The sequence below is a fragment of the Accipiter gentilis genome, chromosome W, assembly GCF_929443795.1.
Source record: "Accipiter gentilis chromosome W, bAccGen1.1, whole genome shotgun sequence".
Lineage (NCBI taxonomy): Eukaryota > Metazoa > Chordata > Aves > Accipitriformes > Accipitridae > Astur > Astur gentilis.
Window position 1 is genome coordinate 5,274,034 of NC_064918.1, and position 72,089 is coordinate 5,346,122.

General features: G+C 43.0%; 1 protein-coding gene across 1 annotated transcript; it reads right to left on the reverse strand.

Moving 5' to 3' along the window:
- Positions 1–15,887: 15,887 nt before the first annotated feature.
- On the reverse strand, positions 15,888–22,447 carry LOC126035547 (myotubularin-related protein 12-like). Its single transcript, XM_049794188.1, has 6 exons — positions 22,253–22,447; positions 20,262–20,429; positions 19,191–19,346; positions 17,087–17,614; positions 16,877–16,882; positions 15,888–15,929 (listed from the first exon to the last, which is right to left on the reverse strand). Exons 1-6 carry the CDS (start codon positions 22,445–22,447, stop codon positions 15,888–15,890), a joined length of 1,095 nt encoding a protein of 364 aa, XP_049650145.1.
- Between the last annotated feature and the right edge of the window lie 49,642 nt (positions 22,448–72,089).

Sequence of the window (72,089 nt, forward strand, 5' to 3'; positions counted from 1 at the left end):
CACACGTCCCAAATTTCTGGAATTAAATTTTCCTTTACACACCAATCTCAGTATTTTGGATTCTTAGTGGGGTCTTTCCCAATCATAAAAGTGTGGAATTTGGAGAAAACACTCAAGGCAGTCTGGTTTCCGTCTGCTAGATGTACAGTACCAGCTTCTCCCACAACATTTACACTTCAACAAAACCCAAGCCGGATGCCAATTATTGTATAGTCCAGTTGCAAGCCCACATACAAAGCAAGGAATCACCCCTATTGATACGTAAGGACATTCACACATTAACAAACATACATACACCTATAAATTTCAACATACCATTTCCACACACCCACACAAAATCTTTAACATAAATTTCCAAACATTCACATCATACATTCATCGCTCCAGTTGACAACCTTCAGCAGGTGCAAAAATAAACCAAGTGCAATTGCGAGGGGGTCCACTTACCCCATAAACCGAGCGCAATTGCGAGGGGGTGCGCTTACCCTTCTCCTGCCTCTTATATACCTGTCATCGACAGGTCCAACCTGGCTCCCGATACTGGGATGCAGCGATCACCCTGGATTTGCTCGATCTACCCCCAAGATTGCTAGCGGCGCCTCTATCGGTCAGCAAATCCCCCCATACAGGGTACCCTCCTCCCATACGAGGACTACGCAGCACGCCAGACATCTCTGTGTGATTTACCAGCTGCCCCGGCCCACACTTTACAGGCTCCCCTTGTAAAACATACCGTTTGGTCCGCGGCTCTGCAGGAGGTTGTTGTCTGCTCCCGCGGTGAGCGGCTGGGTGCGGAGGCTCCTCCGAGGAAAGTGCTCGGGGCGCACCGAGGGGCGTCCACTCCGCAGTCGGTCCCGCAGCCGAGCAAAGAGTCTCCTGCCTGGCTCGCCAAACTGACATGCGGAAAAGAGACTCCACAATTAGTGAGACCGTAAAGTAGGTATGTTCATTCAGCGCTGGGCGGCACGGGGGTTAGTCCCACCAAAGTCGTGCGCGCGCGACTCGGCAGTTCACCTCAAGTTTATACAGTCAGGTATTACATATTTACAATACGCCTATACATATGCATGACCTATCCCCGCTTCATATTAAAATTAGCTCCAAGAGGTCATTTCCATAGTCCCCTCCCAACTGCGCCTGCGCAGGGCCTCTTTATGGTGGTCGTCTGGTGGTCGCAGAGATGAAGATAGATGACTCCTCTTCGTCACCGCTAGTAACCTCTTTCCTTGCGCAGGCTCAGTGATTTCTTAGTATTCACCCAAGCCGCAAGACCAGTCTTAGCTGGCTCTTGGGGCCTGCTCCTGCTTCTTATCAAGGACTGTCTTTACCTCATTGGCTGGTTCTTGGGACCAGCTCTTCTTATCAAGGACTGTCTCTACCTCAGCTAATTTCAACAATGTAAGCACTAAACATCATCTTTCAGCCCCCTTTATTATGTCTACTAAGATTCTTTTGACTCCCCTTGTCTCAACCAGAGAGAGGAAATCAGCACCTCCCCCTCTGCTGCCCCCCTTGAGGAAGTTGTAGACTGCTATGAGGTCACCCCTCAGCCTTCTCTTCTCCAAGCTTAGCAAATCAAGTGACCTCAGCCACTCTTCATAAGTCTTGCCCTTGAGACCTTTCACCATCTTGGTTGCCCTCTTCTGGACACACTCTAAATAGTTTGATGTCCTCCTTATATTGAGCCGCCCAGAATGGCACACAGTACTCGAGGTGGGACCACACCTGTGCAGTGTGGAGTGGGACAGTGACCTCCCTCAACTGGCTAGCTATGCTGTGTTTGATGCACCCCAGGACACAGTTGGCCCTTGTGGCTGCCAGGGCACACTGTTGACTCATGTTCAACTTGCCATCAACCCAAACCCCCAGCTCTCTTTCCACAGGGCTGCTATCCAACATCGTCCCCTAATTTGTATGTGTAACCAGGATTACCCCAGCAGCACTAGGAGAGAGCCAGTGAGCCTGATAAAATAGCATCAAAAAACTTGGCTTGAGAAAAGTTCCCCAAAATACTTCTTTATACCTGGGACGAAAAGGAAAGAAAGTGTAAAAGAGTGCTTGTATTGCTTGTTCAATTATATGAACTGCTGTCTTGCTGATGTCCACTTACTTTTGCATAATTATCTTTCTTTTTAAATGTACTAAATTGTTGCAAGTTAGCTTTGAACAGGGCAGAAGAAGCTTTCCTTTCCTCTTGAATCCATCTACTGTTAGTTAAACTATGACTTCAAGCCAGGACATTGATACCTGTCCGCCTCAAAGCCTCATGCTAGTATACTAACAGCAATGTGTGGCAAATGACCATTAGATTGCTTTCCCATGCTGATGCAGGTAGTTGCAGGACTAGCTACAAAACACAGCCTACCTTTTAGGGCTTCCAAAAATCTGCCTCCCGCAGCTGCCAGAGGCGATCTGATGCTCACAGTGATAAGCTATGTCACTGAAACCAGGACGTCGTGGTTTCAGCCCGGCCGGTAACAAAGGACCACGCAGCCGCTCGCTCACTCCTCCGCCCCCCTCCGGTGGGATGGGGAGGAGACAGAGGAGAGAAAAGAAAAAGAAACTGGAACCTCGAGGGTTGAGATAAAGGCAGTTTACTGGGACAAACACAAAAAGATTACAACAACAACAATGGCACTAATGAAAAAGTATACAAAAAGAGTGATGCACAGGGCAACTGCTCACCACCCGGGACCCGACGCTCCGCCACTTCCCCCACCGAAAACAGAGACCACCCACCGGCCTGCTCCCCATTTATATACTGGGCAGGATGTCACATGGTATGGAATAGCTCCTTGGCTAGTTCAGGTCAGCTGCCCCGGCTATGCCCCCACCTCCCAGGTTCCTGTAAAAATTAACTCTATCCCAGCTGAACCTAGGACATTATCCACCCCTTGTTCTATACCATCTACATCATGCCCAGATCTTACATTTTTTTTTCCTAATCAACCACTACAACTTTCCTTCTCTTATATATAAGTATATGGACTCCACCCCCTGACCTCGCACACACACACACATGCTGTTCCTTTAACCTATGGGCTATCCCTCTAATGTGTCCATCGATTTTGGGGCTCTATCTGTTGTAACAGTTCTTCAGGATAAGAGAGAGATGGTGTGAGATGTTGGGTTGTTGTACGCTGCCTCTGGAACTTGTGGCTAGTACATTTGGTGCAACTCATGCCCTTGGTCTGCAGGTCAAAGATGTTGATCTTGAGGAAATTGGTGGGTGCCAGTTCAAGTTCTATCGCTGTTGTACTTGGCTCAGTTTCAAAAGTCCATCCTGTAGTCATTTGGATAATTCTCACAATAATACCCTTGATATGGCATATAGACACTATAGATACAATGACATGCATTGGCAGGTTATTTAGCAGTTAAATATCATACAGCCCAATTCACTGGCTATTCTCTCCCAAAATCAAATTTCCCTGAGGTACACATCGAACCTCCCCATCCTTCTGCATCACCCACCAGGTGTACCCAGGTCCTTGAGCAAAAACAACCCCTTGAATGGGTTTGCCTCTGCTTGAGGGAGGACTAACCCAGACTGTCTTTCCTAACATGCTCCTCATGCGCACTACAGGGACTTTATCCCCTTCTACAGTATGTGGAACTCTTGGTTGGGTGGGGCCAGCCGGATTGGCGGATCCTCTAGTATTAACTAACCAGGTGGCTTTTGTTAAATGCATATCCCAATGCTTGAAAGTTCCACCCCCCATCGCTCTCAATGTAGTTTTCAGCAGTCCATTGTACCGTTCAATTTTTCCGGAGGCCGCTGCGTGATAAGGGATGTGATACACCCACTCAATGCCATGTTCCTTGGCCCAGGTGTCTACGAGGTTGTTTCGGAAGTGAGTCCCGTTGTCCGACTCGATTCTTTCTGGGGTGCCGTGTTGCCATAAAATTTTCTCTTCAAGGCCCAGGATAGTGTTCTGGGCAGTGGCATGGGACACAGGGTATGTTTCCAGCCAGCCAGTGGTTGCTTCCACCACTGTAAGCACATGGCATTTGCCTTGGCGTGTTCGTGGGAGTGTGATATAGTCAATCTGCCAGGCCTCCCACTGTTTATATTTCAGCCATCGCCCTCCATGCGACAGGGGTTTTTGCCGCTTGGCTTGCTTAATTGCAGCACGTTTCACATTCATGGATGACCTGTGCGATAGTGTCCATGGTCAAGCCCACGCCTCGATCTCGAGCCCATCTATATGTTGCATCTCTTCCCTGATGGCCTGAGGTATCGTGGGCCCACTGAGCCATAAATAGCTCACCCCTACGTTGCCAGTCCAGGTCCACCTGAGACACTTCAATTTTGGCAGCCTGATCCGCCTGCTGGTTGTTTTGATGTTCTTCAGTGGCTCGACTCTTGGGTACATGAGCATCTACGTGACGTACTTTTACCACTAGCTTCTCTATCCGAACAGCAATATCTTGCCACAGTGCGGCAGCCCAGATGGGTTTACCTCTGCGCTGCCAATTTCCCTTCCTCCATTGCTGTAGCCACCCCCATAGGGCATTTGCCACCATCCATGAGTCAGTATAGAGATAGAGCACTGGCCACTTTTCTCTTTCAGCAATGTCTAACGCTAGCTGGATGGCTTTCACCTCTGCAAACTGACTCGATTCACCTTCTCCTTCAGCAGTTTCTGCGACTAGTCGTGTAGGACTCCATACAGCAGCCTTCCACCTTCGATGTTTTCCCACAATGCGACAGGACCCATCAGTGAACAGGGCATATTGCCTCTCATTTTCTGGCAGTTTATTATACAGCGGGGCTTCTTCAGCCCGTGTCACCTCTTTCTCTGGCGACATTCCAAAATCTTTGCCTTCTGGCCAGTCCGTGATCACTTCTAACATTCCTGGGTGACTGGGGTTTCCTATGCGAGCTCGCTGTGTGATCAGTGCGATCCACTTACTCCACGTGGCGTCAGTCGCGTGATGCGTAGAGGAAACTTTCCCTTTGAACATCCAGCCCAGCACTGGCAGTCGAGGTGCTAAGAAGAGCTGTGTTTCAGTACCAACCACTTCTGAGGCGGCTCGAACTCCTTCATATGCTGCCAAGATCTCTTTTTCAGTTGGAGTATAGCGAGCCTCGGATCCTCGATATCCCCGACTCCAAAACCCCAGAGGTCGGCCACGGGTCTCCCCAGGTGCTTTCTGCCAAAGGCTCCAGGTAGGGCCATTCTCCCCAGCTGCAGTGTAGAGCATATTTTTAATATCTTGTCCTGTCCGGACTGGCCCAAGAGCTACTGTGTGAACAATCTCCTGCTTAATCTGTTCAAAGGCTTGTCGTTGCTCAGGCCCCATTTAAAATCGTTCTTCTTCCGAGTAACTTGGTAGAGAGGGCTTACAATTTGACTGTAATTTGGAATATGCATTCTCCAAAAACCCACAACACCTAAGAAAGCCTGTGTTTCCTTTTTATTAGTCGGTGAGGACATAGCTGCTATTTTGTTGATGACATCCACAGGGATCTGACGACGCCCATCTTGCCATTTTACTCCTAAGAACTGGATCTCCTGCGCAGGTCCCTTGACCTTACTTTCTTTTATGGCAAAACCAGCCTTCAAAAGGATTTGGATTATTTTCTTCCCTTTCTCAAAAACTTCTTCTGCCGTGTTGCCCCATACGATGATGTCATCAATATATTGCAGGTGCTCTGGAGCTTCACCTTTTTCTAGTGCAGCCTGGATCAGTCCATGACAAATGGTGGGGCTGTGTTTCCACCCCTGGGGCAGTCGATTCCAGGTGTACTGGACGCCCCTCCAAGTGAAGGATTAGACCTTCAGGACTCCAATGACTTCTCCAGGGAGGAGAGAGAAAAAGGGATTAGCAGCTAAAGTATTGCAATTCGCAAATTAAAATGGAAGTTAGAAACAAAAACTTAGTGTAGAAACCCAGCTGATGACTGGTAGTAGAAATACATCCAGCAATATAAGAGGGTGGCCCTGGTGTGGTCCAGGAATCTCCAAACAATGCTGATGCATCTGCAAGGGAGGCCATTTGCTGCAGCAAGGAATGAGAGAAGCTGCACACCATATCAATATTTTCACATGCATAGACAGTAAGTCAAGAACTGTCTGATTTATAAGTCATCTTTGGAAGATAAAATAAATATCTTTCTGCTCTTGCTGAGATGCAACAAATGACATCTGAGCTTTCCGTATTTAACACGGAATATGTCACACTGATGAGTTGGCCATCTGTATCAGGGTGTCCTACTTTGGTAGGCATGGTCTTTTCTCACTAAATGTTTTCCCTAATGTTTACTTAGGCAGCAGTTTAATTCTGTTTGACAAAGGATAAAACAATTATTTTACTTAATAGCCATTTACTACATAGTAACTCCTTCACAGAGAAATTAAAAAAAAAAAAAAAATCCTTAAATAAATCCCCCCAAACTAAAACTAGTCTCATTGTTCATATCCTACATTGTGGAGCAGCAAATACAACTCTTGTGCTTTTGCAGAACAAACACATGAGCAGATGACGCTTAAGCTTTTACTAGCCTTAAGCGTCAAAATGTACCTGTGGCTGAAATCCAGCAAGGTCATCTCTTACTGCTTACAGTAGGAGAGCAGGACCAGTCACTAAGCCAAAGCAAAGAAAGCACTCCCTATCCTGGAAGCATAGTCCCATTCTGAAACACAGCTCTGTAAAAAACAAATTTATGACTTTCCCTCTTCTTTAAATCAAATGGGCTCTGTTTTCCTAGCTGCAAACTCAGCCTGGAACTGGAGAACCAACTTGGCACTTCACCATCAGTCATAAACATCCTACAGCCAAAACCAAAGTGTTACTTACATCTGCACAACCCCAGGATCATAAATGTCATGTTTGAATATGTGTTCACTAATCATTGTTAATATAAGGTTAATACAAGGTGCTAAAGTGTTTCTAACATCCTGTTTTCTGACAGAAGCTATTTCTGATGCTTCACAAGGCCACATTGCTCTCAGCTATACCACTGCAACTGAACTAAAAACTTCAGCAAATAATTTTTATGATGGTGTACTCACAGCTGACAGTAGCAGGGACTTAATTTTTCCATTAACATCAGGAAATATGGCATGGATTATACAGGAGGACCAAAATAGTCTAAGAAAAAAGATGCCATTTTTACCACCCTCCATTAGCAAGACCATATTGGAAAAATACTGTAGCACAGAGGTAATTTTCAAATTTGAAAATGCATAGATAGATAAAACTACTTCAAAGTAGACTTTTTTACTATGTCTCTTTAGCACAGCTGACAAAATTTTTTTAAAAAATCAAAATTCATAATTCTGCTCCATCTTCCAGTTTCCCTTCCACAGGACAGGATTGTTCTTGATTTGGGCAGTTGTAGGGTTCAGTTATATGGACCTTAGTTATTGGGCCTGAAAATAGCTCATGGTCACAAGACTGTTCCAGGCGCCTTTAGAAGGCCTTGAACAGAATAAACAAGAAGATAGAAGAAGAAAGATCCCAATTAGAAAAACACAGGTGCACATTCCACGATAAAGGGAACTTGGCACAAACTATGTCAATTCAGGGGCTTATCTTGACCAATTGGACTAAGACAAGTCTTGCATGCTCTAATTAACACAGCCAATTACGTCCTGTGTTTATGCGCGTGTACAGAGTGAGTATAACTAACTTTATCTTATGTTTATGCGCGTGGACAGTATCGCTGTAACCAATCACCGCTTATGCTTGTGCGCGTGGACACCAAATGCTTGCATGCAGCAGCCAATCAAAGTCTCTGAACAACTTAGAGTATTGTATAAAAATGATCAGCTAAGCTCAATAAACGGGCGACTTTAATCATCATATTGGTGTTCCGTCATCCGGGCCCCGCACGGATTAATCCCTAAACCCTACAGGCAGTTGGCCGGCTCAGAGCCTGATAGGTTACTCCAGTTAGGAATAAAGCATCTTCGATGCAGTTTGGTTTATTTACAAAATTATACAGCCCTGCTTCTTTGAGCATGTTATAAATCAAACAGCTGGAGACAGTTTCTTTAAATACAGGTTTTTTCGGCCAGCACCTGACCCACAAGCCCTTTTGCGAGGCTTCTCCTACCAGTTTGTAGTCCTTCACTAAGGATTGAAAATCCCACCATAAAAGCTTTCCATAAACTCACACAGCTGAACAGATGCTGTTAAAGGGTGCAACTATTTAAGAGTTTCTTTTCCCCCACATGTCCATGGAAAGAAGAGCTAATCCTCCTTTCTTCAATTAAAAGAGTTCAGGTGTATTAAAATAATTCCTTTTCAGTTCTGTGATTAAATTTATCTTTTCAACTCCAGTTTGGTATGCTCAGAAGTTATTTAACTAACTTAATATAACTTTTCAAAAGAAATTTCTTGGCAGGGGGAACAGCCATATACAATACTCTTACAACAAATGCAAAGATTTAAGTCAACTTTTCCCTCTGAGTGCACATTTCAGCTGGAGAGAAATTTGCCTTGTGAGGGTAGAGCTAGTAGGCAGCTGGCTGTGTATTAACAACTGAGAGGGAAAACATTCAAAAAGGGAAGGATGTCTACCAGTCTAGACAGAATATTAATGTCAACAGCCAACCACCAGTAGGGCTATTATTACTTTAACACGATCCAAAGATTATGAAGGAACATTTATGTTTGGTCATTTCCTGCTGCCTAAGTGATTCTGGGTCCCTGGTAATTGTATTTCAGCTGTTTCCAGCATCCATTATTACCTGCAAAACTCCAGAGGCTTTGCATATTCATGCAGTCTCTACTTAATACCAAGACATTAAGTAATGGTTTTACTATTACTGTGTTTCATTTCAGTAACTAGCCCTTTTTATCATCCTCTCTGCCAGATAGCTATTCAGCTGCAATTTATATCATAAAAAGGGCCACTGCCTTCGGAACAGCACTAGGTAGATAAATATCCCAGGAAAATTAGGGTCTCTCAATCAGAATGGAGAGAGCTCCATCCTACACCTGAGAGATAATGGGCTGCATATGGACAAAGTACATCACCCACATTAAAACTAAATAAAAGTGAGTAGTAAATAAGTAGAATGTGTTAAAAAGGAAAAATAAAAGTAACCAAACAGCTTTGCAATGTGTGGCTGAAGCATAGAAGAGAAAAGCAGGAATGCATCAGGAATCCAAAAATCACTTTCCAAGCAATGGTTGTTTTCAGATTACAAGTCAGAACATGATTTTTGTTTTTCAACAGCCACACTCAATCACTGCTTAATCACAGCCCAGGCAGCATGATGGTATTTAAAAATTCTGCCAGTCCAAACTAAAGCACAGCTTAAAAACCAGCAGGCTTGAAGAGCATCAAAGTGTTTTTGATGCCTATAGATTGGATTAGCTATTTTTGTTTACCTTACCATCTTACTGTAGCAAACAGGTCAGTTCCAATGCAACTATTCTTTAATCACCCTGTAAGGCTTCTATAGGCAACCTCAAACTAAAGCTGTTTTGTTTTTTTTTCCTTAAAAGTGTTAAATAGCTAGAATTAGCTGTGCATGTTATTTACAACATTTCAGTTAGCCGCACATTAGATGTGGTTCCCAGGATTTATCTTTTTTTCAACAACACGGCTACTCCAGAGCTAGATTTACTGCAGTTATGGTTCCACCTTTCACCTTGTCTGCTGTAACTGGGGGTTGCCTATTGAAAAGGGCATCCTCAAACAATCTGCTCCTATTGTTTCCCTTGCACCCCATGGGGTGATTTGGATCAACAAGCTGATCTGATAGAAAACTAATCCACAAAAGCAAAATTATGTATTTCCGTAAAATCAGCTGGCAGCTACATGAGACTAACAGCAAAGGTGGTGGGAGTGTACTGCTGGGCAGTGTACAGCAGGACCCCCTTTGGCAGCTGTCTGCAGTTGCTCCACATGGGGTGTAACCCAAACCCTGCTGGGAGAACAGACCATCATTCTTCAGTTGCTCATGACTCTTCACTGCAGGCATCAGTACAGCAGAGTACTGAAAGCTACAGGAGATATGTTGCATTAGAAAACACAGTTTGGGATTATCCCCCTGCTTTTTCTTTGATGCAGGTGTCATTCATGAAAAATGCTGCACAATAAGATTTTATTTATTCTAAATAACTTATTTTATTATTACATGACAACTACCAGAGCTGCAATGCTCCATATTGACAGGGAAGTGAGGGACCTTGTACTTTGAAAAAACTGGATGTTAATTGTTACCAGTTAAGTCATCTGTAGTACTTCTTGTCTGGCTTTCAGATATTCCCATCACCTCAGTGAGACAAGGGGAGTCAAAAGAATCTCAGTACACATAATAAAGGGGGATGAAAGATGATGTTTAGTGCTTACATTGTTGAAATTAGCTGAGGCAGAGACAGTCCTTGATAAAAAGAGCTGGCCCCAAGAACTAGCCAATGAGGCAGAGACAGTTCCTGATAAGAAGCAGGAGCTGGCCCCAAGAGCCAGCCAAGACTGGCCTTATGGCTTGGCTGAATACCAAGAAACCACTGAGCCTGCGCAAGAAAAGAGGTTACTAGCAGTGACAAAGAAGAGTCATCTATCTTCATCTCTGCGACCACCAGACAACCACCATAAAGAGGCACTGTGCAGGCGCAGTTGAGAGGAGACTATGGAAATGACCTCTCAGAGCTAATTTTAATATGAAGTGGGGATAGGTTATGCATATGTATAGGCGTATTGTAAATATGCAACACTTGACTGTATAAACTTGAAGCGAACTGCCGAGTCAGGCGCGCACGACTTTGGTGGGACTACCCCCTGTGCTGCCCAGCACTGAATGAACATACCTACTTTACAATCTCACTGATTGTGGAGTCTGTTTTCCGCATGTCATCAGGAGAATGCAACAGGAAAAACTAAGTATAGATGGCAGGTATAAACCCAATCTTTTTCAAACTTAAACGAACAGGCATCAGAAAAGCACGTCAAGAAAGACTTTTTAAGAGTGAGCCCACAGTGGAAAGTCCAGGCTGGGAATCTGGAAAACGCAGGAATTGGCTTATAGGAAACAAACTGCGTTCATCTATATCAAGAACTTAAGGAGCTTGGTAAGAAGCATCCTGTTTTGATTTGTGAAGTGGGGTCATAGTGAAAATTGAAATATCTTCTTGCATCATCACCAAAACATGAAGCAATGAGCACTCACACTCTCTGCATAAAATTTGCTTCTCTATCATCACATTCATGCGTAAACATACTTTAAAATCAGTGCCTGTAGAAACACAAAGAGGAAGTGAATCCCACTGACTGCAAAGTGAGCTAGCTCACTAGTCCACAAAGCCCTCTGGCATTTAAAAGCTTAATAATATTTATGAAATACTTGAAGTTTTACATTCTTAATCAGCAAAACTGTACACTAATACTAGCTGTTAGCTGTTCTTAATTGGAATTTTTCTTCAAAATGGAAATAAAATTAGCAATAAGGATTATAAGTGACCTTTCAGAAGTCATACAAATGCCAGCTGATTTCCAGGAAACTCAACAGTTCCTAAGCCTGAATTTTGGCTACTATAGTATAATTAAATGTATATTTCAGAACACAAAAATAGACATTAAACAAGATAAAGAAAAATAATATTTTTTTTTGCATTAAGAGAAAACTGGGATACCTGATCTGACTGTAAATGAGCAGATTTTCCTATTTGGGAGATGCATTGCTTTTAGCCTGAAAACTGCAGATTTGAATCATGCCTGAGCTGCAGGTACAGGGGTTTTAGTTTCATTCTCTCACCCTTATTTCCTTTAGTAACCACATGGGACAGCTAATCTGTTTCCTCTCCACCCACCTGCACTAAAGCTTTGGTAACCAGTAGATGATTTTGTTCATATTTGACAGAAATAGATTTCAAAAGTTATTAAATTCCAACAGGCAGTCTGGAGACTATATGGCCTGGCTGAGCATAGTCATGTCCATTTACTTGGTCCCCCAGGAACCAAGATACTAAATTTGGCTTGTCCAGCAAGTTAGTAGCAATGACAAATCTATTAACTGCTGATACAGCACATGACTTAAGAACAGAAAGGAGATGGAGGGAGGGAAGACCGAAGATGCTATGGTATGAGCAAGGGTAGGAAATGCCAGAAGAAAGGACGAAGTTGAGGGAACTGTGGTATGGCTGGACAAATCAGTTGTCATAGTTCTGCTGTTCACAAAATAAATTAGCAAATGCACTTCCTAGGTAAATGTTATCTGCCTGCTTTAAGCATCCAGGCAAAACATTAAGGGAAATACCTAGTTCATTTTACTGGATTACTGAAATGAAAAAAACCTGAGAAACCAAATGCCCACTGGAAGTGGAGTAACAGGCCGCAAGCGAGCAACAGCATTTTACTGTTCCACAGGGTTTCCACATGAGGACAAGGCTTCACAGTAGTTAAAAAAATGGCAGCATCAAGCATCCCTTGCCCATACAAACACTTGCAGTCCTCTATTAACCTCTTCTCAGCTTCTGTAACAAGTTTAAAACTGACACTCTTTAAAGTCAAACTTACCTCCCAAGCAAGCCTCTCTGGGACTCTCTGGGACTGTTTGCAGACTTTACCACATTCTTCTAACACAGCCTGAACAGCCTCATTTCTACTCCCTTTGTATTCAATGTGGAGGTGCCCTCCCCAGAAAATTGTTTCTCCAGCTCAACTTTTCAAGTGCATACTGCACAGTAAATAATGCATATGAAGTTTCCAGCTAAAGACTAGAATAAAGGTAATCTCTGGTATCACAAAAGTAACCTATCGTAAGACATCCACTACAGAAAGTATACTACTACCTGCTGAAGAAGTTATGCTTCCATGCTTTGAGCATGAATAGAAAAAGCTTTAGCTGGAGTGAGAGATCAGGAGGCCAAGTTGGCTGTAAGTACCTTTATAAAGTACACATTTGCATTCCAGTATGGTATACATCAATGGCTGAACATTTTCACTACAGTGAATGCAGTCTTAAATCAAAGCCAAGCGGTCAAAGTACACTCACTGATCTTTAGAAGATGTGGGTGAGGCAGAGGCACACCTTGTGTTACAACGTGACCTGGCACTTCACAGCTGCTGCATAAGCTTTTACTATATGAGACTTCAAGACCAAGTCTGTCACAGTCTTGTACCATTCTCTTTCAGAAATATCCAAAGTGGCATAATTTTTGAAGGTGTGATTTGTGCTAGTGCTGTTTTCATGAAGATGCTAGTAACTTGTAATCTCTGTAAAAAAATTATGTTTTTCATTTGTACTCTACGGTTTACTGTGACAATCTCCCAATCCATGCTCAATACACATTTGGTTTGAGAAATACTCCGCTGCAGTAATTTCAAGAAGTTGATTAGTTTAAGAACAACGCTCCCCCTTGAAATGGGGGAAAGACAAGTACATTGCTAAGACTGAAATAAACAGTGTTTAATAAACCCCCAAACATTGACATTCAGCAGACACTTTCTAGACCACCTTAGTAACTTCCCATAGTCATCCTACTACATCACACTGAACTTTTCTCTTTCCTGAACTGATAGCACCTCTCCAATAAGCATAGCCAGGTCAAAACTGCACAGTTTCCTCCCCATTACAGTCTGTAAATACCCAGTGTATAACTAGAAAAGCCTTGTCACCACAGATTATCAAGTTTGCTATGATTTAAAGCATCATTTGCAAAATATGAGCTTAAACATACATTCTCATTTCAGTACAAATATGTCAAAGTATATTTTATTGACACTCTCCAAACAGCCCACTAGAGAGAAATAACAGTATTAACAAAAAAAACCAACAAAAAAACAACAAACCAACAACCCGTAAAGCTTCTAGCTTGCATTCAGTGTAAAAACTCGGAGATAAAATATTTTTACTCCAAGCTTCTGTTTAAGTACATTTCCAATCCCACAGAGCAGAAAACCAATAACAATGGTATTTACTCTACATTAGAAGTGTTCCCATGTTCAATTCCATATATATGTTTCTCCTCTATATAAACTTCTGATAACTTAGGTACAAATAAGATGTCCAACATCTGTTCTTTAATATAAATATGTAATCCTCATGACTGAAACAACACAACAGTTTGATCAAAAATATAGAGAAATCAATTTAATATTTTAATATTTTTTCTAATGGAAGTGTTTAAAAAACCCTTGAATGATAGAATGATAGGCATCTCTTCCCCATAAAAATGCATTGCTCATTCAACATGCAAAGTATTATTGCATACATGAGTCACTTGAATTACAATAATAAAGTCTGAAGGACTAGCAAGTGCTAGCTGTGAGATCATATGTATCACAGAAGAAAGCGTAAGTACCAGTGCATTTTTAAATAAAATGCTACAAGCTCAAGTATTGTCCTCACACTACTAAGACTTAAGGCAATCAAGAGTCAAGAAGCTTCAGTTTGGCAGAGTTGCATTAAGCTCTCCCCCTTGCCCCATTAATACATTTATTTTAACATATTAATTTATTTTGAGGTCTGCTGATAAATTTTTGCTATATGTATTAACTACAATTCAGTGTTAAGTGACCCATTTTAATATACCTGACTACACTGAGCTGATCCAATTTAAGCACCAGTTTCTCCACCATCTGAATTTTCCAGCATGGATTTCTAAATTGGTATGAAAATAGAGAAAATATTCAGTGTCCACCCTCTCACTGTAACCGATCTTATGACTTGCATGCATTCTTGGGGTATTCTAGAATTTAAGGGTTCAAAATAGATTTGACAGTCAAATAATATTCAACTTTACAAAGGATGATTATTTGCAGTAAAAATACTTTGTGTGTGTTTATACATACAGTAGATCGAAGTCAACAGGCATTTTTTGATGGCTTTTTTCACTGAGGTACTGTTATAACATCCAGCAACAGGATGCAAGTGTTCATATGGTATGAACACCACATTCATAAGCTGTACCACCAACTCATGACAAGTGGCAACAGACTGCAAATCCAGCTTCACTGTAGGATTACAGAAAATAAGTCTTCCCTTCTATGTGGAGGGTTTCAGTGCAAGCTACAGAAAGCTTCAAAGGCAACTGGCATAAATGGGGAAGTCAGAATGAAAATCTCACTCTATTAAAAGGAGAAAAAATACTCATGGCAAATTAGAGTCTCACAGTCAGGCCATTTCTTACAATTAACAGCAAACATTTAGGACTTAATATTCCAAGGCAGCAAGGGCATATAGCACAGCAGCCACACAATAAGACTTGAAATATGTGGTTAGGGTCTTGCATCTGATCCTTAAGATATGCACATGCACAGGCTTAGAGCAGCCAAGCTGCTATTATGATACCATGCAGGGTGAAGTTCTGCAAGCCAAAAGATTAACACTGTCAGAAAAGATGAGGTTGACAAGCACATGACTTCAGTTGATGCCACAGTAGACAGAAAACCCCTGGTGACCACAAGTTTATTCCTCAGCTGTAAAAAGCTTATTTTTAAATGCACATTTAGTTGCACCTTCCCCTGTTTATTTTACATGGGGGGAGAATGCAGATGTATTAACAGTTCCTAGTCACAGTACTTCCAATCTTAGTATTCTTAACATAAAGGGAAGAGAGTTTATGTTAAAATAGTGATTGTTGCTGTATGTATTTAGTATTCCACCTTTACATCAGAAAAGAATGTGGTGGGGTGTTTTTTTTTAACAAAGTTTCCATATGGCTACTCCAGCCTAGACTTCTGTTTTTATTACACCTATGCTAAAAATGTGTTTCTGCAATAAATACTGTTAAGAGTGAAATGGAAGTTCAAAATATGCTCAGTTAATCATGGCAAATAGTTCTTTCCAACCAAGTTTCTTTTTTTAACCTAACAAACCCATTAAACAGGCTGAAGATGCTTGATCGAGTTCCTTATATTAGGATACAGCACATTTAAAACTCAGCTTAACCACATACAATTCATACTTTAATTTATATACACTTTATGACATATCACCACTTAGATCAACAAATTCATCATCCCTCTTGACCAAGTGTATTGGTTTTGTTTGGCAAGGTTTTGGTAGCGGGGGGGGGTGGGGTTACAGGGGTGGCTTCTGTAAGAAGCTGCTGGAAGCTTCCCCTGTGTTCGAGAGAGAGCGAGCCCATACTAGCCGGCTCTAAGACGGACCCGCCGCTGGCCAAGGCCGAGCCAATCAGTGATAGTGGTAACACCTCTGTGATAACATTTTTAAGAAGGAAAAAAAAGTTGGGACGGGGAGAAACTGCCGCCGGAGTGAGGAGTGAGAACATGTAAGAGAAACAAGCCTGCAGACACCAAGGTCAGTGAAGAAGGAGGGGGAGGAGATGCTCCAGGCGCCGGAGCGAAGATTCCCCTGCAGCCTGTGGTGAAGACCCTGGTGAGGCAGGCTGTCCCCCTGCAGTCCAGGGAGGTCCACGGTGGAGCAGATATCCACCTGTAGCCCGTGGAGGACCCCACGCCGGAGCAGGTGGGTTCCCGAAGGAGGCTGTGACCCCGTGGGAACCCCGTGCTGGAGCAGGCTCCTGGCAGGACCTGCGGATCTGTGGAGAGAGGAGCCCACGGAGCAGGTTTTCTGGCAGGACTTGTGACCCCGTGGGGGACCCGCGCTGGAGCAGTGTGCTCCTGAAGGACTGCACACCGTGGAATGGACCCATGCTGGAGCAGTTCGTGCAGAACTGCAGCCCGTGGGAATGGCCCACGTTGGAGGAGTTCGTGGAGGACTGTCTCCCGTGGGTGGGACCCCACGCTGGAGCAGGGGAAGAGTGTGATCAGCCCTCGTCCTGAGGAGGTGAAGCGGCAGAAAATAACGTGTGATGACCATAAACCCCATCCCTGTCCCCCTGTGCCGCTGGGGGGGCTTGGTGGTGAAATCCGGGAGGGTAGTTGTGCCCGGGAAGAAGGGAGGGGTGGTGGGAAGGTGTTCTGAGATTTCATTTTATTTCTCATTACCTTGCTCTGGTTGATTTGTAATAAATTGAGTTAATTTTGCAAACTGAGTCTGTTTTGCCCGTGACGGTAATAGTGAATGATCTCTCCTGTCCTTATTTCGACCCGCAAGCCTTTTGTTATATTTTCTCTCCCCTATCCAGCTGAGGATGGGGGAGTGATAGAACGGCTTTGGTGGGCACCTGGTGTTTAGCCAGGGTCAACCCATCACACCAAGTCATCTTCATCTTCCAAGTCTTTCCAGGTGCTAGTGTGTAAAGTTGGTTTGATAGACTGTCTCTGAAGTAAAGCAAGTGGAAACAAGGATGACAAACAGGCAGAATTTCTCAGCATTGGAACAGCATGTATGTCTCCAGAAATAGCTGGACTATGTTCTTCATTCATTTTCACCTGCAAGCTTTGTACTTTCTCCATCAAGTCCAAAATCTTGGCAGCTGTGGCTATTGTACCACCACCATGAAGCTGGGCCTCAGGAATCCATCGTAAATACCGTTGTGCCCAGACTTTGATTTCAGGGCCATCGATGCAAGGTAACAAAAGACCATGATAGTCAACAGGTTTACTATGCCAGCTATGATAAAATTCCCTGAAGCTATTAGGAGGTTCATCTGAAGAATTTATGAACTTGCCAATTCTTTTACGCACAATGATTTTAATTAAATGATCTGTTTCCTCCCTGAAAAATCCTCTCTTCAGGGAAGATTTTGTTTGTGTCAGTGGCAAAGAAAGTTGCCATTGATGCTTTAAGAGGAAATAAAAGAAAAATATACTGAGATAAATATTGATGGGACTTTAGAAAACATCTTAAAAGAAGAAAAACATAACTTGTATTCAGAAAATACTTACAAGCAACAAAGTCACTTAAACACAGCCACTGCTTTGTTATATAGTCTAAACCTGTTACTTTTCAATAGCTAATACACCAAATACTTCACACAGCATAATTAGTATTCCAAGATACCTTCCCTGCACTGTAACTACAGCAATGAAGTATTGATGAATAAAGTATTTTTCTTTGAAAAAGAAGAATTCTTTGCACACATTAAAGTATTACAGATTTCCATGTTTAGTTTAAGCTAGCCACACAAGTGAAGGAGCACTTGATTTAGTTTTTATCCAATGGTTCCTCATTACTTTCTACCACATAAGAGTTCCCTGATTAATGCTGTAGATCATACTGACAGTGTCTCACCTGAGGATGCTTTGTACAGAACAGAATTTAACCAACAAAACAGGGAGATTATAATCAAAAAAGGCTACCCCAAACAAAACTTTTCTTACTGAATTTGTGCTACTTTCCAGTAATGAGGTAGTCCACTCATAATCCTCCATACCCTGGACAGGTTGGGTTTTTTTTGTTGTTGGTTCCCCCTCCACCCACCCCTCAGTACAGGAAAGACATGGACCTGTTGGAGTGGGTCCAGAGGAGGGCCATGAAGATGATCAGAGGGATGGAACACCTCTCCTGTGAGGAAAGGCTGAGAGAGTCGGGGTTGTTCAGCCAGGAGAAGAGAAGGCTCCGAGGAGACCTTATTGCAGCCTTCCAGTACTTAAAGGGGGCTCATGAGAAAGATGGGGACAAACTTTTTAGTAGGGCCTGTAGCAATAAGACAAGGGGTAATGGTTTTAAACTAAAAGAGGGTAGATTCAGACTAGATATAAAGGAAGACATTTTTTATGATGAGGGTGGTGAAACACTGGAACAGGTTGCCCAGAAAGGCTGTAGATGCCCCATCCCTGGAAACATTCAAGGTCAGGCTGGACGGGGCTCTGAGCAACCTGACCTAGTTGAAGACGTCCCTGCTCATTGCAGGGGGGTTGGACTAGATGACCTTTAAAGGTCCCTTCCAACCCAAACCATTCTACGATTCTAAAAATGCATGCACACACCCCAATTACACTCAAGACAAAATTAGGGAAGCAATTATAAGCCTGCTACGTATTTCAGTTAAGTACTCCATAGAACAACAAAATAAACTCATTTCAAACATGTCAGTGCAACTCACCTGGATGGTAAGTCCCATGAGGAAGTTACTACATTTGCACAAAAGTATGAAGAAAAAAAAAAAACCCACACAAGCAAAAAAAACTTCAAAAAAGTTCACAGCTATGCACAGTAGCTGTAAAACAGTGATTTATAACTGAGGTAGGTGCAAATTGCATTCTTAACACCCAGGTGAGTCTGAGGTGTACATGTATTTTTGTCAGTTAAAACTTTGCACCAATGCTTCCAATGTAAGTGCATTTGAAGTATGACTGAGTTGTGCAAAATATATTTATCATTTCAAAAATACAAGTTAAGCAGCATATATCTTACTTGGAATCGTGCAGTTTTCCATTGACTTTTATCTGGTTTTGGCTTCTCTGCATAAAGAGGGCTGTTCAGGAAATCCTGGGCCTTGGGGTAAAACTGCACAGACCAGTCCCACACAGTAAGAAATCTGAAAGTTTGTGTCTTGAGGCTTTCACCAGTCTGCCAAAACAAACAGGTCACAGTTAAGACTGCTAGAAAGGAATTCTGACCCAGTCAAGGTAAAATTAAAAAACTGGTTTTTCATAGAAGAGGCCACAGAGTTGCAATGATACTCATGATTTCTATTTATTCAATAGTTGAACAACATTATTAGATGTGACTACAGACATGAAGGCTATCTATATAGTATTCTCTGTAACTTCAGACAGTATTTCATTTCAACAGTGCAATTAGCACCAAAAATGCCTTTCACAGTTGAAAAATGAGATTAAATAATCTGAGGAAAAAAACCAAAGTTTTGAAAATCAGGCAGTAGATAGACACTTGAATTCTTCAAACGCAGGGGGCAGGATTGTAGAATAAACCTCTCCAAGCTTCAAAAGTTAATGCAGGTATGCAGTGCTACCAGTTTAAATTTTATGATCAGCACTTTATATGCAAGACTGATCTTCACTATTTTTTTTAGACTGTGCAGCCTTGCAGAGGATAGCCCGTTGCTTCCAGCTTCTTAGGCTAGAGAAAAGCATGAACCGAATGTAAATCAACATTCAGGAAATGTTGATTTTGGGATAAACAGAATATACTATACAAGAATTTTGTAGATAACTTATTATGCAGGACAGCAGGATATTCTTAAATTAAGGAGCTCCATTTTCATTGAAGAGCAATAAACATGAACCTATAGCCACACATTAGAAGTAATATATTCCTGAATTATTTTCCTTTTGTCATCATAAACTCCAAAGACCTGAACTTGACTCCTTATACCCAAAGTTGCACTCATTCACCCTTCAAGGTATCGCCCTTCAAATAAGCATGGAAAAAACATGCTTCTAGGGCTTTTTTGAGTGTTCCTTGCTTGTTGGTCAAACCTGTTCTCCAACACATTGAATTTACAAATTAACAAACACTTACCATATTAGTGTCTTTTTGATGTTGCGAGTTGAAGAAGAAAGTGCTAAAAATAGGCACATAGAGGCTGTCTGACAAGACAATTAAGTAAGTTTCTGTGAACTTAAATGCTGGAGGATACTGTTGTACCAACTGCCAAACACAATTTAGCAAGAGCAGAAAAACAGGAGCCTTAAGTAAAGAAAATATTGCATCAGTTTCAGAAAAAATATGTTCCGCAATGCTGACTATTTATTTTATAGTAATTAGCATCTCCAAATACAAATCTTAGGGACAGCAGATCTGGTGAACTACAGAACTGCTAAATATAACTTTGGTTGAACTCTGAAGTATCGTCTGAGCTACTGTGATGGGTTAACCCTGGATGGATGCCAGGTGCCCACCAAAGCCATTCTATAACTCCCCCTCCTCAGCTGGACAGGGGAGAGAAAATATAACAATGAGCTTGTGGGTCGAGATAAGGACAGGAGAAACCATTCACCAATTACTGTCACGGGCAAAACAGACTCAGTTTGGGGAAAATTAACTCAATTTATTACAAATCAACCAGAATAAGGTAATGAGAAATAAAACCAAATCTCAGAACACCTTCCCTCCACCCCTCCCTTATTCCTGGGCACAACTTCACTCCTGGATTTGTCTACCAAACCCCCCCAGTGGCACAGGGGGATGGGGATGGGGTTTACGGTCATCACACGTTATTTTCTGCCGCTTCATCCTCCTTAGAGGGAGGACTCATCACACTCTTCCCCTGCTCCAGCTTGGGTCCCTCCCACAGGAGACAGTCCTCCAAGAACTTCTCCAACGTGGGTCATTCCCACGGGCTGCAGTTCTTCACAAACTGCTCCAGCATGGGTCCTTTCCACGGTGTGAAGTCCTTCAGGAGCACACTGCTCCAGCGTGGGTCCCCCACGGGGTCACAAGTCCTGCCAGAAAACCTGCTCCAACTTGGGCTCCTCTCTCCACAGATCCGCAGGTCCTGCCAGGAACCTGCTCCAGCGCGGGCTTCCCACCAGGTCACAGCCTCCTTCGGGCATCCACCTGTCTCTGGCATGGGGTCCTCCACGGGCTGCAGGTGGATATCTGCTCCATCGTGGACCTCCATGGACTGCAGGGGGACAGCCTGCCTCACCATGGTCTTCACCAGAGGCTGCAGGGGAATCTCTGCTCCGGCACCTGGAGCATCTCCTCCCCCTCCTTCTTCAGTGATCTTGGTGTCTGCAGGCTTGTTTATCTTACATGTTCTCACTCCTCTCTCCGGCGGCTGTTTCTCTCTGTCCCAACTTTTTTTTTTTCCTTCTTAAAAATGTTATCACAGAGGTGTTAGCACTATCGCTGATTGGCTTGGCCTTGGCTGGCAGCGGGTCCGTCTTAGAGCCGGCTGGTATGGGCTCGCTCTCTCTCGAACACAGGGGAAGCTTCCAGCAGCTTCTTACAGAAGCCACCCCTGTAACCTGAATTTGCACACATTAACTTTCTAAGAAAGTTGCTGCTATGCAGCCTTTTAAAGTTGGCAAAGCAAAACTAGTTTACAGCAATTCTTGATCAGAACTATTCAGTTTACACTTATGATTTCCATTCTTTATAGCAATGTGATCTGTTCCCAAAATACAAACAAAAATGGAGAAGTGAGACTGCAACATTTAGCAAGACAGTATAAAGTTAAACTCTAGATGTGACAAGAATATGCAATTCACTTGAGTTATTTCTCTGGACACTACCATTTAACACAGTTTAAAAGGATAAAAGATACGTGTCTTTCAAAAGACTTGAAGATTGAATGGGAAATTTTACATTTATTCTTTTTAGTTATAAAGACATTGCTGAACTCTAACCAGCAAAAATAGGGACACTAAAAAACATCAACCCATAAAAGAAAATAAAATTAAAGATCCTCAGAGTAATTAGAACTTCTGGACTGACATCTAAATTCCTCCTTATGCTGAGTAAGCTTTTAAATAGTATGTAAGGAAAGCAATAATAAAAAAAAATACTTCTTCTTTGTCACTTTTATGTAAGTGGTTACAACAATCCAAAAAACCACGTCCTCCAATTACCCACTCCTGAATAAGGCTCTGAAACCCTGACTTTGTATTGCTGTACAAATCCATCATCACTTGAACAAGACTGGAGATTACACAGCACAACTCAGTAGCACTTTCTTCTACAGAAGAGAACAGAAACCACATTGTCTACTGAGCCATTCCTAAAACTTTGGGTAAGAAAGCAAAGTATTGCTAGCTTCACATAAACAAACAAAACTGTATTTCAAGCTCAGAGAAGCTCACAATTTCTTACGTGTTATACCATCAGAGAGAATTTAATCCATGTTTCCAATACTTCTTTTTGTGAAAACTTAAGGTTTCTTGTATCCTTATAGGAGGATAATACTTTGACAATAAAACTGCAAAAAGCTGTCATGGTTTAACCTCAGCCAGCAACTAAGCACCACACAGCCGCTCACTCACTACCCCCCACCCAGTGGGATGGGGGAAAGAATCAGAAGGAAAAAGGTAAAACTTGTGGGCTGAGATAAGAACAGTTTAATAGAACAGAAAGGAAGAAAATAATCATTATAATAATAACAATAATAAAATGGCAATAACAATAATAAAATAATTGGAATATACAAAACAAGTGATGCACAATGCAATTGCTCACCACCCGCTGACTGACACCCAGTTAGTTCCCGAGCAGCAATTCCCCCCGGTTTATATACTAGACATGACATCACATGGTATGGAATACCCCTTTGGCCACTTTGGGTCAGCTGTCCTAGCTGTGTCCCCTACCAACTTCTTGTGCCCCTCCAGCCTTCTTGCTGCTTGGGCATGAGAAGCTGAAAAATCCTTGACTTTAGTCTAAACATTACTTAGCAACAACTGAGAACATCAGTGTGTTATCAACATTCTTCTCATACTGAACCCAAAACATAACACTATACTGAGAGCATATCACCATACATTTCATGTGGTTTGTTCAAACTTTTATGGTTTTAATATTTTGTACTTTCTATGAAAACTGGTTTGCTGCTAGATGACTGTGCAAGTGAGATTTGATAAATGATCATATATTAACATTATGGTTGAAACAATACACAAAGGGTAGCCGGGGAGATAATTACAAAGTCTAGTCAAGTGATTAATTAGTAATTATTCATCAGTTTTGCAGTTCTTGGCTCTTATGACTAGATGTTCCTGTACGCTAGATGAGAACAATATTGAAACAGACTACATGTGATTAAAGCTGCATTAAGCTTCAAGATCAAAGAACAAGGACAAGAATAAAGACTTCAAGGACAGCCAGCAAGAACTTCAAATGGGTCGGTGGTCGTAAAAGCAGCCCTTCGACTCAAATGGATCCTTCATTGCACATGATTGGATGTAGGCAGTACTAAGATAATCAGTTGCAATCATTTTTATGTCTATGTATACTAATCTGATTAATATGCAATTAGTTATTCTATATAACCTGTTTGTGCTAAAGCTGTGGTATGCACGCTAGGTGGAACTATCCCCCGTGCATCCAGCGCAGCAATAAAGAATGCCTGCTTTCTAAAACTCCAAAATGAGTCTTAGAGAGTATCTTCGACCAGCTTTTCGGTATCAATACCGGCTACTGCAAAGAAAATTAACTCTATCCCAGCTGGAACCAGGACACAATTTCACAATTGTTGTCAATTGCATATAAAGTTTATAATAATCAGGAGGAAGTGGAAGAAAAATAAAAAGAAAAGAAAAAAATCCACAAAGCTAAAGGCTTCCTTTTTAGCCACTATGGCAGAAGGACAAGATGTCCCGATCCAATGTTGGGGAAGGTTTTGATATGATCCCAAGAGCGAGATTAAGACACAAACCAGGTCAAATGCTGTATACCCAGAAGAGCTTTTATTATCAAAAGTATCAAAAGTAGAAAATAGTAGTGATAGCATAGAATGGAAGAAAAGGCAGAAATCAAGCAAGCAGTCGGGATAGATTTGCAAGAATAGTCACCACCATGGATCCAGCAGCATCCCGTTGGTCCTCAGTCTTCAATTGTTCAGTGGTGGGTACACACCATGGCTTGTCTCCACTTTTTTTTAATAGGGCATATTTCGATGATGTATGCACATATGAATTGTTTATGCACTGTTCACACACTGCACGTTTCGTCTATCACATGACCTTCGTGTGATCAACACCAGAAACCAGTACCTTATCTCAAAGACTACAGTTTCCATGAGAATGGTAGTCTCCACAGTCTAGCATGCTGCGTCGGCTCCAGCCCTGTTTCCTCCCCTGGATGCCTCAATGGCCTGGTAATCGTCCTTATGGACAGAGGAGTGTCCTGCTTAAACAGGCCATCTGTCGTGGTTTAACCCCAGCCAGCAACTAAGCACCATGCAGCCGCTCACTCACTCCCCCCCATCCAGTGGGATGGGGGAGAAAATTGGGAAAAAAAAGAAGTAAAACCTGTGGGTTGAGATAAGAACAGTTTAATAGAACAGAAAAGAAGAAACTAATAATGATAATGATAACACTAATAAAATGACAACAGTAGTAATAAAAAGAATGGAATGTACAAATGACGTGCAGTGCAATTGCTCACCACCCGCTGACCGACACCCAGCTAGTCCCCAAGCGGCAATTCCCCGCCGCCACTTCCCAGTTTATATACTAGATGGGACGTCACATGGTATGGAATACACCGTTGGCCAGTTTGGGTCAGGTGCCCTGGCTGTGTCCTGTGCCAACCTCTTGTGCCCCTCCAGCTTTCTGGCTGGCTGGGCATGAGAAGCTGAAAAATCCTTGACTTTAGTCTAAACACTACTTAGCAACAACTGAAAACATCAGTGTGTTATCAACATTCTTCCCATACTGAACTCAAAACATAGCACTATACCACCTACTAGGAAGACAATTAACTCTATCCCAGCTGAAACCAGGACACCATCTCAGAGACAAAGGGCTTGAGATAAACAGTTCACAGTTCCTTGAGATGACAGTCCAGTCCCTCACACCTAACAATCTTTGAGACAAATGGCTCGAGATAACAATTCAGTCTCTCACACAAGAGAGAGGTAGAGGAAGAGGCAGAAGAAATTCACCAAGTGGATTTAGGGGCTGTAATGAACGGGTTAACTTTGGTCATGAAATCGGGAAGGGGGAAGAGACATATTGAGATTTAGCAGATACCTTGTGTAAATAACAAGGCTTGCTTAAATGGTGCATAAAGGTCACGGGAAGAGGGCAACGGCTATAACTTACTAGCTAAGGAGGGAAAAGAACAACAGCTATAACTTACTAGATAAGGAGGGAAAAGACAACAGCTACAGTTTACCAGATAAGGGGATTAATTCTGCCAAGACTGTACTTCTCCACATCAAAAGACATTTTACATCAAAAGACACTCATCCTTGAGAAGATCGACCGAATCTGCCTAGTAACAAACCTGCACAAGTGAAGAAAGAAGAAGCAGGACAAGGCAAAGACTTGCAAGAAAGGGGTGCATGAACTGTATATAAGGAATGTAACTATAACATAAAGTTGCGAGCTTTTGGCGGAGCACTGTCTCCCCGGCCGCCCAGCGCTGTTTTGCTCTCTTATCGCTTGCTAATAAATTCAATTTTTTTATTTAATAGAAATTGGCTCCTCCAATTTGTCACGAGCATCTATAACAAGGGCTGAGGAGGTGGCCATGGAAATTTGAGGGGGAATCAGTGGGATACCTCTTTAGGACCTAATCAGTGTGTATATTGTAAGCAAGAAGGCCATTGGAGAAAGGAATGTCCATGCCTTTCAAATAGCCAGGAAAGAGGGACAGGGGAAGTCGTTGGGGTCATGACCGAGATTGGGTTGGACTAAAGGGGACCGGTGGAATCTATCAAAGTTTCCCTAGCTCATCCTCTCATTCCAGTGAAGCTGGGGAATGAAATAATAGATATTTTTTTTAATAGATAGTGGGGCAACACATTCCATACTTACAGAGTGCAAGGGACCATTAAGTAAAATCAAAACTAGTATAATTGGTGCCACCAGGAAAAGGACTCTAAAATAATTTTTGCAACCAATGGAGTACACAATTGGAACTACTACAGTAACTCATTCTGTTCTCCATATGCCAGAGGTTCCCCTGCCACTGCTGGGGCAAGATTTATTATGTAAATTGAATGCGCAAATTACTTTCTCTGAAAATTCTGTATAGTTACATATTCCCCCAGAAAATGCTTGGAAGGCACAGATACGTTTGCTGACTCAGTGTGAGAATGATAAAGATGCAGATATTCCTGAAAAAAAAATATTGAATGCAGTAATACCATTTGTATGGGCATTGGGAAAATCAGGATGAGCAAAGAATAAAACTCCAATTAAAATTTAATTGAAACTTGGAGCTCAACTGGCAAGAAAAAAACAATACCCTATAAAATTGGAGGTGAGGAGAAAACTGGAACCACTAATTAACTCCTTCTTAGAAAATGGATTGTTACAAGAATGCCAATCAGAATTTAATACCCCCATCTTACCGGTAAGAAACCCTAATTCTCAAGAATATAGATTAGTGCAAGAGTTGGGAGAAACTAACGTTCAGACAGTCCATGTCCACCCTGTGGTACCAAACCCATATACATTGCTTGCTTCTATGCCTGAAAATAATGTGTATTTTACAGTTCTAGATTTGAAAGATGATTGCTTTTGCATCCCAGTGGATAAACAGAGTCAACTCATTTTTGCTTTCGAATGGGAAAACCAGTCTACCGGACAGAAAACCCAATTATGTTGGACTCTACTGCCACAGGGATTTAAGAATAGCCCCATGTTATTTGGTAACGTATTGGCAAAAGAACTGGAACAATGGCAAAGTGACAATGAACATATAACTTTGTTATAGTGCAGCATGATTGCTTGACAACAATTGAACAAGTTTATTCTAGCAGACCGGATTTACAAGATACTCCTCTTTCAGATTTTGATTTAGAATTATATACAGATGGGAGTAGTTTTATGTCTGAAGGAAAGCAATGTGCTGGATATGCAATAATGACTAGAGACCGTATTCTGGAAGATCAGCCTTTACCTCATAATGCTGTATAAATTGGGTGACACATACCAGGTAACGGACCCAAGTCTTTGGGACAACAATGGAACAGAAATTAGCAAGGTCACTACTGATTTTAGCATAAATCTCACATGATCTGTGGAAAGAGCTCTGCAGCTTTGTCCCAATTAATTCCAGAAGGTCCAAAAAAATCCATATTTGGCTGCAGAAGCCTTAGTTTTTAACATTTAAACTCCTTGAAGTTTTACCCCAATAAACTTCCAACTACAACTGTTTGTCAAATCATATTCTTCTCATTTTTCTTCACTGTCAAGATCACCTTGCACTTGAGAGCCATATACTAGGCTCTCCTTTAATCACCTAAACGGAGCAGACTCTTTCAGATGATTAAGCACATCTAAAAAGGTATGGCATTTCCGCTCCCCTTTGATAGCTCAATTTGAGCACCTAAAACAAAGGAAAGAAGATTCAGCTCATTTCTAAGAATCGGGGACTTCTTAGCTTTTTAAATATTTGCCAGCTCAATAGTACCAGGTTTTTAAATCTTTGCAGTTAACACCTGACTTTGAATGGAATAATGCAGAGCTTTACTGAGTCACACAAACAATTATCTAGAGCATTTTCAGCAAAACCCAGCTTACTCTTGTCTTGTGCAACCCTGAAATGGTTCTGCAGATGTAGCCCAAAGTCAAGTCGGACAGATGTTACACAACATTAGAAGTACATTTGACATTCACAGTTTTGCAATTGCTACTAGATAAGCAGTCAGAAATCAGGTTTAAACAAACTGTCAATTTAATTTTTAAACCAATTCATTCTTTTAAGTTAAGCTTCACAAAATTACCAACTCACAAGTTATGAAGAGTTATAAACTATGTCTAATGTAAGTGTCCACATATAGGCTTGCACCATTTTTACTTAAATAGTCATTAGAGCTTGAGGAAGGATCTGTATAGACCAAGCAGATGCAGACTGATTAAAATGAGTCTGCAGCCATTAAAACTTTTTATAAGTCTATATTCATTCTGTATCCTTATATAAGGGAAATATGATTATTTAGTCAGAGAGACACTATATGTCTTCAGAGCCTGTTTGGTCACTTGTCTTCCTACATTATCATCTGAAGCAGTCATTGTCGAAGATACAAGTTTCCCATAGGTGCCACAATTTGACACATCTTCTTGTATGTACTTGTATACTGTGCTTGCCTCGCAAAGCAGCAGTTCACCTGTATAAAAGAAACTTTAATTTGCAACATAACTGTTAGGTTAAACTCAGCATTAACTTCCCAACAGCTTCTCATAACTGTATGACTGAAGATATTTCATCACCTTCCAGGTTATTAATATTACTCAAGATGGACTGAACACTGTTCAACTGCACGAATGTAAAAGTTCTGTAGCCAGAAGTATCTCTATCATGGCATACTCTAACCAGTAGGAGAACAACATGTGGAGTTTGCAAAGAGTAACCATACGAGTGTGTACTTGGGGGGACGGGGGGGGGACGGGGGCGCCCAAAGCCCACTGAAGAGTAGTTGTATTGGGTTTGCATGGCAAGGTTTTGGTAGCAGGGGGGGGCTACAGAGGTGGCTTCTGTGAGAAGATGCTGGAAGCTTCCCCTATGTCCCATACAGCCAATGCCAAGGCCAAGCCAATCAGCGACAGTGGTAGCGCCTCTGTGACAACATATTTAAGAAGGGGAAAAAAGTTGCTGCGCAACAAGAAACTGCAGCCAGAGAGAGGAGTGAGAATATGTGAGAGAAACACCAAGGTCCGTGAAGGAGGAGGTGCTCCAGGCACCGGAGCAGAGATTCCCCTGCAGCCCGTGGTGAAGACCATGGTGAGGCAGGCTGTCCCCCTGCAGCCCATGGAGGTCCACAGTGGAGAAGATATCCACCTGCAGCCGGTGGAGGACCCCACGCCGGAGCAGGTGGATGTGCCCTGAAGGAGGCTGTGACCTGGTGGGAAGCCCGCGCTGGAGCAGGTTCCTGGCAGGACCTGTGGATCCATGGAGAGAGGAGCCCATGTTGGAACAGGTTTTCTGGCAGGACTTGTGATCCCATGGGGGACCCACGCTGGAGCAGTGTGCTCCTGAAGGACTGCACACCGTGGAAGGGACCCATGCTGGAGCAGTTCGTGAAGAACTGCAGCCTATGGGAAGGACCCACGTTGGAGAAGTTCTTGGAGGACTGTCTCCCGTGGGAGGGACCCCATGCTGGAGCAGGGGAAGAGTGTGATGAGTCCTCCCCCGAGGAGGAAGGAGCAGCAGAGACAATGTGTGATGAACTGACCGTAACCCCCATTCCCTGTCCCCTTGTGCCACTTGTGGGGAGGAGGTAGAGAATTCAGGAGTAAAGTTGAGCCTGGGAAGAAGGGAGGGGTGGGGGGAAGATGTTTTAAGATTTTGTTTTATTTCTCATTACCCTACTCTGGTTTGATTGGTAATAAAATAAGTTAACCTTCCCCAAGTCAAGACTGGTTTGCCCGTGATGGTAATTGGTGACTGATCTCTCCCTGTCCTTATCTCAACCCATGAGCCTTTTTTTATATTTTCTCCCCCCTGTCCAGCTGAGGAGGGGGAGTGATAGAGCAGCTTTGGTGGGCACCTGGCACCCAGCCAGGGTCAACCCACCACAGTAGTTAATACAGTCAGTGAACAAGTTGAAAACTGTTTCAATTTTCCTTACTGCTAAACTCTTAAGAATGCTGAAACATTTGAGTTGATTATTACAAGTTCATCATAGTTAATTTTTCATAGCTTTGACTGGAGATTGTGCTGATTTTAAAGGTCCCAGGGCTATTTTAAAGTTCTCAAACAGAAGTTTGCATAAATAATGGTCAAAGTTCTGATCTTAAAATTAGCAGGAAGTGAACTTCAAGTTTAAAAAAGTAAAACCAGGTTTTAATAGGTGTAATGAGCCATACTCTTGGTCTTTCTTAGAAGTACAGAAACCCCAACAGAACAATATTAATGTATTCCAAGCTTTTACTTGTATTTTATCTTGGTAGCCTCATCTTTCCTGATCCTGGAAAATAATTTTTAAAAGAAAATACTGTAAATGGAAAAAAAAAAAAAATCTTAACAGTGAACAAGGCATTGAAAGGCCTAGATAACTCAAAGTAGAAGCAAAGCAACTAGAAAGTAAGTTTCCACACTAGTTCTTGGTCTTCAGTTCCAGAACAAAAAAACCAAAACAATTAAAAAAAAAAAAAAAAGTTCAAAACCAATTTCATCTTTTACGAAACAGGGCAAACTGAAGCATAGACAGTTTTCCACATGCAGCTTACCTGAAGATACAGTAGTCTTAAAAAAAAAAATAAATCCTTTTTTTTTTTTTCAACAATCCATGCAGATACAGATATTTAAAACATTTCAATCTGTGTGGGCGATTACACCAAAACCTCTATTTTACTTGGGACACTGATGTCACTTGAGTGTCTGCTGCACAGACATAAGAATATTTAAATATAATTTACATTAATAGCTTTTTGTTATTCAATTCTAAATATACAAGTTATCTGGTAATAAGCAATGATTTACTTCCTTTTCTTTGGGTTCCTTTATGTGTATTTCCTAAAGAGAAAAAAAGTAAGAGTAAAAGAAGTAAGAGTTCCCTTTGAAAGTCAATATTTATATTCCCATAACAAAATCATAAATATTTTAAAGACGGTTTTCATACATATGCACTAGGGACAGCTAGAATGCAAGCAATTGTTATATATCAACAGAGCCAATTCTATATAAAATTCATATATTTATTGAGAATAGCAAGCAAGCAGCGCTAGGCGGCCGGGGAGTCCGTGCTCCACCAACGGCTTGCAACTTTCTGATATAGTTACATTCCTTTTATACAGTTCATGCACCCCTTTCTTGTAAATCTCTGCCTTGTCTTGCTTCTTCTTTTTTCACAGGTTTGTTAATGGGTAGATTCGGTCAATTTTCTCAACGGAGAGTGTCTGTGGAATATCTTTTGATGTGGAGGAATGCAGTCGTGGTACAGTTAATCCCCTTATCTGGTCCGTTGTCTTTTCCCTCCTTATCTAGTCAATCACAATGTGTCCCTTCCCCCTTCGCGATTGGTATGTAAACCTTATTGTCTTTTTAATTCAACACAAATTACACAATGTCAGGGAACAATTTGGTTCCCTGTCGATTACAGTCCCCCGTTTTCCTTTTCGGTACCAGCATTAATTAGTGTTTCCAATCTAATAAGAGTAACAGAGTCCCAGTAAGCACAGTCTTAGGTCCAAGCATGGACTTATGGGAGCCAGAGTGCAAAGTGAGGCGGTAAAACTGGGGGACCCTGCAGTAATTTTCTTTTGGATCATTGTGGAATCTCCCCATCTTGACAGAGTCCATTCGTATGGCTGGTGGAGATTTTTCCATTGTACTGAGTCCATCCATATCAAAACTAATAATTTTACAGTTCTAGGGCTTAAAATTATATAAAGCAAAAGCATTAGAGCTTGATCCTAATGTTTAGGGAACAGTGGTGGTATCCATGGACCATTGTGGGTATTATTTTCTCAACTTAATATATCATCGTAAGGTATCTCTTTTATACCCCAAGATCTTTGCCTTTTTGTGTCCTTAATTTTTAAATCCTTTATGTCATTGTGGAGTGAGGTTGGGTCAGTGGGAAACGTTAGGGTGTTTTCAACTTGGTAGCGCTTACTCTATGGGTCTGTAGCTTTATATTTAAAGCAACTTGTCATTAACAGTCCCCACAGCAGTACATTTCTGCCTTCTCCGTCTACTCGGTTGCTTCGAGCAACGGGGTGTATCATCTTCTCGGCAGCAAATGTATTCTTCAGGGGAGCACTTGTTAGGCTGCTTGGCCTGTCTTATTTTGTAAGCGCTTCAATTTTTATCTTTTTACTTCTCACAAGTAGCAACTCACTCCCACGACCGTTTTCTACAATTTTTGTCAGTTATTATTGTTACGTTAGGGCAAAGTTCGTTGAACGATAACAATCTCGTTCGGGATGTATTCCTTTTACAAATATTTCCCACCACTCAGTGGAATCCTTTTCAATTTTGCCCTACTGAAACCCTTAGGCATAAGGCCTTGTTAGTCAGTTGTTTTTCCTGATCGTGACACTCCTGACAAACCCCTCTGGGGGAATACCCGTAACGGCAATGGCTCCACCACTTTCCCTGACACACTATACACTTATAACATACAAATGGTTAGCAATTATAATCTAGATTTACAAAGTTGATGGTCACAGGTTTACTCATTGGTTCTTTCTTTTCAAAGTAACCTTCAAGTCCTCTGAGTTGTTAGCCACTTCCCAATGAGAAGTGTGGATCGGTCCCTTAACCCGAGTAGCATGGGTCCATCCCTTTTCCACCGTCCAGATGGCTGTATCTGTAGTCAAAAGAACAAGAAACAGACCTTCCCAGCGGGGGTTTAGAGATGTTTCTTTCCACGTTGTGATGGGTTAACCCTGGCTGAACACCAGGTGCCCACCAAAGCCGTTCTATCACTCCCCCATCCTCAGCTGGACAGGGGAGAGAAAATATAACAAAAGGCTTGCGGGTCGAGATAAGGACAGGAGAGATCATTCACTATTACCGTCACGGGCAAAACAGACTCAGTTTGCAAAATTAACTCAATTTATTACAAATCAACCAGAGCAAGGTAATGAGAAATAAAACGAAATCTCAGAACACCTTCCCACCACCCCTCCCTTCTTCCCGGGCACAACTACACTCCCGGATTTCACCACCAAGCCCCCCCAGCGGCACAGGGGGACAGGGATGGGGTTTATGGTCATCACACGTTATTTTCTGCCGCTTCACCTCCTCAGGACGAGGGCTGATCACACTCTTCCCCTGCTCCAGCGTGGGGTCCCACCCACGGGAGACAGTCCTCCACGAACTCCTCCAACGTGGGCCATTCCCACGGGCTGCAGTTCTTCACAAACTGCTCCAGCATGGGTCCATTCCACGGTGTGCAGTCCTTCAGGAGCACACTGCTCCAGCGCGGGTCCCCCACGGGGTCACAAGTCCTGCCAGAAAACCTGCTCCATGGGCTCCTCTCTCCACAGATCCGCAGGTCCTGCCAGGAACCTGCTCCAGCGTGGGGTTCCCACGGGGTCACAGCCTCCTTCAGGAACCCACCTGCTCCGGAGTGGGGTCCTCCATGGGCTACAGGTGGATATCTGCTCCACCGTGGACCTCCCTGGACTGCAGGGGGACAGCCTGCCTCACCATGGTCTTCACCACGGGCTGCAGGGGAATCTTCGCTCCGGCGCCTGGAGCATCTCCTCCCCCTCCTTCTTCACTGACCTTGGTGTCCGCAGGCTTGTTTCTCTTACATGTTCTCACTCCTCACTCCGGCAGCAGTTTCTCCGTCCCAACTTTTTTTCCTTCTTAAAAATGTTATCACAGAGGCGTTACCACTATCATTGATTGGCTCGGCCTTGGCCGGCGGCGGGTCCGTCTTAGAGCCGGCTGGTATGGGCTCGCTCTCTCTCGAATACAGGGGAAGCTTCCAGCAGCTTCTTAGAGAAGCTACCCCTGTAACCCCCCCGACTACCAAAACCTTGCCAGACAAAACCAATACACACGTTTTTATCAGCACGTGGTCTCCAGGCTCAATTTTATGAATAGGAAATCCCAAGGGGACTGTTTGCTCTATTATTCCTTTCCGGCAGTTGCTTCTTATGACGTTTGTTAAGGTAGTTATGTAGGTATGGATAGATGCATCTTCAACCTTGGGGTGTTGGATTGGTATTCCATGGGAATAAGGCATCCCATATAACATCTCATAGGGAGATAACCTCATACTAGTCTGGGACCTTGTCCTGATGTTTAATAAAGCTAATGGTAAACATTTAACCCATGACATTTTGGTCTCTACCATTAGCTTCGTTAGTTGTGCCTTAATAAGCCCATTCATCTTCTCTACTCTTCCTGAACTCTGTGGATGCCATGGGGTATGGAATTCCCACTTAATTCCTAGACCCTCTATTGTTTCCTTTAATATTTTGGATGTGAAATGCGTTCCCTGGTCCGAATCGATAGCTATAACCATACCAAATCTGGGAATAACTTCTTCTAGCAAATGTTTAACTACAGTTTTAGTAGTAGCTTTCACAGTGGGATAGGCTTCTACCTAATGGGTAAGCTGATCTACTATTACTAAAAGATATCGATATCTTCCTACCTTAGGTAACTCTGTAAAATCTACTTGGATCCTCTCCAAAGGTCTGCAGGCCAATTTTCTCCCTCCAAGGGATTTTGTTCTAAAGTTAGACCTGTTCACCTTTTGACAAGTTAAACACCCTTGGACCTCTTGTTTTGTCAGATCATATATGCTTATGCACCCATAGTATTTTAAAAATTGATCAGCTAGGGCTTGGGTTCCCCAATGGGTGGTCTGATGTAGTCTAGAAATTATATGCTTAGCATAAGCTTTTGGTAACATTTCTCGTCCATCCGGGAGGATCCATTTATCATCCGTCTGGACAATCCCTAAGGCCTGAAATTTTTGTATTTCTTCTTTAGTAAAGACCTTTTCCTTCTGCTCAGTTAAGTTTTTAATGGGCATTGCTTCTATCTCTTGGGTAGTTGAGGTTGCCTTCTTTGCTTCATAGTCGGCCCGGTTATTTCCTCTGGTATAAAAATCCTGTTCCTTTTGGTGCCCTTTTACATGCACTACTGCTACCCGTTCTGGTTCTCTGATTGCAATAAGAATTTGCCTTATTAATTCTTCGTGGATCAAACCCTTACCCTGGGTATTGATAAGTCCTCGCTCTTCTCAAATTTTTCCAAAAGTATGTACTACCTCAAAGGCGTATTTTGAATCTGTAAATATGGTTCCTACTTTTCCTTTTAGCCTTTGTAAATCCTTTAATAATGAGTATAATTCACAGGCTTGCGCTGACCAGCTAGGGTTAAGGGGGCCAGACTCCAGTACTGTTTCCTTTTTTCCATCTATTATTGCATATCCTGATTTCCTTTTTCCTTCCTCCATCCGTGAGGAGCCATCAACAAACCATTTTTCTCCTTCAATTAATTCCTCTTCCTCTAAATCCTCCTGGATCTTGGTTTGATACTCTATAAAGCTGATACAATCATGTATGAGTAAATCATCTACGTGCCCATACAAAAACTGGGCTGGGTTTTGTGCCGAGGTAGTTTTTAGTTGTAAATTGGGAGAATGAAGTAAGATTGCTTCATATTTTAGCAATCTACTATCAGTCAGCCACTTTTCTGTTTTTTGATGCAAAATTCCCCTAACGTTATGGGGAGCATATACTTCTAATTTTCCCCCAAAGGTTACCTTGGTTGCTTCTTCTACCATCAAAGCCACAGCTACTATAGCTTGTAAACACGTAGGCCACCCTCTACTCACAGGGTCTAAAAGTTTAGAAAAGTATCCTATCAGGTTTTTTTTCTGTCCTGCCCAATCCTGTGTTAGTACTCCATATGCCGTGTGATTATCTGTTTCTACAAATAAATAGAACTGTCTCTTTAAATTCGGTAAGCTTAAAACCGGGGTCGTTATCAAGTCCTCTTTTACTTTATTCAACTGTTCTTCATCTTTACTTGTCCACCAAATTTTATCACGAGTTAATTTTTCATATAAAAATTTTACTTTACTACTATAATTTTCAATCCATTGTCTACAATAGCCTAAAAGTCCTAACAGCTGCCGAACCTGCCTCTTAGTTTTTGGAGGTGGTAAACTTAAAATTCCTTCCACCCGATCAGGATCAAGTTTCTTGGTTCCCTGGCTTAGCCAGTGGCCTAAGTATTTTACCTCTGATTCAGCAAACTGAAGTTTTGATTTAGAAACCTTAAGCCTGACGTCCCCCCAAAAGTTCAGTAACTGTATCGTGCTTTCTCTAACTTCTTTTTCATTAGTTCCTGCACTAATAAATCATTCACATATTGTAAGAGCTTAATCCTTGGGAGTAGGGTAAATTGCTCTAATATGGTTTCTAAGGCTTGCCCGAACAGGTTAGGTGACTCCGTAAACCCCTGGGGCAACACTGTCCATCTTAACTGCTGTTTCCTACCCGTATCAGGGTCCTCCCATTCAAAGGCAAAATAGTCTCTACTGCTTTCATCAAGGGGGCAGGCCCAAAAGGCATCCTTTAAATCCACCACACTATACCAAGTGTAATCTGAGGAGATCTGATTCAATACTGTGTGTGGATTAGTGACTACTGGGAACCGGGTGACTGTACGGCTATTTACAGCTCGTAGGTCCTGAACTAACCGGAATGACCCGTCAGGCTTTTTGACAGGTAATATGGGGGTATTATGGGGTGACATACAGGGTTCTAAAGTTCTCTTATGTATTATACTTTGTATTATGGGTTTTAAACCTTTTCTTCTTTCCATGGACAACGAGTTTTGCTTCACCCGTATTGGTCTCTCTGGGTTTTGGATAGCTACCTTTATCGGCGGAATATCTAATTTTCCTATATTGTCTTGGTTATACCATACATCAGGATTGATCTCTGCTTCATCAGTGGGATTTAAAGGGTACAACTTTACCACGAGATTATCATTCTCCACCGATAAATTAATCCCTAAACTAACAATTAAATCCCTTCCCAAAAGGTTATATTCTGCTTCAGGCACCATCAGAAATTTACCCACGCAAAATTTTTGAGGAGCTTCTATTTCAATAGCTTGAGTTTCATATACCTTAAACGGTTCTCCCTTTGCACCTACAATATTTATGGTGGTTTTAGTAAGGGTGCAACCGGAGGGTAGTTTCTGAATGGTGGATCTCTCGGCTCCTGTATCTACTAAGAATTCTACCTCCTCTTTTTGGGGACCTAATTTCAATTTTACTTGGGGCTCCATAGATGTTTTAGTCCCCAATAAGTAGAGCCCCTGACCCCCCTATTCATTTTTAAACATCTGCTCATCCTGTTGGGTTTTCTTACAATTCCGCTTTAAGTGCCCTCTCTTCCCACAATAATAGCATTCAATTCCTGCTTCTTTATTTTTTTGGTCTAATTGGCTTTCTTTCTTTGTTGGGTCCTTTGTTGTCTGTCCTCATGGACCCTGGTTTATTAACTCTCTGTCCTTCTCGGACGGCTGCAACTAAAATTTTGGCCTGCTTCTTCTGACTTTCCTCATCCGTGCGTACATACACCTTCTGAGCTTCTCTCAACAACTCGTCCAACCCTTTGTCCTTTTAGTCTTCTAACTTCTCCAATTTCTTTCTTATGTCCACCCATGATTTAGCCACAAACTGTGTTTTCAGCAGGGTTTGACCCACGGCTGTATCAGGGTCAATTCCAGAATACAACTGCAAACTTTTCCTTAATCTTTCTAACCAATCAGTTGGAGTTTCATCCTTTTTCTGATACTCATTGAAGGCCTTATTTATATTTTGACCTCTGGGAACCGCTTCTCGTATCCCCTGAATTATTATGTCTCTTAAATCACTCATATTTTGTCTATCTCCTGCAACTTGATGGTCCCAATTTGGTCTCTGTAGGGGCCATTTCACATCCCCCTGGGGCCCATGTTGATGTCTTTGGTCCCAGTATCTCATCCCTGATCTCCTAATCATATCCCTTTCCTCAGATGTGAAGAGTATCCTTAAGATAGCCTGAATTTCATCCCAAGTGTAAACACTAGGGCCTAAAAATTGATCTAGTCTTTCGGAGACCCCTAGAGGGTTCTCGAGTAAACTTCCCATTTCCTTCTTAAATTCTCGGACGTCCCTAGAATTTATGGGTACCGATACAAATCCCACTCCACCCTGAATTCCCCACATGGCAACTTCTCTTAGGGGCAATAAATGTGTTGGTTTTTGGTCTCTCCGAGTCCTACTCCGAGTTTTCATGCCCTCTGTTTCTACTGGGGCAGAAGGGGTCGGGTGAGTGGGTAATTGTGGATATATTCGGGGTGGGGATGGAGGGGGTGATGGAGTCGGGGATGGCAGGGGATTTGGAGCCGGGACATACGGGGGTGGGAAGGGTTGGTTAGTCGGGTCCCACTGTTCGCGTGGGGGTCCCTTCGTCTTTTTCTTTTCGGTTAAGGTAAAAATATAACTTCTAGCTGAGGATATTATCCAGAGGCTGGCATATTCACTTTCTTCTAAACTAAAAGGTTCTTTTTGGTTCACATATACATTCAGAGCTTGACATACCCAATCCTCAAGTGACCCAAAAACTGGCCAACACAATTTATCAGCCCTTATCTGTTCCCCCCCCCCCATATTTCCATACAATAATGTATCATCTTTTCCTTATTTTTTTCTTTATGAGATGGCCAATCATCCCAATATTTAATCATTGATCCCAAGAGACTATCTACCGGTATATCAGGTAAATGGCTCTCCTCCTTTTTGAGGGTACTTCTCTGTGAGTCCCCTCCCGGGCCAGAAACTTCACTCTTTTTCTGTCCCAACTTTTTGAGGGTACTTCTCCGTGAGTCCCCTCCCGGGCCAGAAACTTTACTCTTTTTCTGTCCCATCGTCCTGAGGTGCCTTCTTTCCCTCAATACCTTTCGTTTCCCTCCTTCGGTGGCCAAGTCCCTCGCGGGAGATTGGAACCGCACCTAGAAGAGGTCCGCACTCGCTTCGCAGAGTTTTCTGCGTCTCACACACTCGCACACTCAAGGAATCCCGTCCCCAACCAGCGGTTTATACTTACGTATCTCTGCCGCCTGGATCTTCGTGCACGATTTTACAGGGTGTTAGGAGAGCTCATCTTTCTTTCCTTGCTTGCTACGCTCAGGTAATTTGGGTCCGTGAAGGTCAGAGCGAGTCTGGAGCGGGACCTGCCAATCCAGGACCATCCAAAGATGGGGGCGCCCTCCCGAGTCGGGGTCGCACACCAGCTTAACTGTGATCACGTCAGAGTCACCAAAATTGTTATAAATCAACAGAGCCAATTCTATATAAAATTCATATATTTATTGAGAATAGCAAGCAAGCAGTGCTGGGCAGCCGTGGAGTCCGTGCTCCACCAACGGCTTGCAACTTTCTCTTATAGTTACATTCCTTTTATAGAGTTCATGCACCCCTTTCTTGTAAATCTCCGCCTTGTCTTGCTTCCTCTTTTTTCACAGGTTTGTTAATGGGTAGATTCGGTCAATCTTCTCAACGGAGAGTGTCTGCAGAATGTCTTTTGATGTGGAGGAATGCAGTCGTGGTACAGTTAATCCCCTTATCTGGTCCGTTGTCTTTTCCCTCCTTATCTAGTCAATCACAATGTGTCCCTTCCCCCTTCCCTATTGGTATGTAAGCCTTATTGTCTTTTTAATTCAACACGAATTACACAATGTCAGGGAACAATTTGGTTCCCTGTCGATTACACAATGAACACAGTTGAAGAATCTACACTGCCATGCTCATTTTCCAAGAAAGGATATTAAAATACATTAAATTCTACTAATGTCACATTTTGTATTTGCTCTTTTAAGAGAGAAGGCAAAGTTCTTTATGAAGAAAAGTTGTTAACTCACCATGAGTCAGTGAAAGTTGTGTAGGAACCCAGAAGTTTAGCTAATATCTCCACTCTGTTTCAACTTTATTTTTCTAATGGATTTCAGTTTGAGGAATAACAGAGATCTTAGGACTAACTTAAGAGCGTGCTGACACTAAAATGCATGCTCCCCAATACCCCTTTAATCAGTCATAAAGTTCATACTCACCCACCCCTTTTATCCCCAGGTTTGTCTGACTACAAGGTGAGGTAATTTGGTTCATAAGATCAGCTGGAAAGTCTGTATTTGTGCTACATTTGGTTTTGCTGTTACTGCCTATTGTTAGCAGAACTGGCTCATCAACAGGTCAGATGAGCACAGAAACAAAAGAAAGGGAAGCAGCAGAAGCAAGTCTCTCCCTTTCAACAAACTGCTAAATCCACTCAGACCTCAGGAAACTTCACCCTCTGACCATTTGTTGAAGTTAAGCATGCAAGCGCTTTCCATATATGACCACTGAAAGCCACACACACCTCTAGATAGATACTGCTTCATCTGTAGCTTCCCCATTCTGAATGCCCCAAGCAGCATCTTTGCACTTCTTACTCAAGATACACAGGAAACCCTACTACTAGCAATAGCTAAAAGCAGATACCCATAGGACACCACGCAAATGAGGAAAGTTAATTTTTGATTGCCTCAGAACTGATAGAAACAAAGGCCCCCAACTTTGCTGAAGGTTTTAGAAACTTCTTACTCAGGGATGCTTCCCACCTGTGCACTTACCTTGTGCTACATTCATTTTTCCAGGTTATCAGAGTAAACACTGGTAAGGCAATACAGCAACACCCCATAGTTATCAATTATAACAGTACAGAGTACCAAATCATACCAAAACTGCAGGCTGACAACATGTCACACTGTTACTGATTGATCATTGATTAAGTTATTGATTTGTTATTGATTGGTTGGTAACTTTAATTTTTACTGATTTGATAGTGGTTAGAATAACTGATGTATGATAAAAATCGTAAAATGATAAGAAACAGTTTAGCGAAGATACCTCTATTGCATTTTGCACATTTGATTAATAACCGACAGCTGCTGTGAAACCCTTTGTATAACCTGATACCAAGGCCGAAGGAATTGGTCAGAATCATTTAGAAGGAACATTTAGAACTTATCTGACAAGCTTGAGATTTAAGAATGATTTTGACATAGTGTTTGTCAGTAGGAGTAGATTATAGCAAACTAGTGATGAAGTGTTTGTCAGCAGGAGTATAGTATAGCAAACTAGTGATGTAGTGTGTGTCAGAAGGAGTATAGAATAACAAACTAGAAGAATGGAGAAGATGTCAAAATTACAAATTAATGGAATTGATAAAGGTCGAATAAAGTGACCTGTAGTAATTTGCCAATAATAGTTAGTTAGTGATTTACCAAGGATCCAACTGCGCAGAATCACCTGGAGAAGGTCAAGAAGCGGACAAGTGAGGAAGACTATGAAAGACCACTAGAGGACTCTAGAAGACCACCAGAGACCTTCAATGCGCATGTGTAAAGGACATTAATATATGCTAATGAAGGCTAATGATTTCTTGGAAATATAATGAATATGAATGAATAAGTACAATATAAGGTGTATGGTTTTGGAGTTCGGGGTGCGTGGTTCGTGAGAGGACTCACCCGCGCACCCGGCCGTCAATAAAGAAGTGTCTGCTTATCTGCACTAAATTGGTGTTGATAAGTTCTTTATTCCGAGTTTTTCGGTAACAACACCATACTAATTCATAATGCATCATTCTTCTCATTAGTTCAAACCAACTTCAGTTGATAGCACTACGATGACAACAACCCTGAAGTGCCAGGGAAAGGAGACATCACACTCCTTGCAGATTCTCTGCTTCAATAGTGGGGAGACAACACAATCAAGAAACTGTTCTTAAGGAAAACCTTACCTCCTTTTCTTGGTTTTTACCCCAGTATAGGGAACAACTGCACAGTTTGCAATACCCAGGGACTACATTCAGCTCTCCCCCCCAAATATATTTAAAGGGGCTGTGAAATATGTTCATCTGATTCGTGTCAATATAAACAATGCTAGGGCCGCATAATAAAATGTGACCCTTGTAATGAACGGGTTAACTTTGTTCATGAAATCGGGAAGGGGGAAGAGACATATTGAGATTTAGCAGATACCTTGTGTAAATAACAAGGCTTGCTTAAATGGTGCATAAAGGTCACGGGAAGAGGGCAACGGCTATAACTTACTAGCTAAGGAGGGAAAAGAACAACAGCTATAACTTACTAGATAAGGAGGGAAAAGACAACAGCTACAATTTACCAGATAAGGGGATTAATTCTGCCAAGACTGTACTTCTCCACATCAAAAGACATTCTACATCAAAAGACACTCATCCTTGAGAAGATCGACCGAATCTGCCTAGTAACAAACCTGCACGAGTGAAGAAAGAAGAAGCAGGACAAGGCAGAGACTTGCAAGAAAGGGGTGCATGAACTGTATATAAGGAATGTAACTATAACATAAAGTTGCGAGCTGTTGCCAGAGCGCGGACTCCCCGGCCGCCCAGCGCTGTTTTGCTCTCTTATCGCTTGCTAATAAATTCAATTTTTTTATTTAATACAAATTGGCTCCTCCAATTTGTCACGAGCGTCTATAACAACCCTCACTGTCTATGTAATCTTTAACCATTTTGTCGATCCTTGTAGAACCCCAGGCCGGGAGGAGACAGATGATATGTACATAGTTCATTCTCTTTTTGCCAACCCAAAACCGGTTCTGTTGTTAACTATCCTAGAAGAGAACTGAGGCATTTGGATGTGTGTTTGGCCTCAGGGATTGCAGTGCTTGGGATCTTGATGGGCCATTTGTTGTGTGTACTTGTTGGGGGGGAGGTGTCTGTTGTGGACTTGTTTGGGTTCTGGTGATCGCGGCTGGTGCTGTGCAAGGTGTCGGCTGTTACACAGGATGTCTGCTGTCTGGCGCAAACAGTGGGGACCCTGGTCAGAGATAAGTTTCTAAGCACCCACACAACCAGGAGATGGAGAAGAACACGCCTAGTATGACTATGTAACGAACGTTAGACTATAAAAGAAGCTGTCTTGTTTTTCACGGCGCGCGTCTTGGTAGAGCAGAAGCTCCCGTCGTGCCCAGCGCTGTTTGCTTGCCTTTATTCATTTAATAAATTGTTAACTTTGCTTGGAATTCTGTTTGGGACAAAATTCATTTATAACAGGGCTAAAATATATTCCCCAAGTCTGTCTGGGGAGACATGTCTTTCCCAAGTGCTGAAGCATTAAAGAGCCACTACGTGTGAGGCAACATCAAGTTTAAGGCAGTAAGGTCAAGTAGCAGTTATGCTATATTAACAGGGTCCTAACAGTTAGGGCAAGAGAGGGATCCCAAATGATTCCTGTTCTTTGTCTTAGTGATACAAAATCGTAACTCAATACTCAATAACAACACAGATTCGTTATTATTAAGCAGGCATTCTTTATTGCAGCGCTGGGCAGTGCTGGGGATATCTCTGCCACAAGTGCTCCTCCTAATGCACAAGACGTAGAATCACAAGAGGTTCTTATACAAACACATCCCTTACCAATATATACAAGTACTGTTTCTGGAGTTTCATCAGGATATATTTCAAAATGATAAACATTTTGTTCTGTATCAAGGCAAATGTCTTGGGCCTCAATGGTATTGCTTTCACAGATGAACCCTTGTTGTTTTCGCACAGTACGTGCATCAATATCCACAGTTTGCCATTTGCTTCCGTTTTGCTTGGCCCATACTCTGTGCTCTATAGGACAGAGTATAGTTCCAAGTTGACTCACTCTCAGTGCAATGATTGGGTGTATAGTGTATATCGAAGCGCTGCATTTTGTCAGTGTAGAAGATTTTAGAAAATTTAGGACTATAAGACTGTTAGAAATTAATATAGAATGGGTTAAGGTTATTAATGGCAACAGAGCTGCTCAACAGGCCATGAACAGCGTTCTCAGCCTGGCCCCTGTGTAGCCCCAATCCAGGACCAGACTAAAACCCAGTCAAGCTAATCAGTAGAGACGGATCAAAAAAAAGATGAAAAATCAGCAAGATACAGGTGCGTAGCTGGGGAGTGATTAGAATATGTAGAACTTACAAAGATAAATGTGAAATAGTTAATGGAACAACCAGAGAGGTTTTCTCAGAATTGTGTAGGTATGAGACTTCAAAGTAAAGGGGATGAGAAGATGACTGACCCAAGACGGACTTCAAAACCCACAGGATGATGACCGGATGGAACAAAAGAAGAATTTGATGAGATAAGATGATGATGAATGATAACGACATGGGAACCGAGATCAACTGGAAAATTACAAAGACTTTGGACTGGGATAATGGGTGGTAAAAAGGTATATAAGACTGAGAAATTTTTGGAAGGTTGCCATTCACTGCGGTGATGGCCCAAGTCTGAGTTGTTAATAAAGCAAACCTAGAGAAACCCATGACTGAGAATTCTTTAACAGTCAGCACAAAAGCTGTGGCTTTATCATCAGTGGGGTCATAAGTGAAATTGGCTAGATACCACCAGGATTGAAATTTTCTTTCGAATTCAGTCGCATTATCCCAAATTACTTTCTGAATTTCAGTAGGTAAGGTGTCTTCCTCGCCCTCTCGAATAATTGCAGCTATTATTGATTGTATCCACAGCTGAGCTTGGATACAGTTAAAGGCTAGAGAGACATCACTTTGGATTGTGCCAAGTGCATCTGCAATCAGCTGGTGGTCCTTCTCGTTTACCTCTCCCCAATGAGGCAATATATCTGATAATAGCCATTGGCTAGTTCCCAGAGCTAAAAGGGAGGATTGTAAAGGGGGTTTCAATCCACTTAGGTCACTGGTCACTGTGGCCATTTTATTGGCAAGTATCTTAGCATCTATGCTATTTAAGACTCCCAGTCTCATTCCAATGACAACAGTCACGCCTCTCCTTGATAATTTTGGAGAGGTGAGGGTTCAACCACGTAACCATGCTAACCATCCTGTGTAGGAAGTACCCAGGAAAGGTGAGCATTGTAGGTCTAATTGCAGAAATGTTAGTCTGCATAGCTAACTGCACCCATTTGAGGGAATATGATGGATTAAGCAGCATTTGTTGTTATCCTGTATTTTTAATTATGTAAGGGACGATGTTGAAGATATAAGGAGTCAGACCGTTAGGAGGTCATGTTGATACCGACTCAGGAAATTGGGACGGCACAGTCACCATTACTGGTGAGGTGGGTGTGGTGCTGGGTGTGGTGCAGGGTTCGATGATGCCTATCTTAAATTTAAATGTTAGTCCTGTTTTATGCTTGGCCCAAAGGCAGACTACAAACACGGATTCTGCCAAAGTGAAATTGTGCCAACAATCCAATTCCTCCAGGGTATATGGTTTTTTAGTTCCACCTTTTGGCCATGACATGATGTTATGTACCAAAATCTGAGTTGCCTTTTCATGTACAGACCCATTTACCACTCGACATCCTATCTTAATATCCTCTCCTACCCTTCCTCTAAGTAGGGGTGTAAAGGGAACCAGGCCTTAAGCCTCATTGTTTCTAAGACTATTCATATCAGACATATAACTAATGATTAGAGATTGGTTTAGATGTGATTAATAGAATGCAGGTGCTTATAAAACAATATGCATAAGCTGCTTATTTGTCCCTTGTGTAGCCCTCACCATGGCTGGCTTAAAACCCAGTCAAGCTGAATCAACAGAAAAAAGATCATACATCTTAGACCTAAGACATAAGAATAGGTAAGTGATTAACTTTAGAGTAAGAAGAATTAATAAAACAACCTGAGTGATTCTCAGAAATTCAAAGGTGATCTCTGATCTGTAAGAAGATAAGTGACTGTGGTGACCAGAGACCTTCTGCCTACAACCACTAACTTCAGAAGAACTGGGACGAGACAATAAGAATCAATTGAAACAGGAAAACATGTTGGACTTTTGAAACCACTGGAGAATAGAGAACCGAGAGTTTGTGGAAAAACACCAAGAACACCAAGAACTTCTTTTGACAAAACATCAATTGCATATTGTTTTGTAAAATCGTATATATATGTCATGGTTTCAGCCCAGCCGGTAACAAAGGACCACACAGCCGCTCGCTCACTCCTCCCGGTGGGATAAGGGGGAGACGGAGGAGAGAAAAGAAAAAACCTGGAACCTCGAGGGTTGAGATAAAGGCAGTTTACTGGGACAACACAAAGAAATTACTACAACAACAACGGTACTAATGAAAGAGTGATACACAGTGCAACTGCTCACCACCCAGAACCCAACACTCCGCCACTTCCCCCACCGAAAGCCGAGAGAACTCCCCCCTGGCCCGCTCCCCATTTATATACTGAGCATGATGTCACATGGTATAGAATAGCTCCTTGGCTAGTTCAGGTCAGCTGCCCCGGCTATGCCCCCCACCTCCCAGGTTCCTGTTAAAATTAACTCTATCCCAGCTGAACCCAGGACAATATAGAAGGCATTTTTGAGTTATCTTTCACCATTCACTGCGGTGGTGGCCCAACTCCGAGTTGTTAATAAAGCAAACCTAGAGAAACCCATGACTGAAAATTCTTTAACAAGGGGAATCTTGCCAGAGATGTTATTCTATTCCCAACCCCATTTGTTCTCTAAGTACATCTCAGTTCCATGCATAACCACAGTGGATAATTTTAAATTTGTCTGACTAGAGTGTATTCCCATGCTCCCTGTATATGCGATGCAAGCATGAGACCATGGCCATTCAGGGTACACCATGCCCCAGAGTCCCAAGAACATAAGCAGTCCTAACAGGTTAATTTTCTAGTTATTCTTACAGTCAATGGTCCTGTTTTTTCCACTGTCCAAGGTTCTGGAGCCTTCTTGATTCTTGAGTAGTGGATCCAGGCCACTTGCTTTTCAGCCTTTACAGCTGTGTAGGTTGTCAGTAGCACCTGGAAGGGTCCTATCCACCATTTCTCTTCTAACAGGGCTCCTGAAACATTTTTAATGTAGATCCAATCTCCTGGCTGGAAGGGATGTACCAGACCATCCAAACCTGTAGAATGGCTAGATATGACAAGCTTATTAATTTGTTGTGAAGTTGTTCCTAAACAAGATTTTGATTACCTTTTTGTTCAATCACAATCACTGCAAATCGCATTGGCTGACTTCATGAACAAAATTTCTTTCTCACTGCCTAAATGTAAGTTACTGCAAAACCTTCATACATTAAACATCAAATCACAGACCATAGTATCAGATACTCCTATTGTTAATGCTAGTACAGTTTTTGTAGATGGCTCTGGAAAAACAGGAGGAGGTGTAGTTGCCTGGCTAGATAATGGAGTATGGCAGACATCTGTTGTTTTGTTACAAGGTTCCATGCAGCGTGTGGAATTACAGGCTGTTTTACATGCTTTAGCTTTATTTCCATCAGAACCACTCAATATTTTTTCTGATTCAGAATATGTCATCCGTGTTGTACAGCAATTACCAGGATCTTACTTAAAGGAGATAAATGATGAAGACTTATTCAACAAATTTTTGGAATTGCAAACTCTTTTAAATAAAAGAGCTTATCCTTTGCTTATTTGTCACATTAGGTTGCACACCGTGCTGCCGGGACCTTTGACTAAAGGAAATGCTGTGGCTGACTTTTATGGTTGGCACAGTGCAATTCCACTTTGCTGTGGCCTCTCATTCCTTTTTTCACCAAAATGCTGCAGCATTGCAAAAGATGTTCAATTTGACAAAAGCACAGGCTAAAGATATAATTCGTTCTTGTCCAGATTGTCAAAGAGTTGCTTCTGATGCAGTGAGTATTGGAGTTAACCCACGTGGTTTACATTCTAATGCCATTTGGCAAAGTGATGTTACCCATGTATCTGCCTTTGGCTCCTTGAAATTTGTGCATGTTTCTATTGATACCTTTTCCTCTTATATTTGTGCTACTGCTCATTCTGGAGAAAAAGCATGTGATGTTCAACAACATTGGTCACGATGCTTTGCAATTATGGGGGTTCCTCACACCATTAAAACTGACAACGGTCCAGGGTATGTAGCTAACTCTACTCAATTATTTTTGCAACAGTGGCAAGTATCCCATGTCACAGGAATTCCACATTCACCTACTGGACAAGCAATAATTGAGCGTGCGCATCAGGCTTTAAAGTCCATGTTACATAAACAAAAAAGGGGGAATATGCCACCACAAGAACAGCTAGATAATGCTATGTTTACTTTGAATTTTTTAAATCGTTCACCAGACTTAATAGCCAGCACAGCGATAGATTGGCATTTTAAAACTCCTGATTCTATTTCACACAGACCTAAAGTACTGTATAAGGATCCTTTTAGTGGACCTGGTTGGAATGGACTTGTGGAACTAATCACTTGGGGGCAAGGGTATGCTTGTGTTGTTCTTCCCACAGGAACCAAGTGGATTCCAGCTAAACATGTGAAGCCATATCATGAGCTGGCGAAACCACTCAGACAACCCAGTCCCGCAGATGAAGACTCTGAATCTGAAAGAGGAGAAACAAATGAGGAGGAAGCAGAGCATCGAGAACAAAAAAGCTATCATGTAGGGAGATTTGAAGAGAATGCAGCAAAAAGCTAGCATGATGATGCAACGTGTATCTTACTCCAAAGAATACCTTTTTTAGCATTCCTGGCAATAGTGGCCAGCAACAGTATTGTAAGAATTCTGATCCTTTTTCTTTGCATGGTCACTTTGGCTCAGGCACAGCATTTTTATTGGGCCCAGTGGAGGTGTTGCGCCTAAGCCACGGTGACTATATGAAGAACCATTCCTTGCATAGTTTGAACCTGACACAGAATCACAAAGATTCAGTGATAATATGTACTTCACACCCTTATGTTTTTGTAGCAGCTCAATTTGTAGATATTGCTTTACGTAACCATGCTTTTGAAACTAATCTGAATTAACCTTGGCATTTTAGCTGTTTCACTGATAAGAATATATCTGAACTAAGTCTTACAGTAATCATGCCAATGTGACATCATGCTGAATTGTGGATCCCTGTAAATATGACCAAAACATGGGAAGGGGAATCAGGATTAAGTCAATTATCAAGGCTTTTGAAGCAGACAATTAGTCACCCAAAACGATTTATAGGATGGCTCATTGCCTTTATAATATCAGCTATCATTATTGCAGCTACTGCCACTGTTGCTACCATGGCACTTGTGAAATCCCTTCAGACTGCTCACACAGTAGCTAATGTATTAAATATGTTACAGCTGAAATGAATACCCAGGTACAAATTGATCAACAATACTAGCATGATTGGATGCTTTAGAAGCAGTGGTAATTTGGCTTGGAGTGTATTGGGTTTGTGTGGCAAGGTTTTGGTAGCAGGGGGTTACGGGGTGGCTTCTGTGGGGGCTGCTGGAGGTTTTCCCCTGTGCCTGACAGAGCCAATGCCGGCTGGCTCTAAGATGGACCTGCCGCCAGCGAAAGCCGAGCCAATCAGTGATAGTGGTAGTGCCTCTGTGTACAGAGAAAAAAAACCAAACCCAAAACCCCCAAAAAACAGCTGGAGAGGGGGAAGAGAAAAGCGGTTGCGGAACACAGAAACGGCAGATGAAGAGAAGAATGAGAACATGTAAGAGAAATAACCCTGCAGACACCAAGGTCAGTGAAGAAGGAGGGGGAGGAGGTGCTCCGGGCACTGGAGCAGAGATTCCCCTGCAGCCCCTGGTGAAGACCATCGTGCAATGGGTTGTTCCACTGCAGCCCGTGGAGGACCCCACGCTGGAGCAGGTAGGTGCCCGAAGGAGGCTGTGACCCTGTGGGAAGCACGTGCTGGAGCAGGATCCTGGCAGGACCTACAGATCTGTGGAGAGAGAAGCCCATGGAGCAGGTTTTCTGGCAGGACCTATGACCCCATGGGGGACCCACACTGGAGCAGTAGGCTCCTAAAGGACTGCACGCCATGGAAAGGACCCATGCTGGAGAAGTTTGTGGAGAACTGTCTTCCGTGGGAGAGATCCCAAGATGGAACAGGGGAAGAGTGTGATGAGTGCTGCCACTGAGGAGGATGAAGCAACAGAGATAATGTGTGATGAACTGACCACTAACCTCATTTCCCGTTCCTCTGTCCAGCTGAGGAGGGAGAGTAATAGAATAGCTATGGTGGGTGCCTGGTGTCCAGCCAGGATCAACCCATCACATGGAGATAGACAAAGTGCATTACAAAATAGAATGAAATTACATTACAATTGGGGATTTCAAAAACAAGGGCTCTGTGTAACTCCTTTACAAGGGAATGAAAGTGTATGAGATGGAATTAGGTGAAGGCGCATTTACATGGTACATTTGCTACTAATATTGCAGGAGAGATCTAAGGTCTTGCACAGATATTACAAGATCAAATGGGAAATACACAAAATTAGCAGAATAAGGTGTTTGTCAAAGAACTGTCTAATAGTGTTAAATGGATAAATCCAAAAACATGGTTTGAAGGTTTAAATCTGTGTATCTGAATTTGTATTGCTATTGGAGGGTTATTAATAATTTGTGTGTTTGCAGCTATCAGAATAATCTGAGAAGCAGTATGAGGATTGCGTCGGTTCGAAGCTAGAGTCCTCACTGCCTTCCTCATGAATCTGATGTTCCTAAACAAAAAAGGGGGAGATGTGGGAGCAGCTCGGAACACCTGGCATTTGTTTTCAAGAGTGACTGTTAGAATTTGTTGTGCTGCATGTTTGCCAAGCCTTTGAAGAACTAGTTTTACAAGGTCAGGTTGGAGGATGGCTTTGTGTAGGCCTGGGAAGATGTGGCTGAAGACAGTCATGAGTATGTGTATGGAATGTTTTTATCTTTAACCATTCTGAGGACTGGCAAACATCCCAGCTGGGCCAGATATGCCCCCCTGTGTTAGTAGTATTGGCTGTATGCCGTTAGTTCTTTCTAGATCTTTGTTGAAACATATACAAGTTGGATTCTTTTGTGAAATAAATGGAATCTTGCACAGACAGCTTGAGCACTTAATTCAGTTGCCGCATATATAACATAATATAACATAAGATACTATAATAACAAAGCAAAATGACAGTCTGGTACCTTTTCAGAAGAACTCAGTATTCAGAACTTAGATTAAAGTCTAGGCAAGTAGTTGTGATGGTCTGACAACTTATAGTCAATGTCTCAAACATTCGTTGAAGAACTTTGGTGAAGAAAACGGCCTCTGTGAAAACGCTGGAGTTTTGTGAACAGGATAATGTGGCCAGAGGAGAGGGCCCCCCGGAGGGTGGGACCGCGCTTCTCCAAAGCCGCAAGTCCTTATCTTAAGTGACCAGGAGAAGGAGCACAGCAGCACCTGGAGGAGGAGGCCCCACAGAGAATGGGACTGTGCTTCTATCTTAAGTGGTCATGCCAGTAGAAAAAGAGAGGCAACTCTGCAATGAACACCCCCCCAAAAAACTCACTGACCGATTCCAGAGAACCCCGGGAATGGGACTGCGCATGTCGAGACCATCGACTAACACACTATAAAGAAGGGAGAATGAGTCCTCGGTGCATGCCTTCCGGAACTGGATCTCTACGCTGGCTGGACCAACGCTGGACCCAGGACTGGTGAAACCCTTCTCCTGTTTCTTTTTATCTTTCTTTCTTTCTCTCATTCTCTCTCTCCCTCTTTTCCTTCTCTCTTTTCCACAGTCCCTACACCTCATCCTTTGAAACATAAACCGTTGACCAAGTCTGAGACTAGGAGTGGATCTAGCTGCCCCTGAGATCCTCTCTGAGAAGGAGTTCAGAAAGGAAGGGGGTCTGCTCTGAACCTCATGACTCAATGGGAGGGCTCTCCTTCTGATACATTTCATGTTTCTTCTTCCATTTCTTTTTCTATACTTCCCTCCTCTTCTCAAACAGCGGCTTAATGACATGTTGCAAGGTTCATATTAACAAGTTCCTGTGTACTTGGACAAAGTTAGCTAGGTTGAATAAATGTTGATTGTTGTTTGAACTCCCCTGGTGTCGTTTCACCTTAATTCTGACAAAGGAAATCCACGAACCTGAGTCGCTCCAACTTTGGGACGTGACATCTTAATTGGCATCATGGACAGGATTTCCCTTGTTGGAAGGGAGTTTCTAATGGGATACCGGATCTCCACTCGGAGAACGAGCAGGGAGGATCTGGGAAAGATCTCTCAACAATAAGTTGGGAGAGATCTGAGCAGTGGCAGACATAGAGGCTCAGGAAATATCTGTGTCTGACTGTTCCCCAGTTTTTAGAGAGGCTAACTGCCTATACGGGATTTCCCTTGTTGGAAGGGAGATTCTAACAGGATACCAGACCTCCACCCAGAGAGCGGGTGGGGAGGATCTGGGAAGGATCTCTCAACAATAAGACGGGAGAGATCTGAGCAGTGGCAGGCATGGTGACCCAGGAAATATCTGTGTCTGACTGTTCCCCTGTTTTAGAGAAGCTAATTGCATATAAAGCCCACCCTTCCCCACAAGGAGTAGAATGGGCACGAAACCACTGGCATGATCCAGAAGCCATTGTAGGAAAAATTGAGAAGCTTGCAAAAGAAGGCAGGTTTCGCCCGGTAAAAGGGAAGGCTGTAGTGTGTGCAGTGTTAGGGGCTGCACTCACAGCAGCTCAGGAAGACAGACAGGAAACAATGAGAGCTGAGCAGGCAGATAAGGAGAAGATTCAGTCCCTGCAGGATTTAGTTAAAGTCCTGCAAGAGCAGTTAACTGCTGAGCGTAATACAACGCAGCGGCTTCATGCTGCCTTGTCTGATGCGTTAGATTGGGAAAGAATTTTATGAGCTGAGGCAGATGAACGATCTGACCCGGACCTAGACCTGCAAGGTCTAGAGGTAGTTCAAGTGAAACAGCAAAAATCTTTATACCCAAATCAAGAGTTAGAATGTACCAGAAAAGTTTTTTACCCTGAGGATGAAGAGATAGCAATGAGGCCATTAATTAAAACAGAAACCATAGACAATGGCCAAATTGGCGGAGCACCACATGTGACCATTAAGACGATACCGTATTCTGCCACTGAATTATCTAAAATTCAGGAAAAGTATACCCGACTAGCAAAGGAGACCGAAACAGAATATGTGTGGAGGGTGTCATTAACTGGTGGTGACCGGATTTTATTGTCAGAAGATGAAGCCCAAGGATATTGGGGGCCTGGAGTGTTCCTAACTACCGATGATCCTAGGGAACCATGGTCTCTGACACAGTGGGCAGCTTACTGGGCAGGGGGAATAGACCAAATGGAACGGGGAGAACCAACACGGATAGACACCCCCTCTATAAATCAGTTAACCGAGAGCTTACAGAAAACTGCTTGTCTCCAATTAATGCATGATAGGCGATTAGTGCCACAACAGCCCTCTCCGATGTTGTTAAATGCCAATCCCGATAGAATGACTCCTTTAATCCGAGGTTTACCAGATTCTTTGAAATTATATGCTGTTCAGCTGCAGGATAGATTATGTGATGCGATAGCACCTAGAGGAGGCAGGCGGAATGCAGGAGGTGCCCTAACCTGGGGAGAAGTGGCACAGGAATTGATTAACTACGGCCGGAGAATGGGCCTCACAAGGGAAGAAAGCAGGGCTAAGCCTGCTATCCGCCAAATAGAAGGCCCTGGCCGACCTCCCCCATCTAAGACCGTAAACACCAAAAAGCCGTATGGGGGTCAGCGAAACTTGTTGTGGGCAGAAGGGATAGAAAAGGGAATTCCCCGGGATGTGATGGACGGCTTGCCCACCTCTGTCCTGGAAAAGTTGGTCCTAGGGTGGAAAGACAAGAACAAGGAGCCTCCCCATACTGAGTTAGGCATTCGAGACTATAAGGGGGCAAATCCACAGTCGCTGGCAACTTCCACTCCCCAAACACCTACTGCCCCAGAGGAAGGTATGACTGTCTGCAGGACAGGAAACTAGACAGGCCATCCCCAGTAAGTGAGCCGGGGGGACGGCCAGTGGGTTTATTTAAGGAGGCTCACTGAGAATAAGACAGGAGACTTGTTGATTACCTTTCCCCTTGGTCCCTTTAAGACCCCAGTAACTTTTTTAGTTGATACGGGTGCTCAGATATCAGCACTCCGGACGGATGTTGCTAACCACAATGGAATAATTGCAGATAAGAAGCAGATATGGGTCACAGACATTTTCAGAAGCTCCCAACCACAGCCGACAGCTAAAGTTAAATGCTGGCTGCCAGGGGATTCATCCCCTGTTGAGGTTACTATGATACTAGGTTCTCTACCCACCAATATTCTAGGACTTGACCTCTTAAAGGGCTGGTCGTGGGTAGACTCTAAGGGAAGAGAATGGAAATTCGGGTGTCCCGCAATCTCTGTGAGGCTTTTGCAGTCTGCACCAACTCTTCCCCCTTCAAAGATAGTTAATGTCAAACCTTATGCTTTGCCTTTGGGAGCAAGGGAAGGGATCACTTCAGTGATAACTGAGTTACGGGAGCAGGGGATAGTTATTCCTGTACACTGACCCTATAATTCCCCAGTATGGCCAGTCCGCAAGCCAAATGGGAAGTGGCGGTTGACAGTTGACTATCGATGCCTGAACGCCAATACTGGCCCATTAACAGCTGCAGTCCCCAATATAGCAGAATTAATTGCAACCATACAAGAACCGGGTCACCAGATTTTAGCAACCATTGATGTGAAAGACATGTTCTTTATGGTTCCCTTGAGAGAAGCAGATAGGGACCACTTTGCCTTTACCTGGGAAGGTGTACAATATACATTTACACGGCTTCCCCAAGGCTATTGCCACTCACCAACCATTGCTTGTCGCGGTAGAGACGGACACGACAAGTAATAGATCACGCAAAATAGCTACTTTATTGTTCTAACACACCTTTTTATCCCTTTCTTCAGAGTATGTGTTAGTATATGATTGGCTTAGTAACTAACAATTCATGATTGGTGAGTTTGTCAGGACGGTTCTTCTTATCACTATCTTGTTTTCGTACTGGTCTTTGTTGGAGCGGCGGAGGAATGCACGTAAGTCGACCCAATATGAGTGATAGAAGTGATTCAACTTTATTTGCGCAGCTAGCTCATATTTATACAGTTTGCGATAATTATGCCTACTAGTCCTAATATGATTGGTACATTGCTAATGTTTTATTCATTACTAAAACACACCCACTTGTGGCTGGCAGCTATGCGTGTTCTGTAACTTTCTCATGAGAACTTCTTCAAAAGTTACTTGTGAAGTTATGCCAAGGTCACACTGTTTTTACCTTTCTCCCGATAACGGCAAGACCAGCTGTTGTTTTTCTCCTGCTATCAGTAAGGCCAGCTATTCTCGGCCAAGGCCTAATCTTGTTGCTCAAACTGACATTCTTTCACACAGAACTCTGCTCGCACAACTTTTCCACAGGCTCATGTCCCTTTTCAGCAAGCCAGCTCCCAACAATTCCCCCTTTTTTCTTTTTGTGCGAGTAGAGCTTGGTGTGTCAGCTTTGAGACTCCTTTCATCATGCACCCATATGCAATTTTAACTATTATACAGATTAATATCAATATACCCAACCACCGTAAGGCTTCCTTAATCAATGACATTAGCCATGGTGTTATCCCGCCGAATATTGATTGTAACACCCCATCAAACCAATTAATTTCTTGCTGGATTTTTTGTGTATGTTTTTTTAACCAATTTATCTGTTTGTGAATAGATTGAGAATGATCACTTAAATTAAAGCAACACATCCCCTCAACATCTTCACACCCATGTCCTTGTGCCAGCAATAGAAAATCAATAGCTGCTCTATTTTGTAACACTGCATGTCTTAAACTTGACATGTCTTGCATCATCTCTTCAAGGACCTCTGACGTGGCCCTAGCCTGCTTTACCGACCAACAAGCGAGTTTATTCAATTGATTCAAAGCACGAGCCGTCCCTACACTTGGGAACATAGATGCAAAAATTCTAGTTGTAACTGACCATAATTCAACATTGTCATCACAATTTTGACTAAGTTGAGCTATACTCCTTTTGCTTCTGGGTGAGGATCGTAATATTTTAAGCCAATTCCGGTGTGTTAATGTAAGTAAGGCCAATTTACCAATATAACAAGGTCCTCCAAGAGGATTCTTTGGGATTCCGCCCCATGCTCTATCTCCACAAATCAAAAATATTCCAGGCGGTAAAGCTTTAGCCGAACCTTTTACTCTCAATATTTCATTGGCATCATTCATACTCCATCCATAGGCTCCAAATGTTGTAGTTTTATTAAATTTGCCACAATAATGATTAATATCGAAACTCGTACTGTAAGGAGAAACAATTGTACCACTAGCTCCATTTATAAATGGATTGTCATCCCAACCAATTCGACTACTTTTTCCTAACCAGTGTGCCATGTGCATTGCTTGTACAGTGAATTTATTAAAGTTACCAAAGGAGATGCAAGTATGAGTTGTATTCTCATGTGTACCATTGTCAATTGCTTCAGAGCCCAAAAGGTCTAGTTGCTGTGGATCCCAGGGTAGAGTATGATTTAATTGCATAATTAAACAAGCTGATTGACTTGCTACATCTATTCCATTACAACTTTTGCTATTATCTATCCATCCTAGAAAGTCAGAAGAGTCTAAATGAGGGTAACCTATCAAGCATGTTTTAAAGGGTTCTGTTGCAGTTGCCAAACTCAAACAAAAATCAGTCTGTCCCGTCCTATTCGCCCACGCTATCCAGACGTTTGTCTGACCCGGTACTGGAACTGCTTTCAGTGGAACAAGAAGGGCGAACAGTAGTGGGAGCAGGCGCAGCTTTGGTCCATCTAGACGGCACCCATTGAGGTCCTGTAGGAGTAATAACACACATATAACCTTTCCCCATATATCGTACTTCAACGGGTCCCTTCCATTCACCCGTTGCCAAATCCCTATAATACACCTTCATTGGTTGCTTTTGTTCTAAAGTAGCAACTCCTGAATGAACTTTGACTGGTGGCTCATCATTCTCCCCAAATATACATAGGTAATTCATAACAAATAATGTTTTAGCCAACTTTTCCTGAACATCACACACATCTTTCAATGTCTGGTTAACCCGTTCTACAATAGCCTGTCCTGTGGGAGAGTGTGGAATGCCTGTAATATGCGTCACCCCCCATTGTTGACAAAATTTTCTGATCTTTTCACCAGCATACGCTGGTCCATTGTCCGTCTTTCATTTCTGAGGCATTCCCATGACAGCAAAACTACTTGTCAAATGTCGGACAACATGCAGCGCCTTTTCCCCGGCTTGTGCCGTTGCCCAGATAAATCGACTGAATGTATCTACAGTCACATGCACATATTTCAAACGACCAAACTCAGATACATGGGTAACGTCCATTTGCCAAAGTTCGTTTGGGCCCAGTCCGCGTGGGTTAACTCCAGTCCCTAAACCTGGTCCATGATGACTACACTCAGGGCACGCTCTCACGATTCCTCGGGCTTCTTCGATTGTAATACTAAATTGCTTATATAAACCTCTTGCATTTTGATGAAATACGTTGTGAGTTTCTTTGGCTTTTACAAAGTCATTCATAGGTACAGTCACGGTAACTAATTGGTCAGCTCTATCATTTCCTTCTCCCAGTCCTTCCTTCCACATGTGACTTCTAATGTGAATAACTGCATAGCTTTTCTGTCTCTGTCGTAATGCCGATTGTAATTGACGAAACAATTCAAATAGGCGAGAATTCTTGATGTCTTTGATCCTCGCATCTTCAATCCTGTCCAAAACTCCAGCAACATATAATGAGTCTGTCACAAAATTCAATTCTGTATCATGCCATTGTAGAGCTGCCCACACCACTGCTGCTAATTCCAGTGTTTGCAGTGAGTCTCCTGGCACTGCTGCAAGGATATGATGATACCATTGATTATCTTGAAGCCATGTAATTGCTGCTGTACGTGACCTTTTTCCAGCATCGGTAAATACAGTAACTGCGTCTGACAATGGTCTCTCACTTCGTTTTGATGGCATTATCCATGTATTTTGACTGACCCATTGCAGGACTGGTGCTTTAATTGAATCAATAGTTATATCATTTGCTGTTGACAATAGACTCATTTGTAAGTCCTCCGACTGTCGCAAACACCACTCTAAATTTTCCCTTTTAATAGGTATTCTGATAATTCCCGGCTCCGATCCAGTAATTTGTAATATTCTTGTCCTTCCTTTCCTAATTAGTTCTGCTAAAGTCTCTAATTTCCTCTCAATCGTTTTTTGTGGTTGCAATCGCGTAAACAACCATTCCAACACTCGGACCCTCTCCCCCTTTTTCTTTTTGCACTGGGTCAGTGCACCAATTAATTGAGACGGTCCATGTATAATCGTTAAATCGACAGGAATATGCGGATCTCGACGATCTACCCACCTTTGTGTAATTTGTTCGACAATTGCCTTGATAACTTCCTGTTGTCTGGAAGAAAGGTGTACAGGTTTCGCTGGATCTGTTCCTTGTAATAATGGCCTAAGTTCTTCTAATTGTTCATTTGGTATACCCACTACTGGTCGCAACCATTGTAGGTCTCCCATCAATTTCTGTACATCGTTTAATGTCCGTAGTTCACTGTGCAGGGTTAACTTTTGAGGGCGAATTTGAGATTCTGAAATGTTCCAGCCGAGGTATTTCCAAGGCGAAACCCTCTGTATTTTTTCTGGAGCAATGACTAAACCTTCCTTTCTTAAAGCCTGCGATAAAAATTGCTCTTGTTGTTTTGTAAAACAGTCCTTTTGAGCTATCAGGATGTCATCCATATAATGATAAATAAACGCTGTCGGCCAGGCCTCCCGGACAGGACGTAATGCATTGTCCACAAATAATTGACAAAGAGTTGGACTATTCTTCATACCTTGTGGTAACACTGTCCATTCATACCGTTGCGCAGGCGCCTCTCTATTAATCGAAGGCAGAGTAAATGCAAAACGCTGGGTGTCTCGCTGATGCAAATGTATGGTGAAGAAACAGTCCTTAAGATCAACTATCAATAGAGTCCATTGATCTGGTAACATAACAGGATTGGGTAGTCCAGGTTGTAAAGCTCCCATTGGTTGCATCTGAGAATTTACTGCTCTTAAATCTTGTAGTAGTCTCCAGTTTCCTGATTTCTTTCTTATTACAAAGATTGGAGTATTCCATGGACTTGTTGATAACTGTAAATGTCCTTGTTGAAGCTGTTCTCGAACAAGGTTATGAGCTGCCTGTAGACTTTCCTTTTTCAACGGCCACTGCTCGATCCAGACTGGATCATCTGTCAGCCACTGTAATTGGATCGGGAAAGTCCATTCTGCAGTGACCGCCATTGAAAATGCTTGTCCGTCGTAAGGATCACTCCCATTTGATCTAAAACATCCCTTCCAACAAGAGCCTGTACTCCTTGTGGAAGCGACATCACAGTCACAAAGGCAGTTGTTGTTCTCCCATCTATGATGATAGTAACTCTGTCTCTGCTACGCCGTACCGATGTAGATCCGCCAACCCCTTCAACCCCGGTAGTCGTAGGAACCAAGGGCCAACTCTCCGGCCAACGATCCTGTGACACGATGGTAAGGTCGGCTCCCGTATCAAATAGTGCTTCAATGTGAACAGAATGTCCATAATTTTCCATTGTAATCCTCATTACCGGTCGCTGGTTCATTGCCATGGTTAACATGGTTAGTCCTCCAGTAGATCCGAATCCATCATTTTGTCTTACCTTCTCAGAACATGGGTGTAAGTCCTTAGTTAGCTGCGGCACAGGGACCAATTGTGCAATCCGACTGCCGGCTGGCACATGGATTGGTGGAAAATTTGTTTGCAGTACGATTGATATCACGCCAGTGTAGTCAGCATCAATGACTCCTGGTAAAATAAACAGTCCTTGTATTCCACTCGACGATCGTCCGAGTAATAATGCTCCATAGGTTTGTCCATTAATAGTTATAGGTCCATGAATGTTTGTAGGAACTTTTTGTGGTCGTGAGTCCAGTAATGTAATATCTATTGCTGTTGCCAAGTCCAGCCCGAGGCTTCCTTTTGTGGCTGGTTGCAGGGACTCTGTAGAAATGGATTTGTATTGTTTTCCACCGGTAGATGGCTCTGCTTCTCCGTCGATGGAGTCTGAAGGGCTGGGGCGGCTATTGTTGTCCTCGCGCGGCAACCCGACGCGCTCGCTTGTCCGTTTCCCGTCCGCTTGCAGACGCTGGTGCTATGATTATTCACTTGACAGTTCTCGCACCAAACTTGAGAAACTCTACAGTGCCTTCTCATATGACCTTCTTGCCCGCAGCGGAAACATTTACTTCTTGATTGTATCGATGATCGGGGTCGCGTCTCAGGATGGTGCAACGGAGCTAAGGCTGCGAATGCTTGCTGCTGTGCCTGAATCAAATCCTTCCCTAATTCCCGCACTGCTTCCACTAACATCGCTTGCCGACCCACTGGAACTCTACTTAACCTATCTAGCATCATTTCTACGGTTGCATCCCCCGGTAAAGACAGAATTATTGCTTTAGTTTCAGGATTAGTATTTTCATAAATGCACTGTCTTAATATAGCTCCCTTCATCCATTCAGGGACATCAGACTGATCGATTGCGGATGTCACTCGATCTACAAATTTCCCAAAAGGTTCGTCTCTACTCTGTTTCATTGACATATACGAAGGTGACACTGGCTGAGTTCTCACATTCCCTATTGCCATTCTGGCCGTTCACATAGACTCCAAGCATACATCTGGACCTTGTTGGATTTGAACATCAATACTAGCGAATCGGCCTGATCCCATTAGTTGTTCAACAGTAACCCCATAAAGCGGGTCTCCCTGCTGACGCGGCTGATGCATTGAAACCTCACAATGCCGCTGCCAGTGAGCTTGCCATAATAACTGTTGTGACTGTGTCATTATCATTCGGATAACTCCTTTAATGTCCTCTGGACACAAGATTACACTTCCCCATATATAGTTCAACATTTGTTTAGCAGGCTCGGATTGTAATCCTGCTTCGTTAACTGTAGATCGTAATTGTGATAGTAATTTCCAGCCTAGTGGCTGATGTAATCCTTCTAAATTTCCATCATCTCCTACATTGTAAACAACCGGGCAAGCAAGAACTTCCGAAATGCTGCCAGCCAGTTCATACTGTTTATCTTCTACTGCACCTTGTAATATTTTTTGCCAATTTACAGGTGTTATTTTCAGTCGATTTTTTAATGATTGATTACTCGGTATTCCCTCTTTCATTTCAATTTGCGGGATTTCCGATTCTGATTCTTTAGGACCTGGTGGTGCAGCAGATTTTACCTCTGATTCATTAGATAAATTTGTAACATTACTGCGTGGTGGTACAGGAGGCGGCTGACTGGCCACTTTAGGATGTACTGTAACTGGTGGGCCAGTGGACGGAGTAGGAACGTACTCCTTGCCATAAGTAAGTAAGCCTGCTAATTCCTCAGTACCCCCCAGCCGTTCTGTAGCCACTGCCGCAAAATTCTTTTCTACTTTATATCGCTTAATACTGTTAATAATTTCCCGCCAAGGTTTCATTAATTTTTTAGCTGATTTATCATCATCAATTACCAAGTCCCATAATACATCTCCTAACTTACGCCACTCACTCTCCTCAAACAATAAATCTGAATTCTTAAAACACCCCTTAACGCGACCCAGCGCGACTAACCCCGAAATTTGCTTAACGCAATTTACTCCCCGCTTTTCTAAAAAGCGCTGTAATAATTCTAGGGCTACCTCTTGATCCATTGCCGGCCGGCTTCTCGATACTCCTTGGTGCTACCTTGATTAAGGCACCTCGGTTAAAAAGTCTTTGCAGCCTTTTTCCAGTAGCCCTCACTGACGGCGAACCCCTTTTGGACGGTCCAGGCACGAGAGTTAACACACCAACCAAGACGATCAGCGTTCGGTTAATCTTTTGCCCCCCGGTCGCTGCTACCGGTGCTTCTCAGTGTCCGTCGCTCCAATTCCCCTTTCTTCGGCCCCACGTTTGGGCACCATTTGTTGGAGCGGCGGAGGAATGCACGTAAGTCGACCCAATATGAGTGATAGAAGTGATTCAACTTTATTTGTGCAGCTAGCTCATATTTATACAGTTTGCGATAATTATGCCTACTAGTCCTAATATGATTGGTACATTGCTAATGTTTTATTCATTACTAAAACACACCCACTTGTGGCTGGCAGCTATGCGTGTTCAGTAACTTTCTCATGAGAACTTCTTCAAAAGTTACTTGTGAAGTTATGCCAAGGTCACACTGTTTTTACCTTTCTCCCGATAACGGCAAGACCAGCTGTTGTTTTTCTCCTGCTATCAGTAAGGCCAGCTATTCTCGGCCAAGGCCTAATCTTGTTGCTCAAACTGACATTCTTTCACACAGAACTCTGCTCGCACAACTTTTCCACAGGCTCATGTCCCTTTTCAGCAAGCCAGCTCCCAACAGTCTTCTCGGATCTTTCCAGACTTCTCAAGGATATATTACAAGCTGCTCAAGGTCGTGCTGTTCTCGAACTGTCAGGAATTCCGTAGACTTGTTGCATCCCCCAACAATTCCCCCTTTTTGTATTTGTGCTAAAAATATCCTGGCTGCCCTCTGCAGGGCCCTTTGCAGAAGGCTGAAAAGACAGGGCAACATTAGAAGCATAGTTATCACAATCAAGATCACTACCCCCACAGTCTTGAGCAGAGATATCAACCATCCAGATAATCCCCAACCCTCAAATATCTTTGTCCTTGTGCTAAAAGCAAGAAATCAATTCCAGCTCTATTTTATAGCGTAGCATGTCTGACACTATCAATGTCTAGCAGTAAATCTGATAATACTACACCAGTCTGTATTCAGGGACCCCAGAATTTGTGATTCCTGGGGTGGCAATGAGGGTTAATGCCCGATCCGTGAAAACCAGGCATTCCCATCCATTGAGTCCATGACCTGCTGCACAGGGGTCTCCATCAATAAGTTCTTAAACTTTGTTGATGTCAGTGTAACCCCCTATTAAACCTGTGAAAAAGGGATAGCTTGGTGTTGTTGTACTAAGGTATAAGAAATCTTGTCCAGTCACGTCAGCCAGGGTCATCCAGATGTTTTCTTTGGTTTGCGGTGGTATCCATGCCTACGTCCATCCGAGGACTGTGAGGTAGATGAACCATCTGTACATTCTCGTGCTGTCTTGCTCCGCAAATTCAGCCCAGCAATCGGTAGGTGCCAGCTTTATGTGGGCGTCCCCACGGAGGCAACGATGGCCTTGCCGTACACCAGTCCGATGCTCTTCGGAAAATCCCGGTATTTATACATTTGTAGAGGAACGGATTTCAGCACACGTGGCCAGCGGGTGCCAAAAATCCGCCTCATTTGCAACCTATGACGCATGCGCTCGCTGGCCAGGCACGCTGCATGAGTCATAGTCATCCTCTCTATTGGTTAATGGACTTTGTGATGCGGTTGCAATGCACAGAGAATCTTGACCTGTTATATTGGTCAAGGTGACCTACACTTAGTTTTTGGTTGAGGTGGTATTCATATTGCCGCACCCTCTGGGATGTTCCAGATGATGATGGTCATTCAAATCAAGCGGGAGTCCATTGTGGGCCTGTATCTGTAGAAACACAAGCATAACCTCGCCCCCAGGTTAACAGCTCACATGGTTCACTCCACTGACCAGTAACTAAATCTTTAATGTGCACTTTGATGCCTCTTTGTAAATTCTGTGTTGAAAAAAGAGAAGTGTTGAAAAAAGGAGGTAGAGAAGAATTATCCCCATAATAGAGAAAGCTAAGAACATAAACCACGTTATCTAAACATGCCTGTGGTGGTTCCCCAATCATTCCCCCTTTTTGTTTTTGAAGCTGCTGCTTCAGTGTGCCATGTGCACGCAGCTCTACTATTTGTGGAGAACCATTTTGATGTACTACTTTGCTGTTCCAATTGTTGTTTTCATACCATACTGCTGCTGCTTTACCTGTTTTTCCAGAACCATCTGTGAAGACAGTAGGGCCTTTCACAGGTTCCGGCTGGCTTAAGCTTTTCTGACCAAATGGTATTTCTCGAGCAAATTTCAGGAGCGGGTACGACGGTAGATGATACGAGATCTGTCCTTGAAAACCCGCCATAGCCACTTGCAGCTTGTAATTGTTTGCCAGACACCATTCAAAGTACCAGTTTTGAACAGGTAAAACAATAGTAGCTGGATCACGTCATGTTAGTTCTACACATCGTTTTCTGGCTTTTATGATTACATCAACAATAAGTTCAAACAAGCCAGGAGCAGTTTTTCGTGGCCAGAAATGACAAAAACATCCATTCTAAAATATGTAATGGGTCATCCCACTCAGAATTCCACTGCACCAAAGCACCAAATGGCACAGTTTTGTCAATTAGTACAAAGAATTGTACCAATTGAGACAGATCAATTTGAGAAACAAATTTCTTGTGTATACATTGTTCCACCCTGTGAATTACATTTAACACTTCCTTATTCAATATTCTGGGTTCTGTTGGATCATTGGAATTTTTTAATAAGTCTAATAGAGGTTGTAACTGCGAATTGGTCAGTCCAAGATAGGGCCTGATCCAGTTCAAGGATCCCATTAATTTCTGTACATCACTGAGTGTCTTAACTGCAGGGTTAAGTTTCACAGGTTGGGGCACAACCTGCTTATTTGTAATTGTCATTCCCAAATATTTCCAGGGTGCTATTTTTTGCTCTTTTTCAGGGGCAATAACTAACTCATATTGTTGTAGCAAATTCATGGCCAAATTGTTCATGCCATTCAACTGCTCCTTGTTGTCTGACGCTAACAGAATGTCATCCATATAGTGATAACTATAACTAGTAGGGAATTTTTCCCTTACAGGTGACAGAGCTTGTGCAACAAACGACTGACAAGTGGTTGGTGAATTTTTCATGCTCTGTGGCAGAACTCTCCATTGATATCTTTTTGCTGGTTCTGCATGATTGATAGAAGGCACAGAGAATGCAAAAATTTTTTAATTTTTTTTTTTTTTTGTCTTGGGAAGCTAGTGGAATTGTAAAAAAAAAAACAACCCTTAAGGTCCATGACAATGATTTCCCAATCTTGAGGGATCATGGCAGGTGAAGGCATGCCTGGTTGCAGAGCCCCCATGATGGCCATGACAGCATTGACTTGCCACAGGTCATGCAAAAATCGCCATTTTCCTGATCTCTTTTTTTTTTTTTTTTTTTTTCTTTTTTTTTTTTTTCACAAACACTGGAGCATTCCACAGACTGTGAGATGGTTCAATGTGTCCGGCAGCTAGTTGTTCTGCTACCAATTCTTGCAGGGCCTTTAATTTTTTCAAGTGGTAGGGGCCACTGATCCACCCACACAGGGTTATTTGTTAACCAAGTTAAAACAAGCATGGGTTGTCTAACACCCTGCAGCACAGTGGCCCCCGTTAAAAATCTGTGATAATTCTCACCCCCCACTGCGACAAGCAATCCCTCCCCCATAAATTGAGGGGATCTGCCATCACATATGGTTTAATAACTGCTTGTTGGCCCTCAGGATTGGCAATCGGAACTGGAGTGGCTGCTATCTTTGCACGTGTGAATCCTCCCAGCCCCACTACTCCCATACCAGCCTCCTCTGTTGGCCAGGTAGACGGCCACAGATAATCGGCAATAATAGTCACAACAGCTCCGGTTTCCAGGAGCCCTGCAAGCCTTACTGTAGTCGGAGATCTTCCATGATTCGACAGTGTGCACGTCATATGTGGTCAGGATGATGAGACAGTCTGAGACCAGCAGACCTGAGGGGGTCCCGTGGAGCTGAAGCCTCCAGCGCATCGCAGTCGCTGTTCTGCTTTTGAAATAGAACTCGAAAAAGGAACAAGTTGAGCAATGCGAGTACCTTTAGGGATTGGTACTGGTGGGTAGGGGGTCGAAATCATCGCACAAATTTGACCTGTTAAAGCAGCATCAATAACTCCCACATGCACGATTATTCCATTCAACGTGCTACCTGATCTTCCCGGTAGCAATGCACTCAGTCCCCGTCCTATAGGACCCCTTGCATTAAGAGGGACCTTAACGATGTCTTTCGTGGCTAGAGTTACTGTGTCGGCGGTGGATACATCCAACCCTGCTAAGCCAGCTGTCGCAGCTGACAATTGTTCGCAGAGAGGAATTGGCCGGCTGTCGGGAGGGGATTTGTTCTCCTTGCGCGCCCTCTCACACTCATTTTGTGGTTTTCCTGTAGCGGCTGTCCATTAGCATGAAATTTGGAATGACACTGTTTTGCAAAGTGTCCTGATTTCCCACATTTCTTGCAAGTAATCTCCGGTGAGTGGTGCACCGGTTGTTTACCTGGTGATGTTTTGTGTGGAGAAGTTACCATGATGTGCCCTTCGCTGCCACACCCAGAGCACTTTCCAGAATTTCTCATAGCATTCACTATGGTGGTCACTGTGTGTACCAGCGTCCCAACTTTAGAACATGCAGCTACCATGTCAGGGACAGAAGGATCTCCTGGCAGAGCCTGTATGATCTTTTGACAGTCCTCATTAGCATTATCTTTTACCAACTGTTTGCATAGCATTTGTCTTAAGACCTCATCTTCTACCCGTTCTTCCAGGGCAGCAGATATTTTTTCTACAAATTGTAAAAAGGGTTCTGTGGGGCCTTGGCGGATAGTGATGTATTTTTGCTTCGGAGCTGCCATATCCATTGTTCGCTTTATTGCCATAAGGCCTATATTTCGTGCTTGTTCGAGAGCCAGCGGAGGCCATGTAGCCTGTAGCTGAGGGTTACTATACTGCCCTTCACCAAGCAAAGCATCCTCTCCAAGGCCTAATCTCGGGTCACCCTGTGGCAGTCGTGAATTATGCAGCGCCGCCGCGCGTGCCATCTGCCTCCAGGTGGATTGAAATACTTGCAATTGTACGGGCTGAAACAGCACTTGTGCTAGATGCATAATATCATATGGACACAGCAGATCTGTGCTAATTATACGAATAAGTTGCATTACCTCAGGAGAATTGATTCCAAATTTTTGTACTTTAGTCTGCAAATCCTGCACTACTCTCCAGCCTATGGGATTGTGCTCATCGTGCCGGTTTGTGCCTGCAGTAGCTTTGAAAACAGGAAATGTAACAGGAGCCTCTGCTGCGTTATCTAGAGGCTTTAGAAATGCGGGTGTTAGAGAGCACGGGCTGAGGCGTTCTACTAGATCCCAGTTGCCGGAGTCGGCAGCATATCTTCTAACTCCCTCCCAAAATTGATCAGGGGATCTCGGGACCACAGTTACTGTGGACGGAGGGAGAGTCCATGGCAGGGGTTCTTTCGGTATGGTTTTATCTGCGAGCTGCAGAGATCGCATAGCGTCAATTAGAGATTTTTCTGCCTCAGCTTCATTTTTGCTCTCATTTTCCGTGCGGCCCTCACAATCGGTTTGAGTCTCACCATCCTTTCGGCCCTCACTTTCAGTACGGCCCTGGCTTTCGTTACGGCCCTGGCTTTCCGGCTCAGTGTTAATCGCCACATTTTTCTCTTCGGGGGGGGCTGATGGAGTCACCCCTTCTGCCGCTGCACCAGTAGGTGAGAAGGGCCCCTCATCGCCCGGTAAAGTAATTAATGGCATAGGAGGAGGAGGTGAATAAGGGTATGATCTGATTTTGCTCATGAGGGGTTTTCTGCCCGGAACTGCTGATATTGCAGCATCGGCCGCAGCTGTTACTTGAGCAGAAACTGTTTCATTGATAACATTTTCTGATTTCTCATCTTTCTTTTGCTGATCTTTCGCATCACATTCTGCTTTCCATTCCTTCAGGGTCTCACGTAATAGATGCCATACGATCGCTGACTTACAGAGCTCTTTCTGTCCTTTAGAGATCTCATCAAACATTTTCCAGCCCACTGTTTGCCATGCATCCACACTGAATGCAGTAACTGTTGTGGCTGTAAAGCCTTGCACCTTACACCGTATTAAAATCCGTTTCAGGCTTTGTTCTGGGGTTTTAACCCCTTTTCTTTTTAATAGGGCTTTCCAGGTAGACAAAATCGTCTCCTTTTCTTTTGTTAATTTCTGCCCCATTCTAACAGTTTAGTCCCCGGTGGCTCACCTTATTAGGTGTCTAGGCTCAGGTCCGGACCAGGCAGATTCCACTGCTCTCAGCTTCACCGGGCTCCGTCTCCGCAGCTTTTCTCGCTGCCGGTATACTCTTTCGCAGCTCTCGTCGCCACTGGTATACTTCTCACTAGTGCTGGATTTATCACCGTTAGATGATCTGTTCGCTCAGGCGCATCGGGGTCACCATTTGTTGCGGTAGAGACGGACACGACAAGTAATAGATCACGCAAAATGGCTACTTTATTGTTCTAACACACCTTTTTATCCCCTTCTTCAGAGTATGTGTTAGTATATGATTGGCTTAGTTAGTAACTAACAATTCATGATTGGTGAGTTTGTCAGGACGGTTCTTCTTATCACTATCTTGTTTTCGTACTGGTCTTCTCGGATCTTTCCAGACTTCTCAAGGATATACTACAAGCTGCTCAAGGTCGCGCTGTTCTCGAACTGTCAGGAATTCCGTAGACTTGTTGCATCCCCCGACAATTGCTCACTATGCATTAGCCCAGGAACTAAATCAGATCACTCCCAAAGATGGAGTAAAAGTATATCAATATATTGATGATGTGCTAATTGGAGGACCGGATGCCACTGTGGTGGGAGAAACCCAGAGAGAAATCATTAGTCACTTAGAAAATTTAGGGCTCCAAATTCCTGCCAAAAAGGTGCAACTCCCATCACCTGAAGTAAAATTTTTAGGTATCTGGTGGAAAGGAGGGACTGTGTGTATACCTCCCGAAACCTTGTCCACCCTCGAACAAGTGAAAATGCCTGAAAATAAGAAAGAATTACAGCATGCCCTAGGCTTGCTAGTGTTCTGGAGAAAACACATCCCTGACTTTTCTATCATAGCTCGCCCTTTATATGATTTAACCCATAAAAGAACTGCTTGGGACTGGACACCTGTCCATGAAGAGGCTCTGAAATTATTAATTTTTGAAGCAGGGATTTACCAGGCCCTAGGGCCGATACATCCAACAGACCCACTCCACATAGAATGGGGTTTTGCAATTCATGGGTTATCTATACATATGTGGCAACGTGGACCTGAAGGTCCTACTCGTCCTATAGGATTTTTCTCACATAGCTTTAAGGATGCTGAAAAACGGTATTCATTTTGGGAGAAAGGACTCTTTGTGGTTAACTTAGTCTTACAGGAAGCCGAGAGAATTATACGACAGCAGCCCATTATCTTGCGAGGACCTTTTAAGATCCTGAAACCAATATTTGCTGGAACTCCTCCCCCCGCAGGAGTAGCTCAACGAGAAACAGTAAGGAAGTGGTATGCCCAGCTAGACCACTACTGTCACACTAGACAGATAGAGGAGGGAACACCCAAAACACTCCAAATACAGGATGCCCCTTCTGATCACCCAGATACAGAACCCCCTCCATCGTACATCAAAGTGGCTCCTGATTTCAAACCCCATTTAAAAAACGTACGGTTCACTGATGCTTCTGCAAAAAGGGACGGAAAGACATGGAAGTATCGAGCAGTAGCATTACATATTGATTCAGGGGAGCATGTGATAACTGAGGGAGAGGGTAGTGCCCAAGTAGGGGAGTTAGTTGCTGTGTGGAGCGTAGTCGTTAAGGAAGCTCAGACAACAGAACCAGTATACATTTATACTGACTCCTATGCAATGTTTAAAGGATGCACTGAATGGTTACCATTTTGGGAGCAAAACCAATGGGAAGTAAACCAAGTGCCAGTGTGGCAAAGAGACAAATGGGAAGAAATACTGAATATCGCCAAGCAGAGATCTTTCTTGGTAGGCTGGGTTGCTGCACACTAGGCAGGGGATAACCCAGCTCACCTTCTAAATAACCAGGTAGATTCCTTAACACGTCTAGCCAGTCTTGCCATCGATGGTGAAGCAGAAAAATGGGAACACCTTTTGGAGTGGCTGCACGTGAAGCGTGGCCATTCAGGGAGTAAAGACCTGTACAGAGAGGCTATTAGCAGAGGATGGGCTGTTACACGAGAATTATGTAACACTGTTATTTCTGCATGTGGTCAATGTCGAGTTCATTTGGAAAAATATAACCCTTTAAAAGAGCAACCCCTACATTTAAGGACAAACAAAGGTTTATGGCAAACGTGGCAAATTGATTATATTGGCCCCTTTCGGGTATCAGAGGGAAAACGATATGTGTTAGTAGGAGTAGAGGTGGTATCAGGACTAACACAAGCTGAAGCTGTATCCAGAGCAACAGGAGAAAATACAGTGAAAAGTCTTAAAATATGGTTTAGCTGCTTACCCAAGCCTCAATCAATTCAATCTGATAATGGGAGCCATTTCACTGCTGGAGTGGTGAAAGAATGGGCTAAGGGTGAGGAAATCCAGTGGGTTTTCCACACCCCTTACTACCCTCAAGCTAATGGTATTGTGGAGAGAACGAATGGACTTCTAAAACGAGCTCTGAGGCCCCATGACCAAGGGTGGGCCTCGCGAGTACCAGAAGCAGTATACCGAATTAATAGCCAGTGGGGGGCAAATGGCTGCCCCCGACTCCTAGCGTTCTGTCCCACACCTCCTTCTATTGTTCCAGGGACGAAAGGTGGCAAAGACCCCGCACACTTGCTCCACTATGCTGGACAACCAGTATTAGTGGAACTACCCACTGTGGGGCAAGTGCCCCTAACCCTAAAGACACCCCTTAACCTCTATTCCTGGGTGGCCACAGATGCTCACGGGAAAGAGCATCGTATCAATACCCGATGGATTGCCCCATCCTTCTAAGTGGACCTTCATGTTCTGAGTTAAAGTTGCTCCGATGTTAAATGGCTGATAAGAATATGTTTTTTCTGTATTCCAATAACTGGATTCTAACAAGCATATTAGTTAAGTTTAAGGCTAGTTTGTATGCATCTATAATAAGTAACACATCCTATACATGGCCTGTATGAGGTTGTTTTACAGAAGCTGCATGAGCGCCTTGGAGAGTGCACCTCAGCATCTCGGATGGATCCCAATCACTAGCATCACTGCTTGACATCTCCTCCAATCCTATCCCTCTAATGATTGTTTATTTTTGTATATATTTTGCAGGTTATCAGAAGCCCACAGCAGGACTTATGTTTTCACTTGATGAGTGGGCCATTATCCGTATTGTTTGTTTGATTTTGGTTGTGATATTCTTATGGTATAACGGGGAAAGATGGTTTGGAACTCCTTCCTCGTTACCTTCCTCAGCTTTGGTGCATCTGGACAAGGAGAAAGGACCTCTAATTTAGCTTGGGAAGTGATACAAGGATTCATACATGTCTGGAATAGAACGGATCAGGGGATCTGTATTCAGATTCCTACTTCTGCTGAGCAGGGGATTAGATTCGGTTTGATACCCATGAAGCTCAATATTGGAAAACATAATATGACTAATGGCATTATAGGGTTAGTAGATCCTCCTTTTGAGTATCAATATTGAAGTGATTATACCTCCTCTGGTAGACGGTGGCGAGATGAAGCAGCCTTCTATGAGATCCCTCGGGACATGGGGTGGCCTGACTTAATAAACAAAACTTGTAAGCGATGGAGATTGGAGATCAGTCACAAAATTGGTACTAGTCATAGCCCACCCTGTCCTCCAGGATTCGAGGAAGCCTATTCCAGATGATTCCGACCTTCTCCATCCTGGTGGAAAATAACAGGCTGCCCTTCCTATCACAATATATCTTGTAATCTAGTGCCCTTTTGGCCTGCTTCCCTGGAAATTACCCCTTTTCAATTACAATATAATGTAAAATGGGATTCATCTTGGTGTGTTCACATACCTGACAGGAAGGGACAATATCCTTCAATGAATAGCGCCCACACTGCTTGGGGATGGTCAATGAAACACATGTTAGAAAACCAACCTCTTCACTTATTAAAGAAAGAATTTGTGGGCACACCCAACCCCAATGATGCCCATTTGTTAAACTGTACCCACATTATAGATTGTATCACAGGCGCTGGCAATCCCATCGAAACGTGGATCAGTTTGGAAGTTAGAACCTTAATTCAAGATATGTGCACCTGTTGGGGATATCTTAATTTTGGATAGCGAAACCGGGATAACCAATGTAATCAGATCACCAATAATGTTAATATCTGGCTAAAATGTGGAATTCCCATTAACCACTTCCCAAGACATAAGGTGGGGGAGGATAATCAAATACCTCGGGGAGACGCAGCTACTTGTCAAAACGCTTTGTATGCTGCCCCTGAGAGGACCGTCTGGGGGTGCTCAGACGGGAAAATGTACTCGCA

Coding starts and splice junctions, on each gene's coding strand:
- LOC126035547 (XM_049794188.1), bottom strand. CDS start 22,447: ATGTGGTTTCTGTTCTCTTCTGTAGAAGAAAGTGCTACTGAGTTGTGC. Junction 19,347..20,261: donor ATCAAAAAGACACTAATATG/GTAAGTGTTTGT, acceptor TTGTTTTGGCAG/ACTGGTGAAAGCCTCAAGAC. Junction 17,615..19,190: donor GGAAAACTGCACGATTCCAA/GTAAGATATATG, acceptor TTCCTCTTAAAG/CATCAATGGCAACTTTCTTT.